At 44.3% G+C, this 72,089-nt stretch overlaps 1 protein-coding gene across 9 annotated transcripts; it reads left to right on the top strand.

Annotated features, from left to right (window-relative positions):
• Positions 1-31,441: 31,441 nt before the first annotated feature.
• On the top strand, positions 31,442-52,195 carry LOC114869276 (uncharacterized). 9 transcript variants are annotated; one of them, XR_008696632.1, is made up of 5 exons: positions 31,573-38,430; positions 38,562-38,657; positions 38,933-47,700; positions 47,786-48,154; positions 48,238-52,195. XR_008696632.1 is itself a non-coding variant. In XM_055514522.1 (3 exons), the coding sequence occupies exon 3, from the start codon at positions 49,184-49,186 to the stop codon at positions 50,687-50,689; it is 1,506 nt and encodes a 501-aa protein (XP_055370497.1). In that variant the 5' UTR covers positions 42,500-47,700; positions 47,786-48,154; positions 48,238-49,183; the 3' UTR covers positions 50,690-52,195. The 9 variants fall into 7 exon arrangements, 2 of the variants coding, with proteins under 2 accessions (XP_055370497.1, XP_055370498.1); XR_008696629.1 differs by adding an exon at positions 31,442-31,531 and having other exon boundaries at positions 32,037-47,700; XR_008696631.1 differs by having other exon boundaries at positions 38,562-47,700.
• The last annotated feature ends 19,894 nt before the right edge of the window (positions 52,196-72,089 follow it).

Raw genomic sequence — 72,089 nt, 5'->3', positions numbered from 1 at the left:
CTCCCTATAAAATCTTTTTAAAAATTCAATCAATCCTACTGATTTCTTTTCAAAAACTTGTGGAGAATAAATAAATAGTCTGGATATAAAAACTACTCATTCTAAATTTACTGTTGAAATTTAGTATTGATTTGAGACATCCTAATAATTTATGCCTTCTGTATATGTTTCTATGTTCATGGCTGTGTCTTCTCTATACTCTGACCTGTCGTCCTCTGCTGTCTCTGTGGTTTAGCTGATTTTGATGAAATCCTTGGGTCTGGATCAAACTGGATCTGGTTCTTCTTGATTAGAACAGTCACATTATGATTCTGACCGCTCTGTCAGCGCTGTTGTCTTCATTCTTTTTCAAGGACCTAACACGGGCTGGTGTTCCATCACCTTCAGTCCTTTGAAGAGTCAGCAGCTGTTCTTCATCTCCCAGTCACCAACACCTTCCCGTCTTCTCTCTTGAGCATTTGTTGCATCTTCTCTTTTGTTCTGATTCTGGTGCCTGTAATCAACAAACACCTACTGGAGGAAAATCCTTTTTTTCCTGGAAGGAGCAGTTAGTGAGAGTCTGTGTCCTGCACAGAGGTCTGAGAGTGTCCTTTCTTCCCCACTGTGGGTCTTCTGCTGCTGTAGAGATTACGTCTTCTTGATGGATCAAAGCTCCTCACACAGAGACAGCAAGGTACAGATCCCTGATTCCTCCCCTACTTGCTAATTTATCCCCATTGTTCACTTTCACAAGACTTTCTTTCTCAAAAAAATTTTAGAGTTTCATATGTTCTTAACTTCCCCTACATTCTTCTTCCTTTTTAACAACTTCCTATTCTCCAGCTTCAACCTTTTGCTAAATGAGTGACACAGACTACATAATAAAATGTTATTTCTTTCTATAGTTTACCTGGTGCCAAAGTTGAACATCCTCGCCCAGTTTTCCATTGTTTGCAGCCTCTTAATCAGAGCCTGTAAGAATTAAATAGTCATTTCTTTGGTTTTGTTCCAAGACTCACTTGGGGAGATGCTTAGACTTTAACTGGATTTTTTTTCAAACACACAAGTCTCCACTCATTCTAATCTTCCCATACCACAGCATGGTTAGACATTAGCATTCACACAATTACCTTATAATGATTCTGTTTCAGCCAGGTTGTTTGTACGACACATTCGTTCAGAGCAACGTACCCTGTGGTGTGTTTCTTTTACTCCAGTGGGACATCCATAGATCTACTATCTCCATAATTCAGTATTTAATTATTAGTTATCTTATATAACAGTTATAATTAATCTATACTTAAAATCCAAATAACAAAAAACAGACAAGCTACATCTGACACAAAGTGACATATAACACACAAGATGAGCTTAAAGTGGTTCACAATCTTGCTTAAATTTTTACTGGTACGGTGGTTGCCCTCATGGCTTCACAAATTCTTTGTAATCCTACCAGTGATCAATCAGTTACCGTTCTGTTTGTTTTTGTTTTTTCTTCACACTGGCGTCTGCTACGCACACAGTTCTTCACAGACTAATGGGCTCTCAGTAACCATCAAGGTATTACAGAATTTAAAACACATCACGTGACTTAACCAATACAAAGCGCTACAACACCCAAAGTCTTACCGTAAACAGAGATGATTCATAACGCTGTACTCAAACTGAATGGAGCGTCCGCTGTCCGCCACCCGGACCCAGCATCAGGCGGGATTCCAGCCCTCCATTTGTTGGAGCGGAATTTTCCCTGAATCTCCTATGAGATTCCCACCGGTGGTTTACCTTCAGTCTGGGCCAGGCGTCGATCAACGGAACGTCCATCCCACTTCTGACACCAAAATGTTGTGGAAATCTTCTTATAAAGAAATCAACCGGAGATCATCAGTGTGATAAACCATCTCAAAGTTTACTCTCATGTCGACATGGAGTGGATCACAATTACATAACATCTAAGACATAAGGCACATCTTACTATGTACAAAGTATCCACTGAAGGACTGAGGACACAAGACCTGTATTTATATCCTGTTACTAACCCCCACACGAGCTATTGACTAGTCTTTGATATACATGAGTGCAGTTAGCCCCCCTTTACTTCCACTAACAATGTTCCCGTGGTCACTACAGTAAAACCCCCACCATTTGATAACCAAATGCTTGATGACCCCCCAGGAACAACCCTCAGCCAGCGGCACAGCATGACAACACAAACTTTCCCACACATACAAGCTATTTGATAATCTCCCTTGATCCTCTGGGATTGCCTGCCTCTGCTCGAAGGGTTTTTTTCCCCTGTGGTGCTGCCCTTGCTTGGGTGACGCGCTGCCTGCCCTAGTGGTCTGACACCCTCTGGTTGTGGGTGTGACAGAAGAGGGTGGTTTTGGCTGCAGTGCTTGTGATGTCCCAGGTAGTCTGGCTTGCCTTTTTTCTTGCTGGGGGGTGGCGGGGGATGGTGGAATGGGTAGGAGGACTTGTCGAGAACCTGGCTGGATCCCGGTGCCCTCCCAACTACATTATTCCACACTTATCCATTTAGGTCTGTGAGGTGCGTCCCACTGGAGGGACTGGGGGGGCTACTTGGAAGTGGTCTCCCCTACTGTTATGGGGGGTCTGTTCTCTGCTCAGGGTGCATGGATCCGCTGCCTGGGTGGTCTCTTCAGTCGATGTGGGGTACAGTCAGGGTTGGGCCCTGCGTTGCTCTTGTGGGATTGGCGGACTGGGGATGGGCACAAACAAAACTTTGCATGTTTCATTATAGTTGCTGATTAAAAGATATACAGCTATACAAACAGTGTTGCCTTGTAGGATGTAACTGATAAGGAGTCGTACAGTTAAAACACAAGAGGAAATCTACATCATAATAAGGGCTTCTGTTTATTATATTCAAATATAAGAGAGACACATGAGAAACCACGATCCCTGTCTTTTTATAACCTTTATTAGTTTTGGTTAGGCAAGATTAAAAGCAGGGGGTCCAGCTTCCTCAGATCAGTCTGGTAAATTCTGACTTTGAATTTAAAATAAAGTAGAACAAGAATACATTTGTTTTGAATGTCCTTTGGTTTTTTATTATTTTAGTGGTAAGGTTTATTCAATTTAATTTAAAATTAGTGCTAAAATTTTGCTTTAACTTATTATATTAAGCAACGGATTTTTGGTTAAATCAGTTAGGTAATTAGTGCACTAAATGTAAAGTTTTAGAGTGGTCTAGCTGATAAATTGATGCTAATAAAAATTTTGAGTTAAATTAACTCATATTAACATTTTGGTGTTTTTTTGGAGGGGGGGAAACATGTCACCCTTATTATACACACTTCATATATCCACACTTAAATTATAGTGACATCTGATTTGACCAATGTAGCAGATTCAAATTAATAATCTAATATTTATATAAAGCACTAATATTCCCCGAAACATGAGCACCAGGTCTTTTTGCTGAACCAAGCATTAATTAATCTAGTAAAACATCAGATATCAATGTAATGAGAATTAAGATTAATAATAATAAGTCTTCCATTGATAAAAATAATGATAAAGTCTTAAATAAGTCCAAATAAGTCTCTAAAGTCATGAATCCTTTCACAGTTCAGTGACCTCTGTCTGAGTCTGAAGAACAATGCACACAAAACCAGATTCCTTTTAACGTTTTATTAATCTAATACTACTGTCATGATCCGGTTCTAGTTCCTCTTTTATTTTGAAAGGACTTAGTTTGTCATCCATGTTGTCATGTTTTGGTTCCAGTTTTCATTTCCTGTTTTATTTTTGTAGTACTCCCGGTTTCTGTTCTCATTGTCAGTTCTAGTCTTACTTCCGGTTTTCATTACACACACCTGTCTTAGTTTAATCATCACTCTTGGGTATTTAACAACCACCAGTTACCACAGCCAGTCACCAGATCGTTGCGTTCAGATACCACTCTGACTGTCTGACCACAATTTTGTCTACTCCCTGTCTGTATGTACCTTTGCAGAGCTCACCTGTGCACCGAATCCTTGCCTGTTTCTGGGCCCGATTATTGCCTGCTCCTGTTGTGCCGTAGACTGTGAGCTTTTCGTGTATGACCTATTTTGCCCTGACTACGTGGAGAATAAAAAACCTGCTTGTTAATTCATCAGTGTGTCTGCACTGTGCATGTGGGTCAGAAATCCGCCGAAGACTGACAACTACAGGGTACGTAAATGAAATAATATGAAAATATTCACATAAACAAAACAAATGAGCAATGAATGAATGTGTGTGTGGTGAAACAATCAACTTTATATGAAACATAAAATTAATGGCATATGAACATATAAGAAAAAAAACGATAACTAATGAATTTATAAAGTTCAATTTTAGCGCTTTGTGAAACACCAGAATTCTCAGAGGACTAGTGTTAGAAAAATATTGCATTTAATCATTGAAACATCCATCCATCCATCCATCCATCCATCCATCCATCCATCCATCCATTTTCCAAGCCGCTTATTTCCATATGCGGGGTCGCGGGGGTGCTGGAGCCTATCCCAGCTGGCTACGGGCGAGAGGCAGGGTTCACCCTGGACGGGTCCCCAGTCCATCGCAGGGGAACACAGAGACATACAACCATTCTCACACACACTCACACCTACGGGCAATGGAGAGAGGCCAATCAACCTAATGCAAATCTTTGGACTGTGGGAGGAAGCCGGAGAACCCGGAGAGAACCCACGCAAACATGGGGAGAACGCGCAAACTGCATTGAAACATATTTTGCAGATTTATTCAAACCCTGTTATCTGTCCTTGTCAAGAACAGGGAGTACCTGCTGTAGCATCTTTGTCCTTGATGCTTGCCCTGTGCAGAGAATATCCCCCTTGAATCCCATGCACCGCCCCAAGGTATATAAGTAAGCTGTACTCTTTTCTTTTTTTGAGTGAGAGAAAGTTGCCTTTGCTGTAAACTGCTCACTCCTGCGCAAGTAAAAATCCTAAAAGGTCTCAACTGTTTGTCTCTCCTTTATTTAAGGTATAACTACACAAGGGGATTCATTTTTTCCTCAACAATTAGAAATGTTTGTCTTGCCTTAGTTTGCAGCTGTAGGCTGCTTTGCAGCCAGATGTTACCAGTTTGGATGAGTGAGAAATGCCGCCTTGGTCCAGGACCCAAGAGTTCTGGGCTAGGGTTGTTCATCATGCTAGCGATGACGGCTCAGGTCAGTGTGGGGTCAGCCGGCAGGCTTTGGTTAAATTGTTAGAGTCACAGGTGTTTCAGTGAGAAACTGAGCAACTAATCGGTTCAAAACAGAAAAAACTTGTTGGAATTAAATTGATCTAATTAAAACCAAAAATAGCGAGTAAAATAGGAACTGTTGATTATAGTTCAGTATTGTTGGAGTTTCTTGGTGACTTCTAAATTGGACAAAATCACTACTTGTTCGTATTTCTAAGTTCAACTTAAGTTAACAAAATTTAAGAATAAAGGAGAATAAAAAAAAGTAATGTGACTTTGGGGCGGAGAATGAGTTCAGCCAGTGATGGGGAGCCTTCTGCCTCTCCAGCTTGCGGTATTAAACTATTTAAATTTGGACTAATTCTGAATTTGAGCCAAATGCCAAATTTAATCAAACTAAAAAGTTCTCAGAAATCGAACGCTAGACCTTCTTGCCAGGAGGTAACAGTGCTACCCACTGTGCCACCTTGACACAGACTGGAGTGCTGCGAGGTAATGATGTCAGGTCCCAATGTACAATGAAAAAAAAACAGCACTCATAAACTATGAGTAAATTTACTTTATGTGTCTTATGTCCAGACGCTGGTGACCTCGTGGGCAAAAGACAGTGACCTTGTATTCTCTGCTTCTGCTTCGGGCAGAGATCTAACTAGTCATTCCTCCAACCCGGGCATCCGAACGAGCTGAGATGTTACTCATCAGTCCCTCAATCCGGGTCACCCTCTGATGCAAATGATTTGAACGAGCTGAGATGCTTCTTGTCAGTCTATATATCCGGGCCAACCTCTGGTGTAATTCTGTCAGCCAAGTAACCATGGCCCCCAGGGGTGTTTGTTACTCCACGGCAGGTGGACAATGAGCCTGCCGCAGATTTTCCAATCTTATCTCCGATAAAGCAGGGCACCACCAAAGCCAATTATGATTAGCTCTGTTATCAAAGTCCAAAATATGAATAGATCCTCCACATCCTCGATGGACAGTGGCTCCAGACACACAGGGCAACAGGTATTCCAAGCGTCTCGCATGTAACCAGAGGCAGGGGTCCCAGAGGGGCAGAGTGGTTTTCCCGGAGATTCTTTTCTTTGTGAGAAAACTTTACCCAATGCGCTAAGTGACCAGTTGATTTGTTTCTTTTTTAAAAAAATAGTTATTCAAGAATAGCAGATCATGGTGCACAGAAGAGACAGGTCAAGGACACTGCAAGCAAAGTAGAGTGGGAGCAGTGAGAAAACACGTCTGCACTCCTCAAGAGGCGGAATTAAACCGATGTTACAAGTTACATGTTATAACGCTGGTTTCATACCAAGGGAAGATGGCAGAGGAGCTTGATCTATAGCAGGTTGGTTCCAAGTGACCTTCTTTATCCTTGAGTGTTGTGTAAGTAAGGCCAAGATTTTCTGGATAATGTATTTTCTGTGAAACACACATGAGGCTTGTACATGTATTTGTCCCCTCAATTTCTTGGTTCACAACTTGTCAAGTTCTACCCCTTTATGTACTTTCAAACCACAAGGTGGCAGAAAAGTGATTGATGATGGAGGTATTGATGTTTAAACCATTTAATAAACCATGTCTTTTTACATATCTTACTGTGTGATATAAAGAGCTTTGTTACCTAAAATACTGTAGCACTATAGTTGCATTTTAAGGAAATTAAATCCATTTTGTTTATGCAATAAGTGACACAGTGTAGTATATAAGACCTATTTTGACAGTTTCTTGGTTGACAGCTACTTTATTAATGACCCAATCTGCCACGTGGAAATGCATTTGGTCACATTTGACATACAGCTCAGATTTTTTCATTTAACTATTTCATAGCACATACAGTCTTTGGGATTTACACAGCAAGGGAAGCCACACAACATCTGAAGCAAACCGAGGGCTCTTGTAAAATTTAACAAACATAAACTATACTACTACTATAATACTTTCTATAAACATGGAAATATCTACAACAACACAAAGACTAATGTGCTGAATTAAAATACATGTGACCTTTGACCTTACTTAAGGCAGTCCAGTGAGCAGGCACTCGATCTGGATTCAAAGCAACTACTTGTTATTTTTGAAATAAAAAGAAACTAGAAAAAAATAGAAAACATTCTGGAAATGGAAAGCAGATGCTGATGTTCAGGGAGCACTTGCTCACACAGCACAGCCAGACTGAAATGTTGTTTAAGCTTGAGGAGGCAGGTTTTAAACGATGAAAGAAAACAGTTCCTGCCTCATGGTGGTAGGAGGTGTCATGTAGTGCCATTTCACAACAAAGTTATCTCAAGGCACTTTACAAGAGGGTTCAGACCTTAAACAACTAAACCCAACAAATCACATACAAAGCGATCTTTTAAATGTAGCCACTGTTGGGGGACCTCATCTGTATAATCTGTTATTAACAGAATTATTATTAGGGTCCCACATGCTCAAACAAAGGAGGTACTGCGGCCTGCATGTAATGTCTTCATCCTGATAGTAGTGAGTGGAAACAAAGAGATTTCAAATCAGGCGCCAGGCTGGGGACCCATACCTGGCTCCCCCGCTGAGACGTCTGAACACCCCGCTGACATCCAACTCCCGCTGACACAAGCGACAAACGGAGGATGAACTTGGACGCCAGCCATCCTGATTGGACCAAACAATAGGACGGGCGTGACCGAAAACATGGTTATAAAAGCTGCCGTGACCAAAGACTCGTCCCTTGTTCTCCGACCCTGGTCTCTTCCCCTTGTCTTCTCGACCTCGAGTCCGCTGCAGACCTTTTCTCTCGCAGTTGCCTCCGTCCACCTGGAGCCTCCACCGCAGCCAGCAGCTGAACCAACGTGGGCATTGTCACAGAGAACAGGCCTGATCGCCCATCTATTTCGAGCCACCCGGCAGGAAACCGCCAGCTTAAATTGTCACGCACTGCCGCCTCAGCTGATCACAACGCAATCACCGCGGTGCACACCTGGACCGGACCGCAACAGCGCACGCACGCACACACGCAACGCCAGATCTTCCCATCAGGATTGAGCAGTAAAGCAGAGGCATTCTTTTAAATCTGAGCAGAGTAGAACTCAGTAATCAGTAATTGTTTTATTGTTATGTTGTCTTCTTTTCCTGTTGCTAAACACGGGATCTGATCACTGTGTATTTCCGCGATCACGTGACTGTAACACTGTTTTAGATCTGCGTGAATCTAAGAGGTGCACATTGAAGTGCTGTAATCTGTGATTTTGCACCCCTTTTATCTCAGGTAACGCGCATACACATACAGTACGTCCAGACGAACACACCATAAGATTAAGTTGTGACTTGCTGAGTTATCCAAGATAGTGTTGACACAGAGTTTATATTAATTGTTTAATAAAGTGTTCCTAATTTAATTGGTCTGTGATTATTTGTATATGGTTCTGTAGCACTGGTAAATTGAGTCAGCTATGGTACAGAGTTCACCCTTCAACTAACTTAAATACAATTGAGACTGTATTGGCTATTCCAAATTAGTTATTGGTCTCTGGAAACAGGGTGGTGCCCCGTAAATTAATTAACTATTAATTCAGTTAATAATTATTAATTAATAATAATTGTAATAATACTATGATAATAATAATACTAATAAGTGTTTCACTTACTAAACTATAGACCTTTGTCATATAGTTATATATATATATTTAAGCTAATAACAAAGATTTGTGAAACTAAATTACAAACATAATAGGTAACTCCACTCAGGAGCTAAAAGTCAAATTATTATAATTTGTGCTCCTCGCATATCCCCAACATAATTGGTGCAAACCTGTGAGGTTAATCTAACTCAGCCCTTTCTGAGACTAGGTGGTGTTGCTAATTCATTTGGCACTACCACAACCCTCACACTGCCCCAACACCACATACAGGTATATTAATCTATTTATAATAGTAGTTTAGTTTAATTTAAATGTAATTATAATTTGAAGGATGACAGATATTGTTAGTTCATATGATAAAGAAAAAAGGTAGAGAATTTGCCAATATTGGAGCAGTATGAAGAGGTCACTGTAAAAAACAGATTTCAATTCAGCACTGAGCCTCATTATTTCATTCTATCTCTTACACACACATCTTCCTGCTGCTGAATCCAAATGAAGAGGAATTGGCTGCACAACAAAGAACCGTCTTATTCCTAGTGATGAGGCCTTGCCAAGCAGGATGCACCTTTTGTACTGAGACCTTTCATGTGTTTCGTGTTGAACATGAAACATGTGTTGAACATGAATGAGCTGCTGCACCTGTGAAGGCAGTAGTAGAAGCAAGCCTCCGTTATGAAGAAGGCATCACCAAGTGCTCAAACTCAGTGTCTGATTTTCACATTCCCATTTTTAGTGGTATAAGAGACAGTAGCATTATTGTCCTAGAGTCAGAAAATCAAAGATGTATAGGCCACAGTATGTAAATTATTAACTTGGATTTATGTACTACCCTTAAACACATTACATTATTGTATATAATAAACTTTATTATATTTTTAGCTCTGCACTGGGAAATGCCATCAATCATTGGATAGAGCTGTAGGCTTGCTCAAGTTGGTAACCTTAGCTGAGGAGATGCAAATTAATTTGTCACCTTTTGCTTACATGATCACAACTGTTGTTCCCTCTCTGGTTCATTTCAACTGAGCAGGCACAAGAACTCTGGTAACCAGCCTGTTAACAAGAACCGTGTCACTGCTACACAACACAGGGAGACATGCTATAGCTTAGTAGAAAGCTTAAGCCCATGGGATTTAGATTCAACTAGCACACAAAGGTTCCCCATAATGTACAGTAAATTCATTTTTTACTCACATCATCTTAGCCCCTCAATCCTTGCCACGTTCCTCCTGGGCAGGTTGTCAGTCCATCACAGAGCTACATACAGACACACGGGGCAGTTTAGATATTTAGACAAGCAGGTAACCTAGTTGGAGGAAAACCCAGGCAAGGAACGTGCATCTTTTTTTTTTTTTTTTTTTTTTTTAATTTGTTCTGTCCAGCAGTTTAGCAAGCCGCATATATTACGCTGAATGCCATATTGTGACAGCTTTGCTTTAACAAGAAGAGTATATATAGAATATATATACAATAACCAGCTGCTGAAACCAAGCAAATCTGTTAAGTAAACAATCGGAGCAAAAAAAAAAAAAGAAGCAGGGATGTACCTTAGGCTAACACATTCATAACTAAACAACTTTTGTACTGTGGTTTACCTTGGAGATTAATACTAATACCAATAATAGTGCTAAGGTATGTGCACATACTCATACAAACATATACATATAATATACATACATACATATGTGCATTATTATACATATCCCATACTACTTAATAAAAGTCATGACATACAACACCACAAATTCCATATTCACACATTATTGATATTGGTAATAAGGTGATATTGGTGATAAGTATCAATAACACTTGAAGTTGGATTTGGAAAGTGTCCCACTACAAGGTTAGTAAGGCTGTAGCTTAATATTATTCCCCCAAAGGGTGAGGCAGACGTTGGTGCATGAACAATGCCACTTGTGGAAGCCAGGGTGATGTGAGGGGCTCAGCCACTACGCCCATCCAGCAAGCAGAGGAAGGAATCCCAGCAGCCAGGGAGCCCACACACTTTCAGTTCCAGGAGGGCAGGTGTTGCGACCCAAGCCGCCCACACAGAGCCCCCCAGGCAGAGCTGCAGCAGCCACAGAGACAGCACCCGAGGCCAGAGTGGGCCATCGGGGGTCAACGCTGTCTGCCCCATGAGAGCCCGGGGCAAACACTCCCCCTGGCGGGAGGGTCGGCCTGAAAGAGTAGAGCCCGAGGACCCACGGTCCGTAGGGAGCCCGCCAGAAGATGCCCCCGCGCCCAGAGTGGGGCCCGCCCCCAGTCCACCACCCCCACACGAGCGGAGCGGGGCCGACCCCATCGGCCCGACCTCATCCCCTGGCGCCACAGCGGCCTGCAGCACAAGGCCAGCAATTGGTGGGGGTCAGCAGAAAAGAGACCACCCAGGCAGACGATCATCGTACCCCGGGCGGAAAACCGGACCCCCCACACTTCAACCGCACCACACGCATACCAACTCACACAAACACAGACGCATACACCCACCCACATGTGCAACACACATCATCACATCAACACACACACACACACACACACACACACACACACACACACACACACACACACACACACACACACACACACACACCATAAACTCTCTCACAACAAACTAGTCAATCATACGTGAACCAATGCACTCTCAGATACATTCTCGCACCCACACCATTCGCTTGATCACATTCGTGGTGAGGGTAGGTCTCCGGCCTGCCGTCCATGTGGCCCCAGGCAGGGACCGCAGCTCCTCCCAAGCCCCGCCCAACCCTCCCAACCCGTAAGAGGCAGAGGTCAGCAGAAAAGGTACCCCAGAACCCTGCAACCCAGCTTGGACGTGAGTGTGTGGAACTAAAGTGCACTGAAGGTGGGTGACACCTCCAGGAGCGCAACCGCTGGCTGACGGTGTGTCCCCCGGACAGTGCCCCCCCTCGCCCTAAATGTCTTTTTGCAGTTAAAACTGGGTGGTGATCTATCCACCAGGGCCAGTGGGCGAGGCCACAACTGGCCTCAGCCCCAGGCCCCAGTGAAGGAGCCCACCCCCGGCCCTAAATGTATGTGTATGTGGCTAAGTATGAGGAACTTTGGGAGATAGCCAATCCTCCGAGGGGTCCAGCAGACAGAGCCATCAATGGGAAGGCTCCGTCTACTGGCCCCCCCGGAAGGAGCCCCCAGATTCCTGGACAAGTGTGTATGGCTAATGCAATTAAAACTGCAGAGCATCCCACTTGGAAGGGACGGAACCACTTCCCAGTAGCCCCGGTCCCTCCATCAGCAGGACGCCCCTTGCAGACCTAAGTGGATGAATGCGGAGAAATGTAGTTGGGAAGCAGAGCACCTGGGTCCGCAGAGCCAGGTTCCCGACTGGCTCTGCTACCCATCCCACCACCCCCCACAACCCCCAGCCAGGAAGGGACAGCGGAGACCCAGGGACCGCAGTACTTCTGCCCAGGCGCCACACGCAGCACAGCCAGAGCCATCCTCACCCTTCTTTCACACTTACCCATTCTCTCGCTCAAGTATGCCCATGCTCGCCCCGTGTAGTGCTACACTCAAACCCACACACATACTCTGCGGTTGTGCATTGAGGGCCAGCCTCCGCCCAGGGCCCAATGAAGGTTGTGACCTGAGTAGTCCGCCAACCCCCCCTGCAACAGGCCCGAGCAGTCACCAGAGGGCGTCAGGCCGCTAGGGCAGGCAGCGCCCCACCCGAGCAGGGGCAGCGCGCCAGGGGAGAGACAACCCTCCGGGCACAGGCAGGCACCCCCAGAGGGAGTCCCCCGGACGCAGGTCACCCAGGTCTCCACTCCCAGGTCTGCCCCCGCATACCGGCAGGGAGGCCCGCCTCCGGCTCCCCGGAGACAGGCACACGCCAACCCTCAAAATGGCCCTACTCCGGCACAGGACCGCCGGTCCCTGCAGCCACCACACCCCCGCAGCAGGGGACCCATGCGGCCAGCCCAGAGTCTACCAACCCATTGTCCTGGTTCCTTAGGCAGGCAGGCATCCCCAACCACCAGTCACCCCACCACCACTGTGCCAGACACGACGCAGTACCCGAGCCCCACGCATCCCAACCTGGAAATGGAATCAATCAGAGTATAGTTTTGGGCATTGATTTGATAAAGCAGACAATGTGTCTAAGGTGGTATAATCTAACAAGCTGTTCATGTACTGAGTAATGCGTAATTTTTTTTTTAGTTTTCCAGTTCATGAGGATGATTTTCTTTGCGACACAGAGGGCAGAAAGAAGTGTGTGTGATGAGTTTGTCTCTAGATCAAGCCCACTTAGATCTCCTAGAAGACAAAGTGCAGGGGCTGCTGGGATTGGACAGCCTAACTGGGTTGACAGGTGTTCACATACTCTTTGCCAAAATTGCTGCACAGGTAAACATGACCAGAATGCATGTAGGAATCTATCTGCTGTGTTATCTCTACAGTGAGGGCAAATATTTGAGTTTGTGAGACCCATTTGGAACATCCTTTGTCCTGTATAGTGAGTTCTATGAAGAATTTTGTATTGTATTAGTTGTAAATTTGTATTTTTTGTCATTCTGAATAAATTAGAACATATATTATTCCAGAACGTGTAATTAGTGGTGATATTGAGATCAGCTTCCCATTTACAGATCGGAAGGCTCACTGTCTGGTCTACATTGCAAATCAAGATATAGATTTTGGATACTGTCCTTTTCCCTGATATATCAATAAATCATAAAGCATGTGGATGGGAGTATTCTTACTTTTTGCATTAAGTATTGACTTTAGTTGTTGGTATTCTAAGAAATTGGCACTAGTGATTTCATAGTGGGACACTAGTTCTTCAAAAGAGATAAACTTGTCTCTTGTAAAAACATGTTTCAGATGTGTTATCCCTTTGGTATGCCAAGTAGGAAAGTGTATTGCCTTTTTGTTTTGTGTGATGTCTGGATTGTTCCAGAGAGGTGTGTTTTGGCAAAGAGTAAGCGAAGACCCATTAATTTTAAGAAAATCCCACCAGGCTTGCAGAGATGCTTTTATGCTAATGTTCTGGTAACAACTATGATGTTTGATTTTGGTGCTGATAAAGGGCAGATCTGCAACTTTAATATTTCCACAAAATGTTTGTTCAATGTCTATCCAGGAGGAGTCTCCTGGATAGACCATTGTGGATTTGTGGACATGGTTCAGTCTATTGGCAAGAAAATAGTGCTGGAAGTTAGGTAGTTCTAGGCCGCCGCAGCATCTGGATTTTTGAAGAGTTTTTAAACTAATTCGTGGTGGCTTGGTTTTCCACAAAAACTGTGAGATGTAGGAGTCTAATGTCTTAAACCACGCCTGGGCTGGCTGAGTTGGAATCATTGAGAGTATGTAATTAATTTTTGGCAGGATCATCATTTTTATGGTGGCAATTCTTCCCATAAGTGAAATGGGTAGAGACTGCCATCTTTTGAGGTTGGCTTCTATTTGTTTTAATAATGGATTGTAGTTTAGATCAATAAGCTCTGATAGCCTAGACGACAATTCAATACCCAAGTATTTAATGTTCCCTGAATGGAGTGTGGTAGAAGAGATGTTAGTCACCTTAAGGTTAAGTGGTAGCACTATAGATTTGGTACAGTTAGAAGAGTACTCTGAAAGTCCTGAGAATTCATCTATGAGGCTGATAGTTGTAGGAAGAGACGTCTGTGGCTCCAGGAGAAACAGTAACACATCGTCAGCATATAAACTTATTTTATGATTTACTGATTTGGTCGATATTCCAGTAATTCCTTCATGCTGTCTTATTGCTGCGGCTAGAGGTTCAATAAATATTGCAAATAGTGATGGGGAAAGTGGGCAGCCCTGTCTTGTCCCTCTATGCAGATTAAACCTTGGTGAGATCTGGTTGTTTGTTCTGACTGCAGCGTTTGCTGAGTTGTATAATATTTGGATCCAATCTATGAATGTTTCCCCAATGCCGAATTTGTGCAGAGTGGCTAAAAGAAACTTCCAGTTTACTCTATCGAAAGCTTTTTCTGCATCTAAGGAGACGATGGCTGACTCTAGTTTATGGATGGTGACATAATCAATTAAATTAATTAGTCTGTTCATATTGTTTGTTCACTGTCTACCTTTAATGAAGCCTGTTTGATCAGAGTGAATTATATATGGAGTGATTTTTTCTAATCTTCTAGCAAGTGCTTTACACACTATTTTTAGATCAACATTTATTAGTGAAATTGGTCTATAACTCGATGGGAGTGTAGGGTCTTTTGCTGGTTTTTGGAGCAGGCTTATGAAGGCAGAATTCATATTTGTGGGTATTGAATGTTGTTGTTTAATTTCAGCTACCATTTATTGGGCATCTCCTGCAGAGCTTCATGTAGTTCTGCCAAAGATAACAATGAGTTTAGAGTTGTGGATTGTTTTTCCTTTAGCTTTGGCAGTTCTAGTTTATTCAGAAACGCCTCTATGGCTGAGGTGGATGGATCTATTTGGGACGTATATAACTCTTGGTAAGTTTTTAAAGGTATCATTTATTTCATGGGGATCACGAGTAATATTGCCTTCCTTATTAGTTATTGAATGGATGATTTGTTTCTCTTTATTATTTTTTAATTGGTTAGCTAGAAATTTACCACATTTGTTAGCATGGTCAAAGTTCTCCCAGCGTAATTGGTCTATCTGAAACTGAGTTTTGCAATCAATTATATTTTTTAATTTCAGCTTTAGATTCTTTAGGTCTTCTAGGATTCTATCATTGGTTGGAGAGGCAGCATATTTAATCTCTAGAGATTTTATTTTTTGCTCTAATTCTAATTCAAGTAACATGTCCTTTTTTTTCTTGTGTGATGAATATGAAATAATTCTACCGCGCATAACTGCCTTCCCAGTCTCCCAAAGAACACAGGGTGACATTTCCGGTGTATCGTTGATTTCTATAAAGGTTTTCCATTCTCTGCTGACATAACTGATAAAGTCTTGATCATTGAGTAATGATGTATTAAACCTCCAAGTCCTGGTTGATGGTGTGGCTGTCTCAATCAATGAAATGGACATTGGTGCACGATCACTGATTGTGATAGAGTGAATATTGGTGTCAGAGACATCTTGTAAGACTGAGTTATTTACTAAAATATAATCTATACGGGAGTGAGAGTGGTGACCTGGCGAGAAAAAGGTATATTCCCTGGATGTAGGATGAAGAGAACGTGCATCTTTGAATCAAACAATTGCACCACTAAGCATAGTATATTACTTAGTGTGTCAAGTTTAATTAAAAAAATCAATCTACAGATATACAGAGGTCACAAACAAACATTTTCTAACAGATTTTTAACATAGACACAACATGGAATGGAGGGAGAGGTCTGAAGAGATGCCAAAACAGGCATTCGGTAATCTAAGATAACCTAGCTAAATTTGCTCTGCTATACGAGCCCTGTTGATGTTTTTTGTGCTTTTACCAACCTGTACCCAACTGTACCAACTCACTCTCTAACAAGGAAGAAACCTCCAGCAGAACCAGGCTGAATGTGAGAAGAACAACTATTGGAGAAAAAGAGACAAGGTTAGTTAAACATGGAACAATGTCTTTTAAGATAAGAAGGAGCTTTATCATTAAGTGCTTTGTAGTTGAGTAGGTGAATTTTAAATTATATCCTACATTTTACAGGCAACCAGTGGAGAGATGCTAATGTTGGAGAAATGTGATCTCTCTTTCTTTTTTTTTTGTTCTGTCCAGCAGTTCAACAAGCAGCAGGTATTAGGCCGAATGCCGTATTGTGATAGACAGCTTTGCCTTTACAAGTATATATGAAATATATATACTCTTCTTGATTAATGGTTTATTTATTGTTTTATTTAGTAAATCCTAAATATGTGTGATGTTGCTCTGTTGGTGGACAGGTTGGTTTTTTGTTTTTTTTCTTTGGGGTGTGTGTGTGTGTGTGTGTGTGAGGAGGGGGGGGGGGGGGTGCAACCAGCTGCTAAAACCAAGCAAATCAGTTAAGCAAACAAATGGTGCAAAATAAATAAGTAGGGATGTACCTTAGGCTGACACATTCATAACTAAACAACTGCTGTACTGTAGTTTACCTTTGAAATTAAAGGAGTCATATCATACTTTTCATTCTAAAAAATATTAGACTTTAATGTCTCAGTAAGGTCTCTGTAAATTTTCATCCCATAAAACCCTTTAGATCGTCCACACTGCCCCTGTCAATGTGTGGTTTTCACTCCCCATCAGCAAACGCTGTGTTTTCTGGGCGTGTCGCAAGCGAAGCTGCTCACCACACCTCTGTGCGGAAGCGCATACCTTTTTTCTTGTTGTTGTTGTTGTTTTTTTTTAAATTGGCTCCATGGATACGAGCCACCGCACGGTTACGATACAATAGGTGGCAGTAGTGCGACATTGAGAACGCAATCCTCCAGAGAAGAAGACGACCCACTACAGGACTGCACAACATTAGCCAGCTGGTTCGTAGCGTAGTAGAACCATACGTCTACGATCCCGAATCTGACCCTGAAGCTGAAGAGGAGGCTGTTGAAGTCGCCACATTTCGGCTGATGCAAGATGTGTCTCATTGGTAATGTCGCATTTACTTCAATTTAATTGATTTATGTAATTTGCAAAGTGACTAGCGGTTGCTAATGCTTATGCTAAATGGCGTGTGCAGCTTCAATATTCACAACACGACTTACCTGGAAAACTCTTGTTAATAGAAAACACTACTTTAGCTTACATTATACAAATAAATAAGTTTGAGAGCATAGCTGAAATAATATAAATACATTTTACATTTACACATTTCACTGTTTTTGTCTTGTGCTGCTGCTCTGACATAATTTTATTTAAAAAATGTGCATTAATATTTAGAGCAATCACTGCATGACCTTCCTGGGAACAAAAAGCATTGGTTCAAATTATATATTGACCTAACGTATTTTTACTGCTTTTAATTATGTTATTTGTTATTCATGATAAATTTGACAGTAATATGTCTCTGTATCTAAAGTTGTTACAGGTATCTAGTCTACAGAGGCTAGTGAGCTGGTGCTGAGGATTCCTGGGGTGAAGAATCTGAGTTGCAATCTCTTCATGCTTCTTCATGCTTGGGTTGTAGATGAAGGCAGTTTCCTGATGGATAAAACACTAAAACACTCATAGTATGATTGATGTAGACCACCTGTAGAATAACTCCTTTACCATTTGAGTAAAAATGTGTTTTTTGTGAATGCAACACTCATTAGGAATTTTTTAATATATATTTTTATTTATATATAATTTATATGCGTTTTATTTATGGCCGCTTCAACTTTATAGCTTACCATATTAGAAAGAGAAAAACATGTAATTTCAATACTATGATTTCCTAAATAAAAGTGTTTTCCCTTCAGAAACAGAGTTCAGTGAAATACATAATAGTTAAAGCCAACTTTATTGTAAACCAAAAAAATACACCACTACTCCAAAGCTAGAATGAACTGTTACCTTCACACTCCAATGTGCAATGTATAGGTTACTGAGTTAATTAGGAAGTCTGGGGGTTTGAGGACGAAGGAGAAGCTTTTGCAGGGCCTTGCAGACTAAATGCATGAAAGTAGGGTAAACAGGGAGATGTGGTGATCCTTGTTCTCATCACTATTTGGAAGACTGAGCGGAAGCAGTCCTCTACCAGATGGAAGCTGTGGCTGTCCTCACCATCACCTCATCAAAACAAAAGGTAGTGCAATCAGAATTGTAGATTAGTAAAATGTTCATTATTATGTAGGTCAAAACCTTCTCTAATGTAAGAACACACAATACCAGACAAAAAATTAAACCAAACAAGAGGACAGGCCTGTCTGTGCTAAAACAACAGATAAACAGTTGTTACAATTCAAATATAAAATCTAAACAGTATATACCAATTGAAATCTTCTATTGCCTATCTTACTGTTGGAACATACAAACGTACATACCTTCACTCCTGAGCTGGGCAGCAGATGTCTGTGTACCAACAGTCTGCAGTGATTTCTCTGTTTGACAGCCTCCTTGCATGTAGGTAACTGGGATTTGCCCCCTACAGTATAGAAAAGACTGTTACATTTACTGTAAATTGTGTTGGTCCTACAAATATAATGGCTATGGTACAAGCTAGAGGTAACTGACCAGATAAGCAGCAGGTATTGTAGAGATGTGACTAATTAGCAACTAAGCTTGAAACACAACACAGTAATCATTCCAACTAATCATGTTAGAATTTGATAGAACAATGGCATAACCCAAAATCACAAGTTTATTTAGGCTGTGACACAGGACGGGGTAATGAACATAACCGCGTCAATCTGCAGGTTCTTTTTGTAGCGATCGACCAGCTGTAGCTCTAAAGTGCAAAGGCCTAAAGATATGCTAACGGCTAACGCAACACAAACAGGAGCGGCAGCACGTCAACAGGACAAAAGCTCGATCCACCGTTTCCTGCCTGTCGCCGATCGAAGGCCCATCGCTATTAGCTGTTCCCCACACAGGTGTGTGGTTGCACCAACTCAGAGTAGCACATTTGAAAGGGACAAAGGCTCAGTTGACTCACTGTAGCCGTTAGCGACGCTAGCGATTAGCTTGTCTCACATGTGGGTTACTGCATTTTAAACAGACCCAACTAACATATTTAGATATCACAAGTATCAAGCACAAACTTACTACAGCGAGCTAGATCCACCGCTTCCTGTCTGTCGCCGCTGGAAGGGCGATAACGATCAGCTGTTTCCCGCAGGTGTATGTGATTACAGAAAAAGGACAGACGCTAGACCCACCGCTCCCTGCCTGTAGCCGCTCGATGCCGTTAGTCATTAGCTTTTCTCCACACAGGTGTGTGGCTGCAGGAGCCCACATGAGCACATTTGAAGGGGACAAAGGCTCGGTCGAATGGCTGTAGCCGTTAGCATAGCTAGCTAGTAACTTGCCCCACACATAGGTTACTACATTTTAAACGGACAAACTAACATTTTAAAACATTATAAATATCAAGCATGTACTTACTTCAGTGAGTGGATGACGGACTTTAGGAATAGGTCCTTTTTTTTCAACAGGAGCCGTGAAACAAATCCAGCATTGTACGCACCCTCGTTTGAAATGCACATACGTATAAATGCTGAGGCAGTGTTTCTGGCACCTGTTAAAAATAAAAGTGACCCACAAATCCTCACTTGTTGATCCCTTGTTAAAGTGAATAGACTTTGGTGTTGGTTAGAACACCCAAGAACCGAACTATTTCTATGGGAGGACTTGAACGCTGCCGTGCTCGTCTGTTCACGGTGAGTGAGAGGGGGGAAATGGCGGAAGTCCAGTTTTGGTTCGGGATCATTGTGGGGGTGGTGGTTCAGGATTTACAGGGAGGACTTCCGACCAAGGTGACGACAACTGGGACCCGGCCTCAGAGTAGGTCGTGGTCTGTTTTCATTGGGTGAGAAAATTTACGTTTTCAAAATGTGAAAAAAGCAGGAAATGCATTTCTACCGTGCTCAGTGTGTGTATATGTGACCCATAGAGTCATAGGAACGCTCCAAAATGTCTAAAAAGTGGATTTTGCATGATATGAGCCCTTTAATATTAATACCAATAATAGTGTTAAGGTATGTGCACACACTCATACAAACATATACATATATCATATACATACACATATGCATTGTTATACACAATCTCATACTACTTAATAATAGCCATGACATACAACATCACAATTTCCAATTATTACACATTATTGATATTGGCAGTGATAAGTATCAGTAATACTTACGGTTAAGTTTAGAAAACCTGACTATGTGCTCAGGTGTTGAGTGTCCCACTACAAGGTTAGTAAAGCTGTAGCTTAACATTGTTCATGCAAAGGGTGAGGCAGACATTGGTGCATGAACAATGCCACTTGTGAAAGCCAGGGTGGTGGGAGGAGCTTGGCCGCTAAAGGTTAGGATTTGTTTCTCTGCTCAGCCAATGAGCAGAGAAACGAATCCTTATTTGCCCCGTAGGGAGCCTGCCAGGAGATATCCCTGCGCCCAGAGCGGGGCCTACCCAATCGGCCCAACCATATCCCCTGGCACCATCTCTGGCCCGCAGCACAAGACCAGAAATTGGTGGGGGCCGACAGCAAAGAGACCACCCAGGAAACTGGACCCCCAACAAACCAAACGCACCACATGCATACGTACTTACACAGACACAGACCCACACATACATCAACACACACTACCACAAACTCTTTCACAAAGAACTAGTCAGTCATATGTAAACCGATGCACTCTCAGATACATTCTCACACCCACACCATTTGCTTAATCTCATTCATGGGGAGGGTAGGTCTCGGGCCTGCCACCCATGTGGCCCCAGGCAGGGACCGCAGCACCTCCCGAGCCCCGCCCAACCACCCCAACCCGGGAGAAGCAGGGGGCATTGGAAAAGGCACCCCAGAACCCTGCAACCCAGCTTGAACGTGAGTGTGTGGAACTAGAGTGCACTGAAAGTGGGGGACACCTCCAGGAGCACGACCCCTGGACAGCCCCCCCCATTGTCTATTGTGCAGTTAAAACTGGGTGGTGAATCTCCACCGGGGCCAGTGGGCAAGGCCACAGCTGGCCTCACCCCCAGGCCCCAGTAAAAGAGCTCACCCCCGGTCCTGAATGTATGTGTATGTCTATGTCCATGTGTACGTGTATGTCCATGTGTATGCTCTGTCCACTGGCCCCGCCGGGGGCAGCCCCCACAGTCCTGGATGAGTGTGTATGACTAATGCAATTAAAACTGCAGAGCAGGTTTTTTTTTGTTTTTTTTTTCTCCAGCGCCGGTCGAGCTGGCTGCTGGTCACAACAGCTCCTGTCCTCTTACTTCTATTTATTACTTTCTTCACTTATTTAAGTTTACCTTTCTAGTGTTTTGTTAGTAGTATTAGTGTACACAACCTGTACACAGCTTTTATATAGTTTTTCTAAGTTTGGCGCAGTACAAACGCTGTTTTAAATGTAGATGTGCTTCGGGGTCAGAGCGCGCATTGTTTACACCGCGGAGCAGCTGATCGCGTGGAGCAGCGCCGTAGTTCTGCCCAGAGACAGACACGAGATCACCGCTGAGCTGCTGGTGAAGTCCCGACGTGGGCGCCGCGCTGGAAAACTACGACGGGAGAAAACGAGACGCTTCAGGCCCGCTGTCCCCTCCGTCATCATGGGGAACGTGAGATCTCTCCCTAACAAGATCGACGAGCTCGCGGCGCTCACACGGTACCAGCCGGAGTACAGAACCAGCAGCGTCCTGCTGTTCACGGAGACATGGCTGACGTCACTCATCCTGGACTCGACTGCCGCACTGGACAATTTTCATATGCTACGTGCGGACAGAATGGAGAACAGCGGTAAGAGGAAGGGAGGGGGTCTGGCTGTGTTTGTGAACATCAGGTGGTGTATGCCACGACATTGCACTGTCAAAATGAAGCTGTGTAACAGAGACATTGAGCTGTTAGCGCTGGGCATGAGGCCATTCTACCTGCCAAGGGAGTTCACACACGTTATAATAATTGCTGTGTACGTCCCACCCTCAGCTTCTGAGACCCTGCTCTCAGTCACCAGCAGGCTGCAAACACAGCACCCACAGGCCCTCTTCCTGATCTCTGGGGACTTTAACCATGCACCTCCCTCAGCTGCTCTGCCTACATACACCCAGTATGTGACCTGCCCCACTATAGACAACAAAACACTAGACTTATTCTACGCCAACACTAAAGAGGCCTACACTGCATCCTCCCTCCCACCGCTGGGCAGAGCTGACCACAACATCCTGCATCTCCTGCCTGTGTATAAACCTGTTGTACACAGGAAGCAAGTGAAGAGGTGGAAGCTGAGAGCGAGGAGGCTCTCAGGGACTGTTTTAACACCACTGTGTGGACGGAGCTCTGCGACCCACATGGGGAGGACATTAACGCAACAACAGACTGTGTAATGGATTACATCAACTTCTGCTGTGAAAACACCGTTCCCTCCAGGCGGGTTCGGTGTTTCACCAACAACAAGCCGTGGGTCACCCCTGATATTAAAGCTCTGCTAAAGGAGAAGAAGAGAGCATTTAAATCAGGGGACAGGGAGGAGCTGAGGAGGGTGTAGAAGGAGCTGAGGAGGAAAATCTGTGAGGGGAAGTCCAGCTACAGGAGGAAGATGGAGGAGCAGCTGCAGCAGAACAATGTCAGTGAGGTGTGGAGGAGCCTGAAAACCATCTCAGGCTTCAAAGCTCCACACCCACAGGCTGAGGGGGACCTGAGCTAGGTCAACGAGCTGAACTCATACTTTAATAGGTTTGACCAAGCACCCACTCACACCTCCCAGTAGCTGCCTCCAAACCTTTTGTTGCCTCATACCACTAGATTACCACCCCCCACAGCCCTTCACACCTTTACACAAAGCCCTCTACTCTCAGCCCTGGCGACTGGTGACTCATTCCAACAACACCCCCCCACTTCACACCACACTGAGACACTCCCTCAACCCCTATCCTTCTCCAGCACTCAGGTTAGAAGTGAACTCAGGAAGATCAAGGCCAGGAAAGCAGCTGGACCAGACGGCATCAGCTCCAGACTCCTGTGCAGGCGAACTGTGTGGAGTTATGGAGCATGTCTTCAACCTGAGCCTCAAGCTGAGGGTGGTACCACAGCTCTGGAAGACCTCCTGCGTGGTACCAGTGCCCAAGACACCGCACGCCAAAGACCCCAGCAGCTTCAGACCAGTGGTTCTGACATCACACCTGATGAAGACACTGGAGAGACTGGTCCTGGGTCACCTCCGCTCTGCGGTGGGAACCTACCTGGACCCGCTGCAGTTCACCTACCGACACGGCATAGGAGTAGACGACGCCGTCATCTTCCTCCTACGTCAAACTCTTTCTCACCTACAGAAGCCCGGCAGCACTGTGAGGATCATGTTCTTTGACTTCTCCAGTGCCTTCAACACCATCCAGCCGGTGCTTCTGAAACACAAACTGGAGGAGGCCAGTGTTGTCCTTCATCTGACGGAGTGGATTATGGACTATCTCTCAAACAGGCCTCAGTTTGTGAGAGCCAGGGACTGTGTGTCTGACACTCTGACCTGCAGTGTGGGGGCCCCACAGGGGACTGTACTGGCCCCCTTCCTCTTCACCCTCTACACATCAGACTTCAGACACAACACGGACAGCTGTGTTCTGCAGAAGTTCTCTGATGACCCTGCGATCGTCGGACTGATTACCAATGATGACGATGCAGAGTACAGAGGACTCACTCAGAACAGGACTGGTGCCAGCGGAACCACCTTCTGATTAATGCAGGGAAAACGAAGGAGATGGTGGTGGATTTCCGCAGACAGCAGCCTGCTGTCATACCACCGATGCACATCCAGGGAACGGACATTGAGAGAGTGGACTCTTACAAGTACCTGGGTGTGCATCTGAACAATAAACTGGACTGGACTCATAACACCGATGCACTGCACAGAAAGGGTCAGAGCAGACTCTCAACTCTCACCCACTGCATCAGTGGTTATATAGCAACCTGCTCTGCACAATATTTGTGTAAATCTGTGAACAATCATGTATATTGTTACCGATACAAATCTTATACCCATTACTGTGCAATAACCCTGCAATGACCTCATACTCACTCTAACTGTACCGTACTGCTCTGTACTGTGCCAACACAAACTGACTATTAAAGGTTTTCTTATTCTTATTATACCACTTAGGAGGGATGGAACCACTTTCCGGTAGCCCCAGTCCCTCCATCAGTAGGACGCCCCTTGCAGACCGGAGTGGATGATTGTGGAGAGACGTAGTTGGAAAGCAAGGCACCAGGGTCCGCAGAGCCAGGTCCCAGACTAGCTTTGCTACCCATCCCACTGCCCCCCCCCAACCCCCATCCAGGATACAGACGAGACCCAGTACTAGACCCCACAGTACTACTGCCCAGGCACCACACGCAGCACAGCCAGAATCATCCTCACCCCTCTGTCACACTTACCCATTCTCTCGCTGAAGTATGCTCATGCTTGACGTGTGTAGTGCTCCACTCAAACCTACACACATACTCTGTGGTTGTGCATTGAGGGCCAGCCTCCGCCCAGGGCCCAATGAAGGTTCTAGCCTGAGTAGTCTGCCAACCCCCCCTGCGACAGGCCCGAGCAGTTACCAGAGGGCGTCGGACCGCTAGGGCAGGCAGCGCCCCACCCGAGCAGGGGAGAGACCCCCCGCCGGGCACAGGCAGGCACCCCCAGAGGGAAAATCCACCAGCCCCGTTGCCCCGGTTCCTTAGGCAGGCAGGCACTCCAAACCACCAGGCACCCCCACCACCGCACCAGGCATGGCGCAGCACCCGAGCGCCACGCATCTATACCTGGAAATGGAATCAATCTGAGTATAGTTTTGGTTATTGATTTGAACAAGTAGACAATATGTCTAAGGTGGTGTAATCTAACAAGTTGTTCAAGTACTGAGTAATGCTTAACAATAGCACACATGGATTTTTCTGGTTACCACATGTACAACTAGCCGTGGTCGAAAGACCCCGTTTGCTCTGGCTAACATCCGAAATCTGTGAACAGCTGCTTTTGTTACACAAATAGGGCCATCACTGGCTCACCACAGGGGGGGAGGAAGGCACGCTGAACCTGTGCCTCACTATGTCATCTTATGGAGAGATACACACATGCGTTGTCTTTTATACAACAGATTTTTCTGCATAAAAACACTACCCAAAAAACATTTTACATATATTCAAAGAATAAAATGGGTGTGGCAGTTTCTTCAGGTTTTTCTTGATTTTTTGAAAAAATCTAATAAAACACTTTCAGATCCCTCTATCTCTCACTGACTGCATGCTCTTACTTGTGAGTTTTGGTTTTACTTTAAAAATTACAGCGTTACTGAGAAATACAACTGAAATACAATAAAACTAATTTTATTGTTATTTTTTCAGTAGCTTATATTATATTATGACCACTAGCACGCACAAAGTTCTTCATTACATAAAGTTAGAACTCAAAGTTTTTTTACTACATAAAGTCAGAACTAAAGTTCTTTTACTACATAAACTTAGAACTCAAAGTTCTTCATTATATAAAGTCAGAACCCAAGGTTTTTTACTACATAAAGTAAGAACTCAAAGTTGTTTTACTACATAAAGTCAGAACCTAAAGTTTTTTACTACATAAAGTCAAAATTCCAAGTTTTTTACTACATAAAGTCAGAACTCAAAGGTGCCCTGTTTCAGAGGAAAGCAGAATCTGTGGGGCTAGGCGCAGCCAGCCAGGGAGGGGTGCAGTTACATACACGACAAAGAGTTGTGTCACTTAAGCTGTAAGAATCTGGCCACACAGTGGATTTTGTGGGATTTTACATTCTGCTATGACCAGTAGCACACACAAAGTTTATTACACATAAAGTCAGAACTCAAAGTTGCCCTGTTTTGGAGGGAAGCAGCATCTGTGGGGCTGGGCGCATTTCCATACAGGACAAAGAGTTGTGTCCCTCAAGCTGTCAAGATCTTGCCACACACTGGATTTTGTGGGTTTTACATTCTGTTATGACCAGTAGAACTCACAAAGTTCTTAGACACATATTGTAAGAACTCAAAGGTGCGCTGCTTTGAGGGGAAGCGGTATCTGTTGGGTTGGGCGTGGCCAGCCGGGGAGGAGCGTGCCCAGGCCCACATAATGTGTTATGAACGGTAGAACATAGATTGTTTTTTAGACATAAAGTCTCTCCATGGTGGCTTGGTGGCTCGCTTGTTACACTTGCAGACCATAGTACCTGCATGAGCATAGAACCTGGGTGAGTGATGGCTCTGTTTACATGAGAAAAGCAGTCGCTCACAGAATGTCGACTAGAGCGAGGGGTTTTTTGCCCACTGGCCAAGGTGTTTAAGGTAGAAATGGGTCAAATGACACCTTTTCGTGCTAGTGTTAATTTCTTTTAGTTTTCCAGTTCATGAGGATGATTTTCTTTGCAACACAGAGGGCAGAAAGAAGTGTGTGTGAATGGTTTGTCTCTAGGTCAAGCCCACTTGGATCTCCTAGAAGACAAAGTGCAGGGGCTGCTGGGATTGGACAGTTTAACCAGGTTGACAGGTGTTCACATACTCTTTGCCAAAATGGCTGCACGGGTGAACATGACCAGAATGCATGTAGGAATCTATCTGCTGTGTTATCTGTACAGTACAATGAAGGCCAATGTTTAAATTTGTGGGACCCATTTGGAACATTCTTTGTCCTGTATAATGTCTTCTATAAAGAATTTTATATTATATTAGTTGTAAATTTGTATTTTTGTCATCCTGAGTAAATTAAGACATATATTATTCCAGAATGTGTTATTAGTGATGATGTCCAGATCAGCTTCCTATTTAGACATTGGAAGGCTCACTCTGATTAACATTGGAAATTAAAATATAGATTTTAGATACTGTCCTTTTCCCTGATATATCACTAAATCGTTCTATTGCTGCTGGTGGTTGCACCTGGATAGGAGTATTCTTAGTTTTTGCATTAAGTATTGACTTTAATTGTTGATATTCTAAGAAATTGGCACTAGTGATTTCATAGTGTGCAGTGGGTAGTACTGTCGTCAAACAGCTGTGTGGAGTTTGAGGTTGGCTTCTATTTGTTTTAATAATGTGTTGTAGTTTAGATCAATAAGCTCTGATAGCCTAGACGACAATTCAATGCCCAAGTATTTAATGTTCCCTGAATTGTGTGTGGTACAGGAGATGTTAGTCACCTTAAGGTTAAGGGGTAGCACTAGAGATTTTGTCCAGTTATTAGAGTATTCTGAAAGTCCTGAGAATTCATCTATGAGGCTGATAGTTGTAGGAAGAGACGTCTGTGGCTCCAGGAGAAACAGTAACACATCGTGAGCATATAAACTTATTTTATGATTTACTGATTTAGTCAATATTCCAGCAATTCCTTCATGCTGTCTTATTGCTGCAGCTAGAGCTTCAATAAATATTGCAAATAGTGATGGGGAAAGTGGGCAGCCCTGTCTTGTCCCTCTATGCAGATTAAACCTTGGTGAGATCTGGTTGTTTGTTCTGACTGTGGCGTTTGCTGAGCTGTATAATATTTGGATCCAGTCTATAAATGATTTCCCAAATGCTGAATTTATGCAGAGTGGCTAAGAGAAACTTCCAGTTTACTCTATCGAAAGCCTTTTCTGCATCTAAGGAGACAATGGCTGACTCTAGTTTATGGGTGGTGACATAATTAAGTTGATTAATCTGTTCGTTGTTTCTGCCAAAGACAACGATAAGTCTAGAGTGTTGGTTTGTTCTTCATTTAACTTTGGCTCTCTCTTGGTAAAAGTTTTTAAAGGTATCATTTATTTCATGGGGATCATGAGTAATGTTCCCTTTCTTATTAGTCATTGAATAGATGATTTGTTTTTCTTTATTTTTTAATTGGTTGGCTAAAAATTTACCACATTTGTTAGCATGGTCAAAGTTCTCCCAGCGTAACTGATCTATCTGAAACTAAGTTTTGCGATCAATTGTATTACTTAATTTCCGCCTTAGATTTCTTAGGTCTTCTAGGGCATCATTGGTTGGAGAGGCAGAATATTTAGTATCTAGAGATTTTTTTGCTCCAATTCTAATTCAAGTAGCATGTCCTTTTTTGTGTAATGAATATGAAATTATTCTACCACGCATAACTGCCTTCCCAATCTCCCAAAGAACACAAGGTGAGGTTCCTGGTGTATCGTTGATTTCTATAAAGCTTGCCCATTCTCTTCTCACATAAAGGATGAAGTCTTAATTGTTAAGTAATGATGTATTAAACTTAAAATTCCTGGTTGATGGTCTAACTGTCTTAATCAAAGAATTGGACATTGGTGCATGATCACTGATTGTGATAGAGTGAATATTGGTGTCAGAGACATCTTATAAGACTGAGTTATTTACTAAAATATAATCTATACGGGAGTGAGAGTGGTGAACTGGTGAGAAAAAGGTATATTCCCTGGATGTAGGATGAAGAGAACGCCATGTGTCACAGAGGCCAAAGTCATCCATGTACTGTTTTAAGGTCTGTACTGATTGCCAGTTCCTGTTGCTCACAGCTTTGCTTAGCCTGTCCAACTCTGGGTTAAATACTAAATTAAAGTCCCCTCCTACTATAAGTTTGGAACCAGAGTGAGCAGACAGTGATGTGAAGAAGCTGTGAAAGAAAGAGGGGTCATCAACATTAGAACCATACACATTAGCTATGCAATATTTAACGTTTGCTATCAGGATATCAATGATTATTTATCTTCCTTCTGGATCTACAATAGTATCATTATGAATAAAGTAAATTTTTTTATTTATCCGGATGGCGACCCCTCTTTGTTTGGAATTGTAACCAGTATGTAGGAACACATGCACAATCTGTTGATGCCAGAGTGTAATCTATAGTTTTGGTAATATGAGTTTGTTTTAGTAAAGCAATGTCTGCTTTTAGGGTTTTCAAATGGGTAAATATTTTAAATAAATTCTCCTTCTTATTGATTCCACCAACATTCCAAGTGACAATCTTCAGTGGTGTCATAACTTACCTGACTGCTGTGGATCACTAGTCTTGTGTGTATGTAGTGTAAGAGACTTTAGTTGTGCGACTGAGCTTGAGAACCTGTGTATTCTGATTTGTGTTGTCTATGTATGTGCACATGTTTTGCCTGTGCTGTAGATGTTTGTGTGTGGCTGCTGGACGGCGAATCTCTCAAAGAGAAGGATTTACACAGTGTGGAGTAAAAGTAGGTTGTGGAAAAAAAGGAAAGGAAAGGAAAATTAAAGTGGAAGGAAAGTGATGAGCACTGTACAAACTGTGAAGTGAGAGACGTTAAAATGACGATAAACATTTAACTGAAACATTTGCGAGAGAACGAGTTTGAATACTGGATGTAAAGTTATAACACTTAGTTGCATTGCATCTATTATTGTTTAACAAACCTTTTATATTAAACCATTTTTCTTACATACCACCTGCTAGTACAGCCACGTAGTTGCTTCTCGGTCCCGGTAGAGCTCTCCGTTGACGTACAGTTTGTCGACCCTGATGACAGCCCTGCAGCCTTCTTCCATGAACCCTTTTACGGGTGGGGAACAGTCGGCGGCGGAATCCCTGAGAACATCAGGTTGTCCCTCATGCTGCGGGCCTGCAGATCAAGGATGCCTTCTTTTATTTTTTTATTTTCGGCCGCTAGCTGAGCCACATCCTCCATCAGGGATTGCATGGTTTCCTTCAGGGCCTCATTCTCGGTGGCGAGTGAAACCACCTGCTGCTGGCTGAATTCCACAAAATTATCTAGTTTTTTTTCTATGGATTCCAGGATGTCCGTGATGTTTTTATCAGCCGAGCCAGCTCCAGGTAACTCAGGTAAGTCATATGGACGGGATCTTTTGTTTGGAGCTGTGTCTTTTTTACCCATTACCAGACGCTTGAAGCACTCGTCAATGTACTCCAAACTTTCTTCCATGTTATCCAGAATGGTAAGATGGTTGATTGTTGTCCATAGGATGAAGTAGCTATTTATATATATTTATTGGCGGATAGTTTTTTGAGCTGTTGTTTACTGCTGGTGTCGCGCCGCCTTGTTAAATTTCTCACGCTGTTCTCGCAGAGTGTCTCGTTTCTCACAGCATCGCATTCTCCCTATCTCTCTTTCTAAGTCCCGTCATAACTCTGGCTGCAGCATTTTGATTTAGCTGTAGGCTTTTAAAAGAACTGTTGGAACATCCTATGAGTAAGGAGTTTTAAGTAAGGAGGACATTTAAAACAGTACTATATTGCATTTGGATGGGACCGTTACTTGCAGCACTGCCGGCAGTGCCCACAACAGTGCGGTAACCTCGCCATGTGACGCCACCGCTTTTTAACTACAGTTGAGAGGACAAGGAACACGTCGGAGCTTGGCTAGAAAAGAAAGCAATAATTTTTTGCGTTCTATTTTTATCTGAAAAAGTATTGAAAAGTATCGAAATAACACTACTTCAACATAAATTCACTGATAGTTTTGTTAAGGCATAAAACATTTTATGTTTATTCTGTCATTCTATTTAAAAAAACACATTTTTTTGTACTTATTCTAATAAACTTGGTTTATTATATAATAGTATTTACCAATCCTTTATTAGGTGAAGTGTTCTTGTTAAGCAGCTCACAGAAAAAAAAAAACAATGAAGGTAGTTTAGGAAGAAGCCTCAAAGGGAGTAAGCAGTATTAACGCCTGTGTGATACACAAATTAATGTTAAAGCGTTTGACAAGACTCAAACTCAAATCTAGGTTTGAGTCTTGTCTTTGGTACCTAATTTTACAGCAAATTCTGACCCTAATATTTAACACTATGCATATGTTTGATGAATGATAAATACTTTTTCTCAAGAGATTAACAACTTCCTATTTGACTTTACAATAGGTTTGTCATGGCACAGAATAATGCTCGTCTGGAATATATAAAGCATGTAATATTACTCGAATGATGATTCTAAATGATTCTAAATTGTTGTTTTGGTTAAATATTATATACAAATTTGTTCATTAATGAGTTGTCATTTTATTTGTGTCACAGTTTGAGCAATTTCCTGTTTTATTTTGAAGGACTTCTTGTTTTGCTTATGTAACAGCTGTTTCCTGTGTAAATGACCACAAAGGTAGTGTCAGTTACTCGTTGTGGGCGTGGCTCAATTGAAGCAGACTCACCCCAGACCATGTGTGCCGAGCACGGAGATTTACGGCAGACTCACTGCCTTCAGGTTTCTTCAAGTTGAATGTAAGTTTGTATGTTACTGTAACGTTTATTATTATGATGTTGTTTTATTTAACGCTATTTGGTAATATGTAAACACTTTACAAATCATAGTTGAGTTTTTTCTTACCTCGCTTGCATGCATGTGCTATTTTTAGCTCAGATGCCGTGTGTGTGTCAGTCAAGCTAGCGATGCTAAGATCGAAAACTTCAACACGTTTTCTAATTATTGCACCCTTGGTAAGCGGAGCGAGGTATGTCATTTTGACTCATCGTATCAGTAAACAAAAGTTTAGAGAACCCTAAATGTTGACATTGGTTGTAATATTTGTTCTTTGGGAAACTAAATATTTTCACGTGCTTATGCAGCGGTGCACATTAGTCATCTTTTGTGTGTATTACCATGCTTTATTCAGAGCTTACATTCTGTATTTATGTGTAGACATGTGTGTTACGGTGATATATGTGAGTTTATTTGCACTTTGTTAAATGTGAGTGACCATTAAGCAGCAACTTTGTTCATTTTTAGTTTTCACGGTGCTTGAAGGATGCTCAAGTGTTGCTGGACAAACTTCTGTGGATGACACCACCGTTTGAGACTCTCCTGTGAATTTTTTACCAAGGGCAGCTACAGTGAAAACTCGACGCTACATCTGAGCTATCCACCTGTCTTCTACGAGCAGCTTCATGTGCCACGGAAGCAAGATTCTGCAACATGCTGCGTGGATGCTACAGCTGCAGTGAGAAACTTTGGCACACTTGTGTATAAAGCAACGCAGAAAAACACAAGATAATAACATTTACACCTGCTCATCTAATTCAGTAAGGCAATCCAAAGTAAGTTATAGGAGTAATGAGTATCAGGATTAAAGCCTAAATAATTTCAGTCTTGCAAAGTAATAGTGTATCTTAGATCAGCAACATCCTATTAGATCCAAAGGTCTAAGGCCCAAACGTCTGTTATCTTTATTTGTGAGCTTACACTGTGTGTGATTGCTAATCTTGGGTGTCCATTAAGTGTAAATGTCTGATGTGAGTGATGTGACATAGTGTTAACAATAAGTTAAAACCATCTCACAACTCCTTTTAGTCCAGACATAAAACACTCAAGTTTTATAATTAACCTCGCAGTGCAGACGTACAAACAAAATGTTAACGTCTGTGGAAACAGACAAACTCCTGGAAGCGCAACAGGTCAGGTGCAGCTCTCGTGAGCGACGCTTAACAGAGAAGGGTCAGGAGATGCATGAACAGGAAGCAAGGAAAACTGAAAAGGCATTCAATAAGGCATATGACTCTTGGAAGCAAAAGAGATTAGAGTCAGACTGAAGAGTTATTGCTCACTAGAAGACCTTGATAAAAGCCAAAGAGACATTAAGGCTGGACATGCCATTGTACAGAAGCATTATGAGACAATTCTACGTAACCACACCTCTGCTCCAGACATTGTCAAGAGAATGGATGCATGTGTCACTCTGACAGCTGAGACTTGTAAACTTGTCAGTAAGCGACTAGAGAGTATAGATGAAGCCTTCAATGATCAACTCGAAAAGGAAAGAGTCAGGATGGTTTTAAATAAAGAAGAGTATGGATCTGTTTTTGGCAACACAAATACAGAAACAGTAATTTCAGAGTCACCACGAGGCTCAGACAGTGACTCAAACATCACCTCCAGGTCCTCCACCAAACGTGCAGACGCAGAAGCAGACCTTGCAGCCAAATTAGAACAGGCAAAGGCTGTGTAACAAATACAAGCATAACAAGCCAAGTTAAATAAAATGGAAAGTGAATGGAAACTTAAAGAATCACAAATGCTATCTGAAATTAGGCAAAGGGAGGCAGAAATGAAATCAAAACTTGAAGATGAGCAACTAAGGTTACGACAAATGCAAGCAGAAAATGAGGTTAAGGTAGCAGCAGCGAGAGTAAGAGTATACAACATTTTTGATGGTGTTGAGAATAACGAAGAGGAATCTGACTACAAAATACTACCTAGTTGCCAAAATGTTAAAATAGAGACCCCACTAAACCCACAAGCTGCAGAATTTCAGCGTCATAATGCAACATTGGAAGCCCAATCAACTCAGGATGCAGTCAGCTTGGCCCAGGCAATTGCAAGCTCACTCACCTTAAACCGTCTGCCTGTTCCAGAACCCACAGTCTTCACTGGGGACTCTTTAAAGTTTTTAGATTGGAAGTTATCCTTCACGACTCTCATTGACCAGAAGCCTTTGCCAGTTAGTGAAAAAATGCTTTACTTAAAAAGTTATCTTGCAGGTGAAGCACAAAAGGCTGTGAAGGGATTTTTCTACCAAAACACAGAAGATGCATATAATGGTGCCTGGACAGTCCTGCAAGACAGGTATGGAAGTCCATTCATTATCCAAAGGGCATTTAGAGACAAGCTCACAAAGTGGCCCAAAATAGCGGCAAATGACCCCCTTGCACTCAGGGATTTTGCAGACTTCCTCCAAGGCTGTGCTGAGGCTATACCCCATGTTAAGGGTCTGGCCATCCTAAATGATTGTGAGGAAAATCACAAACTCCTCAGAAAACTGCCAGAGTGGTTGGTCTACAGATGGAGCCGAATCATTGTGGAGGAATTAGACAAACAGGGAGATTATCCAAGCTTTGCACGGTTTACAGAGTTCATGCAGAGAGAAGCACGGATAGCTTGTAACCCTATTGCTTCCCCATTCTTGATGAACACTAGAACTACAGATGAGAGAGTTCCAAAGAGAGCCAAAGCACTCAGAACAAGTGTTCAACTGGGAAATTCCACCTCTAAGTTACCAGGACCCTCAAACTCGAGGTCAAAACCACCCTGCTTAGTCTGCAAGGATGAAACACGTGGTGTTGCTAAGTGCCCTACATTTGCAGCAAGGACTACGGATGAAAAGAGAATTTTCATTCACGAAAATCACCTTTGCTTTGGGTGTTTAAGGAAGGGACACAACACCAAGGACTGTAAAAGGCGACACACCTGCAACACGTGCGGTCGACGTCACCCGACATGCTTGCACAGAGAAAACAATGGGTCTGTGGAACTAATAAGTAGCAGTTCTGTTGTTGCAAGAGATAATTCAAGCAAAGAGATTCACAAGGTTATGGCCCATGCAATCACACAGCACAGTTCTGCCACCTCAAGTATTGTCCCTGTCTTTGTGTCATCAGCAGCAGAACCTCAGAGAGAAATTCTAACTTACGCCCTGCTCGACACACAGAGTGATTCAACTTTCATCTTAGAGGATCTAGTGGATGAACTGAATGTAGACACTCAAGCAGTGCAGTTAAGACTTAGCACAATGACAGCTGCCGACACAGTCATCACAAGTAAAATTGCTTGCGGTCTGCAAATTCGGGGATTCAACACAGGAACGTCCATCCAACTACAGCAAGCCTACACGTGAGACTTCATTCCTGTTGATAAGTCTCACATTCCTACAACAAAGACAGCTCTGCAGTGGCCTTACCTCGAACACTTAGCAAATCAGCTGCCCCCACTTCAAGACTGTGAGGTAGGGTTGCTTATTGGTTATAACTGCCCATCAGCTCTGGCGCCTTTAGAGGTCATTACAGGTAATGAAAATGAACCTTTAGCACAAAGAACTGTACTAGGCTGGAGCATTATAGGTTTAACCAATCCCCACTTAGACAGGCAAGGGCACCAGAGCCTAGTGCACAGAATTTCAGTGAAGGAAGTTCCACTGCCATCTGCAACTGATGTTTTAAAGGTCTTGGAATCTGACTTTAGTGAAAGGAGTTATGAGGACAAATACGTGTCGCAAGATGATGTTCGCTTTGTACAACTCCTCAGCAACAGCATCCTACAAAGAGAAGATGGACACTATGAGATGCCCCTCCCTTTCAAGGGTAGTAGTCCACCTTCGCTACCAAATAACAAAAGGCTAGCGTTGGTTCGGTTGCAACACCTGAAGAAGAAGTTACAAGCAAACAAGCAGTATTATGATCATTACACGTCATTCATGGAGGAAACGATAAGCAAAGGTGATGCAGAGCTGGCCCCTTCAATATCAGAGGGAGAGACTCTGTGGTACATTCCCCACCATGGAGTGTACCACCCCAGGAAGCCAGACAAAGTAAGAGTTGTTTTTGGCTGCTCAGCAAAGTTCCGTGGTATCTCCCTAAATGACTCACTGCTCACAGGCCCAGATCTGATCAACTCCTTAGTAGGAGTTCTTTGTCGCTTTAGGAAAGAAACAGTTGCTGTAGTATGCGACATTGAAAGGATGTTTCACCAATTCTACGTGGCGCCTGAACATCGAACAACTACTTGAGACTCCTGTGGTGGGAAGATGGACAGCTGCAATCAGAGCCAAAAGAGTACAGAATGGCAGTCCACCTCTTCGGCGCGGCCTCCTCCCCTGGATGTGCCAACTTTGGCCTTAAGTACCTGGCACGACAACACAAGGATAACTTTCCTTCAGCCTCAGCCTTTATTGAGAAGAACTTCTATGTAGACGATGGTCTGGTGAGCGTGCAATCAATTGAAGAAGCCAAGAATCTAATCATTGAAGCACAGAAGTTATGCAAAGGTGCAGGTCTGCGTTTGCACAAGTTCAACTCAAACCAGAGGGATGTTCTGTCCTGTGTATTCCCTTCAGAAAGGGCCACAACTACGGAACCTCTCAGCATTAACCCAGATATGACACAGAATGAACGTGTACTTGGCATACAGTGGTCTATAGAAGATGACACATTTGGCTTCAATATTGATGTGAAGCATTATCCACCAACTCGGCGTACTATCCTGTCAGTCGTGGCCTCTCTTTTTGACCCACTTGGGTTTTTGGCCCCCTTCATATTGGGTGGAAAGTGAATCCTGCAGGAGCTATGTCGCAGAGGCAACGGATGGGATGACCTACTTCCTCAGAACTTGCTGCCACGGTGGGAGGAGTGGAAATATGGTCTTCAGAGGTTAAAGGAAGTCACCATACCCAGATGTTATCATCCTCAAGACTTTGATAACATTTTTAGAGTGGAATTGCATCACTTCTCAGATGCCAGCACTGTGGGATATGGTGCATGCTCCTACCTCAGATATAAAACTAACAACAACTAAGTCCATTGTAACCTTGTGATGGCTAAAGCAAGAGTTGCACCTACCAAGGTCCACAGTATCCCAAGGCTGGAGCTCTCTGCTGCAGTCACTTCAGCAAAACTAAGTACTGTGCTTAAGACTGAACTTGAAATGAAAATTGACAGAGAATTTTTCTGGACTGACTCCCAAGTAGTGTTGGCATACATCAACAATGAAGCACGAAGATTTCATGTGTTCGTAGCCAACCGTGTTCAAGTGATAAGAGCCAACACAGACCCAAGTCAGTGGCATTATGTCGACACTACACAAAACCCAGCTGATCACACCTCTAGAGGTCTTCATGCAAAGGACATCTCTTCAACTAACTGGCCTTTAGGGCCTAGGGTTTTGTGGGAAGAGGAGGTTCTCCCAGCGCCTAATCCACCAACTGAGTTGCTTGTTGGCGATCCAGAAGTTAAATCAGTCCAAGCCTTTGCAACACAGGTGAGCGAGCAAAGAGATGTTTTGAGTCGGTTTTCCACTTGGACAAGGCTCATTAAGGTGGTTGCCAGAATCAAGAGACTAGGGTGCAAGCTGGAACACCAAAGCGAACTTGTGACTGTTGAAGAACGTAAGGAGGCTGCCAAGGTGGTGATTAAGCTTGTTCAGCTGGACACTTTCTCCCAAGAGCTAAGGCTACTGCGTAAGGGAAATAGTCTTCCGAGATCAAGTCCTCTTTTTCTCCTTGACCCTATTCTAGATGATGGACTTATTCGTGTTGGAGGCAGACTGAAAGTATCATCCCTTGATCTAGAGCTTAAACACCCTGTCGTTCTCCCAAAAGACAGCCATGTCACAAGGCTGATCCTATCTCATTACCACAACCAGATTTGTCACCAGGGCCGTAATCAAACCTTGATGGAAATCAGAGCAAATGGATTTTGGGTCATTGGTGGGAGCAAATCAATTGCCAAATACATACACAAATGTGTACAGTGCCGAAAGCTTCGACATTCAACCGAGGAGCAACGTATGTCAGAACTTCCCAAAGAACGTGTAGAAGTCTTAGCACCCTTCACATACTGTGGTATGGATTGCTTTGACCCATTTATCATCAAGCAGGGCCGTAAAGAGTGCAAGAGGTATGGTCTCATCCTCACTTGCTTGTCTTCCCGAGCAGTCCATATAGAAATGCTTGAAGACATGACCACAGATGCTCTCATTAACGCTTCATCAGTCTCAGAGGAGCGGTTTCTCAATTACACTGTGACCAGGGCACAAACTTTGTGGGAGCCAAAAACGAGTTCAAAGAAGCACTCAAACAATGTGACTTCAAGACCCTAGAGGCATTCCTAGCAGATAAGCAGTGGGAGTTTGTATTTAATGCACCTTCAGCTAGCCATGCAGGTGGAATCTGGGAACGACAAATTCGAACCAGACGCAGTGTGTTAAACCTCACAGCTGCTCAATGTTCAGGCAGACTGGATGACGCTTCCTTCAGAACGCTGTTCTATGAGGCTATGGCCATTGTTAATAGTCACCCACTGGTTGTTAATGGAATCGATGACCCCAGCTCTCCAGAGCCGCTGACGCCAAACCACCTCATTTTGATGAAATCCAAGGTTGCTTTACCACCTCCTGGAAAATTTGTAAAAGAGGATATGTATGCTGCAAAGAGATGGCGCAGAGTACAATATTTGACTGAACAGTTCTGGAGTAGGTGGAAGAAAGAATATCTTCTGAATGTGTCCACAAGGCAAAAATGGCATGTAACCTAAAGTTGTGGGCGTGGCTCAATTGAAGCAGACTCACCCCAGACCATGTGTGCCGAGCACGGAGATTTACGGCAGACTCACTGCCTTCAGGTTTCTTCAAGTTGAATGTAAGTTTGTATGTTACTGCAACGTTTATTATGATGTTGTTTTATTTAACGCTATTTGGTAATATGTAAACACTTTACAAATCATAGTTGAGTTTTTTCTTACCTCGCTTGCATGCATGTGCTATTTTTAGCTCAGATGCCGTGTGTGTGTCAGTCAAGCTAGCGATGCTAAGATCGAAGACTTCAACACGTTTTCTAATTATTGCACCCTTGGTAAGCGGAGCGAGGTATGTCATTTTGACTCATCGTATCAGTAAACAAAAGTTTAGAGAACCCTAAATGTTGACATTGGTTGTAATATTTGTTCTTTGGGAAACTAAATATTTTCACGTGCTTATGCAGCGGTGCACATTAGTCATCTTTTGTGTGTATTACCATGCTTTATTCAGAGCTTACATTCTGTATTTATGTGTAGACATGTGTGTTACGGTGATATATGTGAGTTTATTTGCACTTTGTTAAATGTGAGTGACCATTAAGCAGCAACTTTGTTCATTTTTAGTTTTCACGGTGCTTGAAGGATGCTCAAGTGTTGCTGGACAAACTTCTGTGGATGACACCAGCAAATAAACTCACCGCACCCGTTTGAGACTCTCCTGTGAATTTTTTACCAAGGGCAGCTACACTGTCACTCCCGGCCTCTCATTACGCACACCTGCCTGTCATTAGTAATCAGTCACCAGCATAGAAGCTCCAGTTCTCACCCAAGCCTGTCACCAGATTGTTATGCGTGTACTCACCACTTTCCAGCATTACGCTCTGCCGTGACTAGCTGGTGACAATCTTGCTTGTTTTTGGACCTGAGCCTGCCTGCCTTATCTATACTGTTGCTGAGCCTCCCCGTGTTTGACCCTGCTGAATTGACCATGCCTGAGTAAGAATAAAACCTGTTTTATTCTACCTGAATCCTGTCTGGAGCTGTGCATGTGGGTCCGCCACCTTGAACGCCGCTGATAATTTGACTGATGTATCGCAACTGTATCCTTTAAATTGAAATCAAATCAGGACACAGTAACACTGCAGAAGTCTTCTCTTGGGCAGGTGCCGCTGGAAATACATTCTGACTAGGTTTGTATATTGGCCATTCTGGCTTCTAATATTATGCTTTTCTAAGTTTGCTTAGAATGCAAGAAAGCATGCAGGCTGACAAACACTACATTATATGTACTGTACATTCTAAATACAAAAATATATAGAATGAGAATGTGAACTTCATTGGGTACGTTTGTGAAGTCCAATTCAACCCAGTATACCCAATGACTGATAAACCTCCAGAAGGTAGTTTGGCAGCTGTGGCAGCATGAACTGCTGGTCTTATGCTTGTCTATGATAAATAAAGAAAGTACAATATTCAACTTTGACATGAATTCAAATTTTACCATGTTGCAATTTCTCAACTTTTCAGTTGAGGTTATAAGGGCCTGTTGTCTGTCTGCCAAACAGTGTGTGATATGACACAATTAGTTCAGAACTGTTCCTATACTTAGTACTTGACCCTGATTATACAGGTCGGACAATACGTTTTTTAATAAAGCTCCACCTTTTGGTTTTACCCTGGAATTGCATCATTTGTGCTAAAAATGGGGGTGGCCACATTAGCATGTTTAACACCTACTGCAGACAGCACAAGAGGGGGAGCTGCTGATAGCCGGCTGGAAAGGCACTGATATGAGGAGGGTCAGCGCCTGTAAGTCGACTGGAAGTGGTGCACTAGATGTAGCAAGAATTTGTTTTGACTGTGGATGTTATTGTAAGTGAATGAGTGGCTGAGATGACTTATTCAGCCCGTTTACGTTTCAAAACTTTGATTTCCGATCCATCCACCTTCACCGGCTTTCTTGTTTCTCTTGCTATGGGCGGTAAACAGATTTCAATGAAAGCACCGCGTTATAAACCAATAAACCAAGCAAAAATATTTTTTAACAAAAACACACTGAATTGGATTTAAAACAGTTTTTTTAACGAAAAACAAAAAAGTCGTTCTCGCGTTACCTCTGCTTTAAATTTTTAATCGAAGCTCATGGGGCACGAGGCAGCAGTCTTAGCAGAGAGCTCCAGACTGTCGCTCGAATGAAACACAAGATTGAATGATATGTGATGTGTTTCGTTCTCTTGACGATGACTTGGATCTGAGTCCGACCAAGCTTTTGTTTGTCTCATATTTGCTCACAGTCACAAAGGCAAACTTCACATCCCTCCCCTCCCCCGTAGAGGCGCATAGACATGCTAATGTGTTGCTACTACTCGATCAGCGGGTGAGAAATACTTCAGCTCCGGGACAAAGCTTCATGTGAGACTGGGCAGAATTGGACGGCATGATCAGCTGCAGGTCTAAGACTCATTAATGCAGCAAGTAGTTTGTTCTACATACGTTTACTCTGCAAGAATAAAGGTATGTATTTATCGTAGATTTCTGGTCTAAGTTATTTGTAGCACTTTGACATTTGTTTAAAATATGCAGTGCATTTTAAATTGAAATTACTATTATTATTATTTGTTACCTTTATTGAAAACACAGTATTAATTGCACAATTTGGACTGGCGAAGATTTGCGCTTCTTTCATAATAATCATGGATAATCAAGGAATAAACTGCAGTTTATAGATGTTATTCACGGACGGTTTGATAAAGATTCAGTGTGGGAAAACATCAACTCTATTCAGTCGCTCTTCAGGCATCGACAAGCCTGGACAATGTTTTATTGCCTGTAAACGATCTGAACAGTTTTTATGGTTTTACAAGGCGTAATATGACACTTACGTTTGATCGTTGCTAGTATTCCATAAAAAAAAGAGCGAGGACTGAATAGGTATGCTTTCAATTGCTACGATCTAATGTCAATAAAATATAAAATGTTAAACCTCTGAGCCCTGACTTTTATGTCTTCTTTGTTCTCAAATAATATAATATTGCTGCCCTCCGCGGCTCCCAGTGTTTTTTTATTTCATTGAAAACGTGGATGTTACGGGTGGACCCCTGGTCTAAATGATCCTCAATTTTTTAAATTGTAGTAGTGTAAGCTTAGTTAGTATTGCTTTTTGTTTTTTTGTTTTTATTTAATGTTTGTGAAACGTGGCATTTAAGCTACTGTGATTTTACTTATAATTAACATTAGTTCCCACCTGCCCTTGTTGCCCACGAAGAACCCCGCGCCTCTCTTTGAATGACAACTGGAACAGTCGCCCCTTCGGTGGGGAGGCGCTCGTTGTAGGTTGATGGCACAATCATGGGTTCGTTGCGGGGGCAGCTGTGTGGCTTTCTTTTTGCTAAAAACCTCCCTCAGGTCCAGGTAGCAATCAAGCACCCCAGCCACATTCACCGAATTCTCCCCGCTCTGTCCAGCAGAGGCCGCCAAATCCGCGGCTGCGGTCCTGTCAAGACAGTCAGCCTCACACTCCTTTCCCCAACGCTCAATCTCTCAATCTCCCCGCTTCTCCAGTTCTTCACGGATGGTGACAGTCATGCGCTATCGGGAACGTGATATCTTCTGTGTGCATGTCGAGAAACCTCATCCTTACCGGTTCCGTGGGATGAGTAATTCTCCACAGCGGCCGCCCATCAAGTGCTGCAGTCTCCCGTGGTTCTGCCAACGTCAGCTTTCAACTGACAGGCTAGCGTCTGCCTCAGTCGATCAGCACCGCCTGCTGAATGGACCGGTCTCCGTGCTGGAGCGTCACCGTCGGCAGCGAACAGGCGCAGTCATTACACACACACACACACACACACTTAGCTCACCATTAGCCTCTGGTCTAACGGTGAGCCTGGCCTTTAGCGAACATTTGGAAGTGAAATGATCTGAGTGACCGCAATAGAGGCACAGCCCGAGGCTGCGACGTCGGTGTTTCTCGGCCGAGGTGAGGTGCGTGCGTCCCAGCTGCATCGGCTCTTAGTCTGACAGGTGTGCTCCAGGCCACGTGGCGACGATCACAGCAACCTCTGGTCTCCGCGCAGCTCGCTCCTACCGGCTGAACTCACCCTGACCGCCTGTCCGAGTTCGGAGCTCCTCTGTCTCCGCGCGCTGTTCCTGCTCACAACCAGCGGTCGATCCGGATGGCCAATTCAATCAGCGCATCCAGTTCTCGTGTCAGGCCCGAGCCACCGAACAGTCCATCACCCGGCAAAGCCACGGATAAACACGTCCCCTAACGCGGTGGCGTCCCAGCCCATTTCAGGCAAAACCTGACTAGAACAACAAAATTCAGAAGAAGCAACTTTTCTTTGGAGATCTGATCAGCTATACATTCAACTCATCAGGTAGTTTTAGTAATGTTTCAACTGCTTCAGCTTTTTCTTCATACACCCCTCACATCCTGTGGCTCAATGGTATAAGTCCTTGACTCGGGAGTAGGAGATCTAGTTTTGATTCCCATTGGAGGCATGTTTATGCATTCAATTCTTAATATAATTACTTTAATTTCTGTCAGATGAATTGGGTTATATTTAATATATGAGCAACTATCAGCTGTATTGTAAAAGGGTCATCTGTGACTAGTCAGTCACACTGTTTTACATTTCAGCAATTAACCACACACTTTTCAAAATAAAAGCACCAATACAAATATTTTCACTAAATAGCACATTTTCTGCTTTTGACTGGTTAATTATTATTAGTTAATGAGACTATATTACTGTTTAGCAATTACCTGCACGTGCGTGCTTCCTCCAATGCTCCAAATTTTCCAAATTTAAAGCTGCAGCTGTACAAGCTGCAAGGTTTATACAATACAAGGGTTATAGAGCAGTCAAATTGTTAACATGACCAGAACAAATTGTTGATTCAGTAGACACAGCATACTACTACTACTAATAATATATGATATGGTACGTAAATATACTGGAGACTTTCCCTCCTCATGGACATTTTAATGTCCATTAACCTTGAAAGCGAGAGGCCAAGAAAGCTCCTCTTTAACTCATCATACTGCATTATATGAACATTAAAATGACAAGTTAAAGATTCTAAGAAATAGAACACTTAAGCTCTTCTTTTAGCTCCAAAAGATGATCCTCACACGCTGCCTGTAAACAAGTAGATTCAGTAACAAACCTCACAGTTTTCATTCCACATAAGTGTCCATCAGTCAGTCATGTCACTGTCATGAGCTCAGGGTTTTTATTGTGCACTTGAGCTAAGAGAGAAACCTCTTGCTCTATGAGAACTATAATTTAGAACGGCTAGCCTGTGACCTTGTTCTGCTTAATGAGTTAGCAGTGTCACTCAGGGCCCATCAGTGATCCGGAGTTTGATCTTCTTTGTCCTCTTCTTTCCTGCAATGGAACAACACAGCACTCCTGCGTATATTAATCATCTGTTTCACATAGAAACTTGGTTAATGCATTAACCACTATTCTGTCAAGCAAAACTTCATGCAATGTTAGTTTATGCGTTCTGCATATATTTTACAAGCATAAGCTACACACTGAAATGCAAGGTTCACAGTATTTTTTCATCCCTCTATTGTCAACATTTAGGTAAAGAAAGCAAAGCTAAAGATTAAGACTAAAAACCTGAAGAGTTTCTGGGACATTAGGAACCAAACAGCTCCTTGCAATGTGTTGTTCCTTGAATTCACGTCATGGTTACGGCCAATAATGTGTACGGCCAATAATATAATATGTATAATTTATCAATGTGATATGTTTATTATTTTATGTTAATGTTTTTTGTTATAAAACAATAGTAAAAAAACAAAACAAATGGGCCTGTTTTAATCAGCTCTCTCCTTATGTCCAAATAAGGCGTGAAGTCTACATGTTTACTCAAGAGAAACCAGTCTACGTGGCTAGAATTGGCAATGGACCGTGTTATCCAAGTGTTCCCAGAACACTCTAGAACTCCACCTAACTTCTTTGGCCATCACCAGGGTCGGCTTGACACTAGCTGCAGATGATCTTCCAAGAACCTTTAAAAAACCTCAAAAACAAACTCTTTAACCCCAGTTACTAAGGACACACATGAACCCATCCACCCTCTGCATTTCCCCCATAAGCAATGATCAAATTTACCACAAACTTTCCCCCTGAAGTTGAAGACAATTAAGATGGCTAACAGCTAAAATAACACTAGACTAGATATAAACCCCATTTATATCTATGCCTGATCCTTGTACTGCTGGTGCAGCAAGAGTACATCATCTTGGGACACACTAGAGACTATATCACCAAACCCTAAATAAAATGACGAGTGAAATTAAGGACGATGTCAGTTAAAAGCTGAACAAGAAGGATTAGAGTTCAGTAACTACTACGACAATAACTAACTCAATTACAAACACAGAATCACTGTGATGTAGAAAACGTATTTAATTCAGGAAGTGCTGTAGATGCATAAATTAAGTAACCCATGACGAAATTAACGTAAAGACTAAATAGGCTGCATCCTCACAAACTATCAGAAATCACATTTTTTAAAGCCTGCAGACTGAAAGCATCTATGTTAACCATTTAGCAGAAGGATGGAAAGAAAAAATACACTAGGACCTGGTTTATACATTTGATAAATGTCTCTTTAAGGCTCTGTTGGAATAGCCAGAGGCCTTTGCCTTTTTGGCTTTTGATAGCGTCCATCGACATAGTTCATGTCTGACAGCAGAGATTATATACCCCACTTTCGATCAACTCTGTTTTTGACAGCTCTAGGTCAAAAGTCACTTGATCTTTTCACCGTTGAACTTGCCATTTTAGAGTGCACTTGATCTTTAACCCCGAATGTTAAAGTGCACTTGAACTTTAATACCGAAAGTCAAAGTGTACCTGTTCTTTGACCCCGAGAGTCATAGGTCCGCTGAACTTTAATCCACCGTGTTAAAGGGCGATGTGATCATCGGAACACCGTTATGTATGCAGATATATTATATATATGAGCCACCGGTGCTTTCTGTGTATCCTTCTGTAGGCTGTGCTCTCTGTATCACTGGGGTGTCACATTCCTCTGCGTGTGTATCTGAGTTCACAGGCCTGCGGTGGCCTGGTATCCTTCTACAGTCCTCCTTCCCCCGTCTGGATTTATGCGTCAAGTCGGCCCTGCGTTGTTTTAGAAAGAACAGGTTTTGAAACAAATGCATATGCAGTATTAGAGTGCGCTGCTGGTGTACAACAGCAACATCCGCCACATGTATGCAATGAAGCACACACACACACACACACACACACACACACACACACACACACACACACACACACACACACGCTGTAATAGGGGGAAAAAAATCATTCTCATTCAACTCAACTCCACTCAACAAACAAACTCTCACCCCTTTAAGGTTCGGTCGCGCATTAAGCGCCGACATTTAATGTTGTGTTTGACCGACCAATTGTTTATGGTCTGCGTCTGCCTTTTACCCCCGGTCTCTGGCTATTTCCTATATGATCCCTCAACAGACTCAAAGTCATAAACCTGATTAGGCCTCAAGTGGGCCTGTGTTGTTTTAGAAAGAACAGATTTTGAAACAAATGCATATGCAGTATTAGAGTGCACTGCTGGTGTACAACAACAACATCTGCAACTTGCAAAGCATATACCTTTACATCGATGATAGTCCTCTGTGCTGTTGGTCAGAGGAGTCCTCTCGGTCTGCAGTCATACGGCATTTTCGGCACGCACGCACGCACGCACGCACGCACGCACGCACACACACACACACACACACACACACACACACGCGCGCACTGTAATAGAGGGGAAGAGATCATTCAACTCAACTCAACAAACAACCTCTCACCCCCTTAAGGTTCTGTCGCACATTAAGCGCCTGCATTTAATGTTGTGTTTGACTGACCAATTGTTTATGGTCCGTGTCTGCCTTTCACCCCCAGTCTCTGGCTCTTTCCTATATGATCCCTCAACCCCTAAAGTCATAAACTAATGCATCACGTCTTTGAAACTCGGTGTCCCATCCCTTCTGATAGCATGGCACCCTCGCATGTAGGAGTGAGAATGTAAACATCTTCACCCCCGATGCAATAAGGCGATTCCATCAGGCGCCAGGAGAACGGTTAAAAAACACAGCGTTATAATACCGATCGAAACATGATTATACAAAAATACCGCTTTAACCCGTTACACCGCTGGAGTGTTCGGGGGGAGCCCTCTTTGGAAATATTCCCCTTAAGATTCTGTCGCCCATTAGGCGCCGACATTTAATGTTGTATTTGATCGTCCGATTATTTATGGTCCGCGTCTGCTTTTTACCCTATCTGATCCCACAACCCCTAAAGTCATAAAGCTAATGCATCACGTCTTTGAAACTCGGTGCCCCATCCCTTCTGACAGCATGGCACCCCCGCATGCAGGAGTGAGAATGTAAACATCTTCACCCCCGGTGCAACAAGGCAATTCCACCAGGCGCCGGGAGAACGGTTAAAAAACACAGCGTTATAATACCGATCGAAACATGATTATACAAAAATACCGCTTTAACCCGTTACACCGCAGGAGTGTTCGGGGGGAGCCCTCCTTTGAAATATTATGTTGTAACACTATGTTGATTTGTTATGCGAAACAAGAGGTGTGAGGGTGTCCCCAGGGGTCATTCAAGAGTCACACATTAGGCAGTACAATAGGCTAATCTATAACATAATATGATGACGATGATACGAATTACCGTTTTAACATCGCAGGATTATCCTGAGGAATCCTCAGTATAAAAAGTGGAGAGGTGTTAAGGAGGGATAGGGCCTTAGCAGGAGGGGGGTCGGGTGTTGTAAAACCATTTGATCAGTTTCTGGGTGACTTTTATGGAGAAACCTGGTATAAATATAGGCGGAGTTGAAGCGTCAGAATCAACCCGAACCCAGGCCTTCACGCTAGATCTTCGTCGGACGTTGAAGCAGCGGTATGATTCGAGGTAAAGCTCAGGCGACTCTCATTTCTTTGATTCTCCTGAAAATATGCGCTAACAAATTTCGTCCGCGTCAGCTCCTGCATCTCACGGCGCCCGCGGGGCTCGTCTGCCAGAGAGCGCCAGACTCCGTAAGTATGACCTCTTTTTGCAAAATCAACCATTATTAGACTGTAGAATGCTTTGAAACAGTTTTCTTTTTACGGCAGATCGCCTTGCGCTACAACGTCGTCAGAGCCAACAATTCCAACTGCAGTATAGGCACCAGGCGGCTCAACAAGCATTCAACGCCTTCCCAGCCGGAGAGGCCCTTAGATTCGTCGATCAGTTATTACATATTATAAGCCGATTGACATTTGAACGTGCTGACCATAACGGCTGTTTTATTTTTTCTGAAAAAAGCCGCCACGGACCGATCACAGTCTCGACGGTGAGTACGGACATTGTGAAGCATGATTATATCGTTTTTATTCCGCCGGTTCTGTTGAAATAAACTCTCCTTTTTATTCACGCAGTATCAGACGACGCACTTCTGGAGGTGTCACCGGACCCCGGAGAGATATTTACTGCCAGCGAGTGTGTCGTCAATGCGCCGCCACCCACCCCGGAGCCGCCGCAGCAGCCGCAAGAGCAACAGCAACAACAACAACAACAAGAACCGCGGAGCCCCGAAGAGGAGTGTCTAATCGGCGAGCTGGAGCACGTGCTGTCCAGACAGCCGAGCGTGGAGCCTTCAACTTCCGAGAGCGGGGCCCCTGTGCTTCTAGCGGAGCAGAACGTCCCGGAACAGGGGAGGCGAACCCCCGTGCGTCGTCCGGGGACTCCTCTTCCTAGGGATCGCTCCAGTCGGCCATCCTTGCCATCATCCTCCTCTCAATCCTCCGGTAAGTTTCTTTTTTTAAAAAAAAAAAAAAAAAAGAGGGTTGTTTCTATGGCCTGTGACTAACTCGAGACCGTTTTTAATCAGATTCGGGTCGTCCGAGACGGCGAGAGAGAAGGCTGGGCCTGGGACGAGAAGGCGTCCGCATCTTCATCGAGGCGGAGCTGCATGGGTCCGAACATTTCCAGCGGATCTCCCAGTGTTTATATCCGCGGGATCGCTACAATGAATGATTTGCTCCGCACGCTGATGTGAAAACTGTGCTGGAATGTCACTTTGATCGGTTGGATGAATTGGTCAATGATTTGGTGGGTCGGAACTGTGTCTCCGGTCTACTCCCCGAATCGCGACTATGACTTTCCTAGCGGGGGTGATGAGTATGTTTCTGATTTTGATCGATTTTGATCGATTAGAACAGTCTGTAAACCTCTTCATTGAAAGACTGCAAAATCCATGCCAGAGAAATAATGAACTCCCGTCAGAGGAGGGCGCACCCGAGTGCGGAGACAATGACGATGCTATGGAAGGAGCTCCCCCGAGCAGAGACGGAAACCCGGAAGCATCCCCCGACGGACCCCCGACGCACGACGTGGCGCAGAGGAGAAGCGGGGCCTCCGATGAAACCAGGATTGTAACCAGAAACAGTTTCAATAACTTTGAAATAAGACGACTGCTTAATATCGGGCAGACGGACGAGGTTGATTACGGACACTTTTACGGGACTGTTATGGGGAATGTTGCCAAGATGGTGCAGCAGGCTTTAAATCAGACTCAGCAAGGCGACGTTATCCAGCTCGAGCTCAGGGGGGACATGCTGCGATCACAAGCGGTCGCTGTTGTGTCAGTCGCGGACGGCGTGGATTTTTCCCAATTTCAGGACCTGCTGGACGGCGCTGTTCAGTCCAATATGGAAGTGTTGATGGACGGCAGCTTGGAGCTGGTGATTCAGGTGGTGCGCAACCCCCGAGGGGGTGGTAAAAGGCTGTTGGCAAAGACCCTAGACTGCGAAATTGTTTAAAAGAAGCAGAGGTTCATGTACATTGTCAACAATCGGCATATTGAGCTCTGTTTTGCCATCAACCTGGCGCATCTGCTCTATCCAGGAATCACAGACGCCGAGGCTGAAAGGAGGGGGAGCGAACTTCAGCAAAGGGCCGGTTTAATCGCGCAGACGCCAGTGTGTTTCACGGACGTGGAGAAGTTTGAAGAGCTTGTTCAGTGTCGGATTGTAATCTTTTACAGAACAGATTTGAAGCGCCTCAACACGTTTCACACTGCAAAGCAGCGGCCTGGTAAACCTTTATACATGTTTCTTTTCGAGAATCATTATTACGGTCTAAAGAACGCCTGCGCTTTCATAGGAACGAAATATTTGTGCAGTCATTGCTACACCGGTTATGATGGGTTGCTGAATCATAAATGCGAGGGGCGTTGTAACGTGTGTCTTGATGCTGCGTGCACGGCCACGCGTCCCGCAGCCGGTGGGGGCGTAGTGTGTGAATACTGCAACCGCTGGTGTGCCTCGGCCTTTTGTCTCGCAAAACACAGGGAGAAGGTGTGGCGCCCCGTGGCTCAGAAGCACGCTAGCATTTGTGACATGCACAAGAAATGTCACCGCTGCGGCCTCTTGTATTACGTCTCACTGATTAAAATACCAAAGCCGCACGAATGTCCGGACGTTAAATGCTGCATCTGTGGCGGGGTCAAATATGCAGGGACGACCGAGCCTCACCGGTGCTACATACAAAGTCTACCGACTCCTGAAACCACCACAGACGTTATTCCAAATAAGAAGTTGTTGTTCTATGACTTTGAGACGTATCCTGATGAGAATGGCACGCATGTGCCCTTTTACGTCTGCGTCATGAGGGGCAATAATAGCAGCCCGTGGGGTTGTTACGGGCCCGACTGCGCCGTAAAGCTTCTCAGGCGCTACAGGGCTAAAAAGTACAAAGATTCCGTGTGTTTGGCTCACAATTCGAAAGGTTTTGACGGGCATATTCTTTTGAGCGCCATGGTGTCGCTGGGGATTAGCCCTCACGTTGTAATGCAGGGGTCTAAACTGGTATTGTTCACAGAGCCTCATTATAATCTCAAATTTATAGATTCCATGAGCTTTCTATCTTTCCTTTGGGCCTCCCTGCCAAAAGCTCTGGGCTTTGAGGATGCTGAAAAGGGTCACTTCCCTCACAAGTTCAGCTCTAAGGAGAATCTGAATTATGTTGGCCCATACCCAGCTCCTGAATATTACGGTTGTCAGCAAATGACTCCAAAGAAACGCGAGGATTTCATGGCGTGGTACACCCTAGTCTCCGGCGGAACGTTTAATTTTAAAGCAGAGGCAAAGCGCTACTGCCAAAATGACAGAGAGATTCTCATGAAAGCGTGCTTTGCATTTAGAGAGTGTTTTGTGAACGAGACGGCTCTAGACCCCTTCAAGCGAGCAACCATCGCCTCCGCGTGTATGTTTGTTTTCAGAACATGTTTCCTTAAAGAAACAGCTGCAAGCGCTTCTCAAACGCCTGTGTGCAGTGGTTAGAATGGGTGATGTTCAGAGACGGAGTGTTTATCCAGCACAGTCTAAACGGAGGTGAACGGAGCTTTGGACGCTTGTGGGTGGACGGCTATTGTGAGTCAGGCGGGGTGAAGGTCGCGTATGAATTTCTGGGCTGCTTCTACCACGGCTGCTTGGAGTGTTTCACAGGCAGCCGCGTTCACGCCTTAACAGGGAAAACTTTTGAAAGAATGCACGTTGAGACGCAGGAGAGATTGACAGAGCTGAGGTCAGAGTACGGGCTCCGTGTGATCACCATGAAGGAGCACAACTGGGATCTGCTGAAAAAGTCGCACCAGGGTGTGAAAGCATTCCTAAAAGCATACAAGGCCCCTGAGCCTCTAGCCCCACGCGATGCTCTGTATGCGGGGCGCACATGCCCCGTAACGCTGAGATACTCTGCGGGAGAAGATGAGGTTGTGAGATACGTTGATTTTACATCCCTGTATCCTTACGTCAACTACACGTGTCCTTATTCTCTGGGACACCCGGAGATCATATTCAGAGATTTCCAGCCCCTGGAATCTTATTTCGGGCTCATTAAGGCGACCTTGTATCCTCCCCGCGGCCTGTTTTTCCCTGTGCTTCCTTACAGATCCGGCAAAGGGCGCCTAGTGTTTACTCTATGCAGAAGTTGTGGTGAGCTGAACCGTCAGGACGGCCCCTGTGACCACAGCGACGCGGAGCGCGCTCTGACAGGAGTCTGGCCTTCCCCCGAGATTCTGAAGGCTCTGGAGAAGGGTTACAGAGTAGCGGAGGTCATAGAAGTGTGGCATTTAAAAGAGCAGAGTACCTCTCTCTTTAAAGAATACATCTCAACCTTTCTCAAGGGGAAGCAGGAAGCCAGCGGCTATCCCGCGGATGCTACGGATGTGGAGAAAAAATACAAAATACGTCGATGACTATGCCAAAAATCAGGGGATCGTCCTGGATCGGGTAAATATTGTGTTAAACCCGGCTAAAAGACAAGTAGCAAAATTATGCCTAAACAGTTTCTGGGGGAAGCTGAGTCAGAGGTGTAATTTGGTTCAGACGGAGATAGTGGAAAGGGCCGAATATTTTTTCAGGCTGCTGTTTTCAGGAGACAGGGAGGTAAAGTATTTCACTTTTCTAAACGACAAGGTGGCGTTGATTCAACATTGCAGCAGCGAGCGGGTCGTAGCTCATCCCAATCGGTCAGACAACGTATTTGTCGCCGCTTTGACCACCTGTTAAGCCCGGCTGAAATTGTACAGCTGCCTGAAGCAGCTTGAGAGACGCATTCTGTATTATGACACAGATAGCGTAATCTACTGCTCAAAACCCGGCAAAGCTGAGCTCCCGCTGGGTAATTACCTGGGCGATTTGACGGATGAGCTAAAGTCTGACTCTATTAAAGAATTTGTCTCTGCAGGACCTAAAAGCGGGTATCAGACGCGAGGAGGCAGAGTGACGGTTAAAGTCAAGGGCATCACACAGACGACAGAGTGTTGTAAGAGCATCAATTTTGACTCTGTTAAAAACCTGGTGGAGAACTATATTGAAACGGGCGAGAGCGGGATCCTGACGGCTCCTCAATACAACATTGCCCGCGACAAAAAGACCTTTGATTTAAAAAACGTCTCGGTCGACAAGAAATTCAGAGTGGTGTTTGACAAGCGCCGACTGCTTCCCGGAGGGTCCAGCGTCCCTTTTGGTTATTAGGGCCATGCAGGAGGTGGGGGAGGGATTTGTCCCGGGCCTGAAAGCCCCGTTCTCCTGCCTTATAGCGGGCCCTAGTGGTGCTGGTAAAATGTTTTTTGTGAAAAGTTTTTTCATGTTTTTAACTCAAAATGTTTTTCAAAAGGGTAAACACGGGCGAACGCTGAGTCTAAACAGCACGCACATTATTTTATTTAAAAATTCCCGCGATAAACTGCAAACGGCGACGCTGGCTCAGCAGATATTTCCGGGGCAGAAGGCGTATTTTATGGAAAGTTTTAAAGACGCCACCAGGCAGCCGCACGGGTATTTACTGGTTGACCTGACGGCCGGCTGCCCAGATGAGTTCAGGCTGAGGACGGGTGTGCTGCCCCACGAGCGCGCCTGCGTCTATCTACCCTCAAGAAAACGTCATGTCTGAACGCATCAGGCGAAATTTACCGCTCCTGAAAGTACTGGTTTCCAGCCCCCCGAGGCAGCGCCGCGCGCTATTGGCCACCTGCTCGCCCGATCTGGTTAAAACCATCTGCGAGCTAGCGTTTAACCTCCTCAAAGGCAACATTGCGCTGTCCAGCAATCAGTACAACAAGCTGAAGCGACAGCGATGCAGCCTCCAAATCCTGGCCGATAAACGCACCGCTTTAGCAAAAAAGAGAGCGCTTATTCAAAAAAGTGGGTTTCTGTTTCCGCTGCTCACGGCCGCGCTACCGATCCTGGGTCAGCTGGTGAGCGGCCTGATACCGACCCCTTGCTAAGCGGTTTCACGCGCCGCCGCTAGATGGCCTCCAGAAAAATGTATCTGGTCTCCCAGCAACAGCTGAACCGGCTTCACGACGCCGGAGGGGGCGGCGGTGACATCAGAGACAGGGCAGAGGGCGACTTGGACGAGCAAATGAGAGTCGTTTTAGAGCAGGAAAATTTAGCCCCCGACGAAAAGATTAAAAAATACACTCTCCTGTTACATCGCTACCTTAATTTGGAAAAGCAAAAGAGGGCCGCCTCTTGCGAGATTGTGCTGTCTCTGCCAAAGGAGGCGGAGCCGGCTGACGTTGACGCGGGATCCTCTCGTGAGAAATCCCCTGATAAAATTGTGCGGGATGTTGTGACGGGCGTTAACCCTCGTTTTCAAAAGAAGGCGGGTTACATTTTGGAAAAGATGGCGGCTTCCGGGGGTCCGGGGAGCTGGAACGACTCGGAGTTTGTCTTCAACGACAAGCCCGTGAAGGGTTCGCACATTATGGATCTGATTAGACATTTAAGCTCCACGCACAAAGGTTCTGACAGGGGTGCAAACTCTGTCCAGAATAAACATACTGGAAACTCTGCAAACTCTGTCCAGAATAAACATATCGCTATCCAGCGTTCCTAACAAACACGCCAGGGAGCTCCTGCACGAGTATAAGTGCGGGGGCGTCCCGCCCTCTAGCGTAAAGAGCGGCTCACCGCCCGACATTCCACTGGGGGGGCCGACAGAAGAAAAAGAAGACGAAGACGACCCTGTCCCCTTATCGCCTAAATGGCTTAATTTGTCGTAATAAAAAAAGAAGCAACGCTGTTTAAGTTTAAATAAAGGATTTTTATTGAACCACATTTTTTCATCTCATTTTATTATATGAAAAAAGAAAAAACACATGGCAAGAGAAAAACAACTATAGACTAAGGTTTTAACATTTCGAAAACATTTTTAAAGAGCAGGCCCGCAGGATTTTACACACTTTTGATAAGCTTTCACAAAATCAGCGACCATAGAGTCATTCTCGGACGCGTTATCCCCGTACAAACTCAATACATTTTGATAGGATAAGCCTCTGGCCCTGTGGAACAGAAAGTACGCACAGTGCTCCCCGCAGATGATGGATAACGGGTGCTGCAGCTGTCAATTGTGATAATAAACGGCTTTAGAGTCCTTCTCCAGAAATTGTAAAATAGTTTGAGGGTAGTAGGGGCAGTCCGGCGCTAGCCCGTAGCTGTCAAAGAACGCGGCATCTCCGCTCTCTTCAAGAATCAGCGCGAGCCAGTGCTCTCCGGGCAGGTGCCGCGGGTGGGTGTTCACTATAATATAGGAGGGTCTCGTAAACACCTGCAGCGACAGCTCGTCAGGGGCCCACACTCCTTGGAACGCGTCGCCCAGTAGGGGCCGCATAATGTTTTCCAGTTGAACGCTGTTCATCCCCTCTAATAATAATCGACTAAAATGTTCCTTTTTGAATCAATCTCGAGAATGGAATCGTAGCAGGCGTAGACCACTAGCGTAGTCGTCTGCGCTAGAGCCGTTCTAAAGCGCATCTCCAGGCGCAAGGTGCCTGCCTTGACCGGAGGCAGAGCTCCGCCCTCCTCCTCCGGGGCCACGTTGAACGCGTAAAGCGTATAACCTTGCTCATAATCTCTTCTATTAAAACACAGAGGTTGGTCTTTCAGGTGCCGCCCGGTAGCGGTGATTAAGCTAAGTAATACTCTCTAATAGAGGAGCCGTGCTCAAAATCAGGCTGCAGCGCTTTTCCCGGAATCTGTCTGCTGTCTCTGCATAAGTCTAAAAACTCCAGGTTGGCGTGAATAAACCTGAAGGGGTTCATAGTACTCGGTCCCGTAAAAGCCTCGTGGTTAACCAGCCCTATAACCACATATTTCGGTAGAGTGCCCAGAAAAAGATTTTCCTGCGTGCATATTCTGGAATTGACCGGGATGGAGAATGTTTTAACATTCGGGGGACACTGTCACTTTCTTTACAAAAAGAGAGGCGCCCAGCACATGCAGCTTAAAATCGGCGTTTGCAGCGTGCATCAGGCAAAAGGCGTTGCTGGCTCTTGTGAGTTTAACTCTTAAATCGACAGAATTTAAGAGCAGCCTCTCGCAGAAAAAGATATCCGCGTGTAGCGGGCCCAGGAGATGGAATTCGCGCGACTTAGCGCTGAACCTGTTCCTCGCAACAAAGCCGCTGTTTGGCCCGTTATTCACCACGTGAGAGTCCATGGCACCTGCCGTGTCCTGATAAAACAGGCCGGCGCTGAACTGACTTTTCAGAGATTCTGGAGAGTAATTCAGCAAAGCCTCAATCAGGGATCTGTACGCGTGAGTGGCGCTTAACTGGGAGATCAGCCGATCCCCCAGAGTCACGTCGCATTGGCTAAATATTGTATTCAGAGGGTAGTTGATGATGCCTACATCAGCGCCCGCCGCTAAATCGGTTCCGTCCGCGTTTGTAATTTTCAGCCTTAAAAACAGCAGCGTGTCGTTCAGATCCAGGTAACGCTCCCCCTCCGCCGCTATATAAAATTCAATAGGACCGCCGTCGGTGATGGAGGAGATTGGAGAAATCTCCACATATTGTTTGTCCTCTATGCTCAGTTGTGAAAACGGACAAGAAAACAAATCCAGCTCTGACATGACGCATTCCGACGACTTCTCGTGTAACAGAGCCATGCTGATTAGAAAATATCCCCGCTCTTTACAGCAGACCTCCGCTTTTTACGACCGCCCGGGATGACTGAATTTTTATTATGAGCGGGTCTTCTTTTGGAGACTCCCGGTAGACGCTGCCCCGGGGGGCGTTTCCTGGCTCTACGGGCTAAAACCATAATACCGGAGCCCTCCTGCGGCTCTTCAGACCGGCCGCCGGTGAACCTCCTTACAGCCTTCCGCACGACGTCGGAGGCTATGTTTTTAGCGGCCGTTGCTAGATGGGGCTTGGCCACTCTAAATCCACTTTTTACCAGAGGCATTACAAAACGAAACAGTTTGGAAAACATTGAGCCTAGACCTCTACCGTACTGCGGGGGGGCTCCGGCAAAGCCTGAAAGGCCGGACCCCACCTGATCGTCATAATAGCTGACAAATCTATACGGGTCCGCGTTATAACTCCGGCGCATTATGTTTTTACAGGCCTAAAGTGCAGCGTGAGTATCGTCTTGCCGTACGCAAATTTGACGGGGTTGTTTTGATCGTTTTTAATTTCCACGTAGACGTTCTCTATATGATGCTTGGACAGCGGCAGGTAGTGCGGAGGGTTGAACGTCTTTGTGATGACGTCTCCGTATTGACCCTCGACCGTCACGCAGCGCAGGAGAGGAGCGAACGAGTCACCAACCACCTGGTGCCTCACTATATCCGAATAACAGTATAAATGGTAAAATCCACACTTTAATCTTTACTTTAAAATCACTTTAAATCAGCGGGATGCGGCGACAGCTGGACTCCAGGCCCCGTAGAAATCCACGCGTCCTTCTCCACACCCAGCGCGTAGCACACAGGCTCAGGAAACTGGAGTTTATAGCGCCCACTGCCGTTCCATGCAAAGTAATGCGTGTGTGTTTCATACCCTAGATCGACGTCCATTTTAAGCCTTTTAAACCTGTTGTTTAGCTTCCTCATAAGACTCTCTCTAACGTAGGACCTGTATCCAAAAAACTCTCGATTCACCTTGTGGTCTGCCTCGGCATCGGTGGCGGGCTGCTCCGGGTTCAAGCGGGGCCGTATCCATCCAGTTAAAATAGGCGCGGCCATGAGGTATTGTCCCCCATGTATGCATGTATGACAGGTCTGTCAGAGCAACTTCCCAAGCTCCTTTTAAATCTATATGCTGCGCCAGATCAGCGCGAAATACAGAGGGCGTGTTGTCCGGGAACAGCTCAACACCTGCGTTGGACGGCAGGGTGATGTAAAAATCATCCTCGTCCATATTTTATACGTTTACAATCTCCGACGCCTTTATGTAACTGTTAAACTTTTCGGGCCAGTTCAACCATTTAACCAGAACGTGCTCCACCCCTCCAATTTTGCGTTTGCCCAGAATTTTCTCCACCTTGAACGCCTTGTCGCCGGACACGTCACTTTTTGCAACTCTGCCTCGTAAAAGGATCCTTCGACGGGCTCGCCATCGTAATCGCATAGTTTGTAGACCGGCGGTATCCTAGGAACGCATTCTGCTATCTTAAAAAGCTCGTCGGTGAACCCCTGGGTATATTTCTTGTCAAAAACGCCTCTCAGCTTCGATATGCGCACAATATCACCGACTTTAAAATTCATCTTTAAGGCCTTCTCGTGTCTCAAAGGAAAGGAGCCGTACAGATTCTGAAGTACCTCTAAAGCATTTTCAGACGTCACCTGAACAGGCTTCATTTTAATACTCGAGTGATACGCGTTATTGTAGCTTTTGACAATCTGCTGCAAAACCTCCACATATCTCAGGGTGTTTTTACCCGTAAAATAGCGGTACAGTTTATATTTTAAGGTTTTATTGTAGCGCTCCACGACCGACGCTTTGACCTCGCCGGATGTGCTGAAATGCGTGATTTCATGTTTTTTCATCAGAGCCTTAAATAGCTTGTTGTAAAACTCTTTTCCCTGATCCGTCTGAACACGTTAAGGGATTCCACTCTCGGCGAGAACGGACTCAAAAGCGGTCGCCACCTCTTTTGCACCCTTATTCTTAACAGGCCTAACGTACGCTTTTTTAGAAAATACGTCAATAACGGTCAGCAGAAATTTATAACCGTTGTTGTGCGACGCTAGGGCCTGCATGTCGCAGAGATCGGCTTGAAATTGGTTCAGAGGTCTGGACACAAACACCCTTGTAAGGATCCATTTCTAGGGAAATGGATCCTTACAAGCTTATGCAGCGTGTACGCGTCTTGTTTGGCTAAAAACTCTTTGATGCGATCCATAGTAATTTTCTTGCCAGAATCCCGTTCTACGGCTCTGTGTAAAGGAGCCACACGCCATAACTGCCCGGATGAGAAGGGTTGTAATAAATTTTCATCATCAGGTTTTCAAGTTTAGGAGGCATCTTCTCTCCTCGCCAAAAACCTCTGCTCTGAAAAGCCAGCACGCTTTTTACGTTGTTATAAGGTTATTCGGTCGCTTCAGTAATGAGTAGTCTTTTTTACAAATTCACAAGCTTTTATTTTTTAAAAAAAGAATAAATGTTACTTATACAAAAATGGATAAACGCATACAATGTGATTACAATAAATGTGACTACGCAAAATGATACGGGACAAAAAGTAGATGCAGTATGAATAAGTGAAATTAGAATGAGTACACACACACGATGAATAAATGACACTAGAATGAATTACAGGCTATCATCACAAATGCACCCCTCCCAGAGATCCACCGCCTCCTGCAGGTCATGTCGCTCATGTTTTGACATAGCCCGCTCCGTCAGTTCATCTTGTATATCACCCAGAACCTCCACGACATTCTCTGTATCTTTCAGGCCGTGCAGAACGGCTTCCCCGGCCTGTAGCACTCTCTCCGCCGACACACGGATGTTGTATTTCTCAAGCAGTCTACTCGCCGCCGCGACGAAGCTGCTGGTCAGAACCCTCCTCTTTAGAGCTTCATAATATCTTCTCAGAAAGTACGGGGGTACTCCAAACAGGCAAGTGTGCTGCAGCTGGCTGGGATGCGAGGTCTGGCAGCTGTTGCAGATGAACTCGTTGTAGTCGTGAACTGCGATGTACAGAACCCGCGTCGCAAAGGCCTTTACAGTGTCCAGAAAGAGCCTCAGCAGAGGCCCGTCCAGCTCATCCCCGCTCTCCTCCTCCGGGGCGGGATGGAGGACCTCGCACCGCACCGACGTGATCGATCCAGGGGACGCCGCTCCCGCGTCCATCTCCTCCTCCTCGCTGTCATGAACGCTGCACCCGTCTGAGCCCAGTTCCATTGAGGGCCGGTCGCTGATCCGCGTTGATGTGGAAGCGGTGTCACCGTCGTTATCCCCGTCGTAGCAGGCGCTATCCATCGACTGGGTCGGAGAAGGTGAAGGCGTGAGTTGCAGAGAAGCTATGCTTGCCGGGTTGCTTGCTTGGTTGATTGCTTGCTGAGGACTGGAGCAGAGGGTCTCTATTTATCCCCAGAGATGAGAGGGGGAGGGGTGGGTGTGTCTAGGGGAAGAGGGCTTTTCTAACTACAATCAACTCCTTATAATCCTGGCTCATCCGAAACAACTGCGCAATCGAGGTCCCCCATTCATCAAATATTTTCAGCCACTCTCTGCAGGATACATTCATAATTTGCTGGAAAACACCACACTCGGTGCTAAAGTGGGCTACGAGCAGCCGACAGTGGGGGCCTCCGGGCGCGTGTATGCTCACTCTGTAGTACCAACGGTCGCTGACGGAGCCGCTGGTTTCCCAGACAAACTTTACTATTTTCGGGTCGGGGTCCTCCATGTCGAACACTCCCATAGCGTCGCTCAAACTCTCCCCCTCGGTGTCCGGCACCGCTCGCATCCTCTTTTCAACGGGCTCATCTTCCTCGTCAGATTCATCCTCGTCCATTCTTTCAAAAAGCTCACTCAGATACCCCGCTACTATGCCGCGCAAAACACTCCAGTCATTTGCAGTGACGGGCATCGTTACAGTGTCGGGGGAGAAAACATCTCCGACTTTGAGCTGGTAAAGACGCAACTCCCCCGTGGGGTAGCAAAACACATAGCCGATAGAGCCCGATAGCTTAAGCTCGCCCTTGAGAGACGCGGGAAGCGCTCTCTGCACTCTGCACAACCGCAAGTTTGTTTTCTTAGGAGCTCCGCGCTGAAACGATTCTCCACCGCAACCCCAACGTTCACGCTGCTGATGATGTTGTCGGAATCCTCTGCTGCCGGAGAATCGGACATTTTTCTGTTTTTCTTCCACACACGACAGTCTCTGATCACTACAAAAACCCCCATTGCAACGTCTTTATAAAGCCGCACACTCGAGGAGGCGGCTGATAGAGGACGTGCCACACAACAGCTGCGTTCTGATGATCACAACGCCCCTTTAACACGGTGGATTAAAGTTCGGCGGACTCTCGGGGTCAAAGATCAAGCGCACTCTGACACTCTGGGGTTGAAGATCAAGTGCACTCTGACACTCGGGGTTAAAGATCAACGGTGAAAAGATCAAGTGACCTTTGACACTCGGGGTTAAAGATCAACGGTGAAAAGATCAAGTGACCTTTGACCTAGAGCTGTCAAAAACCATCAACTTTTCAATTCACTAAACTGGTTGCACTGAGGCCGCACAGTAATCTGACGCTGTTCCTAATCCTCACCTAAATTTAAGAACCACTTTAAGAAATATTTTTCAGTCCTGAACCATAAAAAAGGTAAATAGAGAGTGTCCATACCTACAAAAAGGTTTAGTCTATGTTAATTTAGGTTCTTTTTCTTAGGCCTACTCTTCCAACGTTAGTTACCGTACTTACACAGCCTTAAATTTATTATACATTTATTATTATTATTATTATTATTATTATTATTATTATTATTATTATTATTATTATTATTATTATTATTATTATTATCTATATACAGACTTTAAGACCATCTTTTAGAATCTCCGGTCGGCGTCTGTCTCAGAGTTAATATTTAAGTTAACTTTTGGAGGTCAATGTCAGGCCATGTCATGTTTTATTTTCCCAAAATAAAAGCACAGCACACAAATAAAGCAGTTAGTTATATACAGCATTACACAGGTGACCTCTCCACACCGCCCCTCTCTCCTAACATTCGAAATCTCCCACACAGATACTTTCTAGAAACAGTCAAATCAGAATTTAATGATTAGAATTTCCTAATCTTACCAACGTTTGCCCACGCTGCCCCGAACACAGAGAGTCATCATAAAGCTTAAGCGCTCTTACCTGCAGTGATGACCGTCGTGTATCCAGAAGGTCAGCCTGGACAACTGTCGGCTTCAGACTTGGCTCGTCTTTGCCATGAGTGACGCCACTTCTGTAGTAAATTTACAGCTGCCAGATTGAAATGGACACACTCAAACCACCACTACATTAACTTTTAAACAGATACATCTCAAATTTATTACAAGTGGTGACATAATATTATCAGCAAGGAAGAATGTTGTGAGTCTCCTCCCAACCTCAGAGGGCGGCACTGAAAAGCTGTTTCCTTCCGGGAACATCATTAACTGGGGGACTATTTAAGTGAAGGATGAAGACTCCTCCAGTTGTCAGTGTGTCATGATGGACCCTCTTCTTGCATCTGTCTGGCCCCGGTCTCCGACTTCATGTATGACGGTTGGTTTTGTTTGATTTGGATTGTGGACAGCCCTGCTACTTCTAATTTGGCTACGTTTGTAGAAAGGTGTGAAGCCTGACTCTGTAGTGTAGACTCTGTTTAACCCCGCCACATCGCAGAGTGGCGGCAGCCAAACTGTTCCACCTGTTTCAAGGACGTTCCTCATTAATGGATTATGTGGTACAGTTCCGCACGCTGGCGGGCGGGTTGGATTGGAGACAAGAGACCTTGTGTGATCGTTCTTATGACAGTCTCGCGGAGGAGATCAAAAATGAGCTGGCGGGGCGCGTACTTCCGGATAGACTAAGAGATCTTGTGGTGCTGGCGGTGAACATCGGCCAGCGTTTCGCGCAACGCGAGGCTGAGCGGGGCGCGCTGCGTCACAATATCAGCCGACCTCCATCGGCAACAGGGATTTCACACCACAGCGGACCCAGGCAGCTTCAGCCATTTGCCACGGGGATTCCGGGACGACGAGCGGCGAGTGCAGGAGCCCAATTTTCAGCCGACGCGAGGGAATTCCCTACGTCACGTCCAAGTCATCCGTCTCCTCTCACCCGCCAGGTGCCAGGGGTTTTCCCCCAAGGCGTTCTCATGACAGAAAGGGAAGAGCCGATGGAGATCGGAGGAGGTCACCTATCGATAGAGGAGAGACAGCATCGTTTCAACTCCGAACTTTGTTTGTACTATGGGGGTCCGGGTCAACGTGCTAACCAGTGCCCGTTAAACGGCAACGCGCGTCAGCCGGTGGAGAGGCGCTGACGAGATTCACCGGACTTACGTAATCTTGTCCGCATAAGGGAGGGAGATGAGTGGAAGACTGCATTCAATACCCCCACGAGGCATTACGAGTATTTGGTCATGCCTTTTGGCTTGACAAACGCACCTGCGGTGTTCCAAGCACTAGTAAATGATGTCCTGCGGGACATGGTCAACAGGTTTGTCTTAGTCTATTTAGATGACATTCTCATTTTTTCTAAAGACCCCCGACAACATGAGGTGCACGTGAGGGCAGTTCTGATGAGGCTCTTGGAGAATCAACTATTCGTTAAGGCTGAGAAATGTGAATTTCACATGGCTAAGACTTCGTTCTTAGGCTTTTGTTTGAAACCAGGAAAGCTGGCGATGGATCCGGGCAAAGTGGCGGCTGTGACAGATTGGCCGGATTGGCTTTTGGCCGAAAGCAGGGGGAGCCTGATTTTCCCACCTTTTGTCTCCATGGCGACGGCACAGCTGCAGATTTGACTGACAGCTATATATGAATGCTTCTTCTTCCTTTTCGCTTAGCCCTGTTTAAACAACTCCCAGTTCTTTTCAAATACATTCATCTATACTTTATCTGCTTAAGCTACTATCAGATATGTTTTAAATGTTTCAGATATTATCAGTAATTCTTCAGCAGTACATTCAGCATGGAAGCATTCATTACATCTACACTTTCCATTCCTGATCAGAACAGGTGTACACATTCAGCTTTTTTAAACTACCTGACCTTTTGGCACCCTAACTGGTGTGAGAAGAACTGACCATTGCAATGACTGATGCATGGTTCTACATTAAAATATTCACATTTGTCTTAGGTGTACACCTTTGAGAATGTTGCAACATTCAAGTCTTCATTTAATAAAATGAATATCTTAAACTTCTGAAGTATTAGGGTGCATTGGGTGGTTTTTGACGAATTCTCAGCTTTTCTATTAGTGTGTATTGCGTGAGCTAGAGTGTGTGATGTTACAGTTAGAGTGTGAGAGCATGTTTTTTTTTAGACAGAATTGTCAGAATTGTAACTCGCCACTACAGCCACAGTTTTCACTTTCTGAACATTCACCTATTCATAGTCATACTTCTCTTCTTTCTAATGATGTGTCTGGCTATACCTTCAGACCTATACATTAGTCGCTATCGACCTCAAAGTGCAGAGAGATCCTGAATTTCTCCCATAGACTCTAATGATACTTTTCGGCAGACATCTGGAGGAGACATATTTTGAAATCGTCAGTGTGACAGCAATCTTGAGTGCTCAAACATAAAATTAACTCCAGTTGTTCAGGGAAGCCACCCCCCACCGACACACACACACTTATTATGGTGCTTTGATTCTGAAAGCGCTTAATCTAAATCTTTTGTTTTATTAAGGGTATTTTTGCTTTTGAATAAGTTATGACTATTTAACGACTATTTTATAGTTTAGTAATCACACACACACCACCTATAAATCCTTTCAAAATAAAAGCACAATGTAATTTATTACCTTAAATGGTAAGATTTTTGCTTCTGACTGGTTAATTATGACTAGTTATTAAACTATTACACAGTTAAGAAATTAACTAAAAATACTTCCTCAAATCCTTTCAAATTAAAAAAGCTAGTCAGCTTTTTCATGATTGTCATCAATTCACCTTGTTCAACTTTTGGATCATTGTTCTCTTTTTAATCTTGTCATCATTTCACCTTGGTCATCTTTTTAATCGCCATCTTTTTAATTGCTGTCATAGTTTTAATCTTTGTCATCGTTTTGTCGTAGTCAACTTGTGACGTCAGCAGCTTACAGTAATCAGCGCTTGGCATCATGTGAGATTACTTTTTCTAGTTACAAATACTTTCTTCAAATGAAAAAGCTAGTCATCTTATTCATGATTGTCAACAGTCTACCTTGGTTAACTTTTTAATCTTTGACATATTTTTACCTTGGTCAACTTTTGAATCGTCGTTATAGTGTAATAAATAGTGTAACCCAGCACTTGGGTCAAAATAACCCAACGTGTGTTTTGTCCAATACTGACCCAGCAGCTGGGTTATGGTTGGGTTATTTCTTAACCCGGCATTTTTTAGGGTGTAAGTGTAGCATATGCCTACACAGCAGATGCCACGTGATGTGCAAGCACAGATCTAAATGGGCCAGTTCAAAAGATCTACAGGTTTAGCTCTGGGAGGATTTAGATCGTAATTTGAAACCCACACGGACACAGAAGAAGCGTGCATATAGGTGAATGTATTGATATTTACAATATTTACAAAAGCAATCAATGCCAATAAGATAATCAGTCCATAAGCCCACCCAGGCAGGAGTCCATAGCACAGAGACTGGATAAGCCTCAGGAGAAAATAATACACAATTGGGAGAGCAGGCAACAGCGCCTCCTACCGCACTGGCAGACGTATGGCTGTCAGCTCTCCTGGGCTGGTTCTCTAGGCCCAAGGCCTAGTGGTAGCTCGCCATCTTATAATATGAAAGGATAAGTGTGGTTTATTAAATATCAGCTATCAAATCCTTGTTTATAAATGACTTGATAAGTGACCATCACATAGATCTGTTCTGTCTCACTGAAACCAGGCTGCAGCAGGATGAATATGTTACTTTAAATGAGCCGGTACTTCTTGGAACATGATAGTTCCAATGATAGTACCGGTAGAGGTGGAGGAGTAGCAGCACTTTATAACTCAGATTTATTAATTACTCCTAAAACTCATTTGAGAGCCTCACTCTGAGCCTTTCTCACCCAGACTCTAAAACTCAGAAGCCAGTTGTGTTTTGCATTGTTTACCGTCCTCCTGCTCCATATTCGGAGTTCTTAACTGAATTCTCTGAATTCTTATCTGACTTAGTTCTTAGCACAGATAAAGTCATTGTAGTGGGAGACTTTAACATTCATGTAGATGTTGACAGTACGTGTCTCAGCACTGCTTTTAACTCCTTAATAGACACTATTGGTTTTACACAGCATGTAAATGAACCCACTTATCGTTTTAACCATACCCTTGATCTTGTCCTGACATATGGGGTTGAAATTGATAATTTAAAAGTTCTTCCCCAAAACCCTCAGTTATCTGACCATTTCTTATTAACTTTTGAATTTGGCATAATTGACCTTACAATAGCTGGAAAGAAATAGTATACCAATGTTACTATAGCAGTTGCTTATCTGACAACGCTGTTACCAGATTCAAGCAGATGATTCCATCATCTTTTGCCTCAATGTCTTGTAGATACACAGAGAACAGTCACCTTAATCCTTATGAACAGGTTGACTGTCTTGTAGATGATGCTGCAGCCTCTCTAAGTACAATGTTAGACGCAGTGGCTCCTCTGAAGAAGAAGGCAGTGAATCAGAGGAGGTTAGCTCCGTGGTATAACTCAGAGATCCGCAGACTAAAGCACAGGACCAGACAACTAGAAAGCCAGTGGCGTTCCAACAAAATAAATGTAGACTGCATTGCATGAATGGATAGTCTAATAAAATATAAAAAAGCACTCTGTGCTGCTAGAAAAACATATTATTCCTCCCTACTTAAGGAAAACAAAAACAACCCCAGGTTTCTTTTCAGCACTGTAGCCAGGCTGACTAAGAGTCATAGCTGTGTTGAGTCTACTATCCCCTTAAATCTCAGCAGCAATGACTTTATGAACTACTTTACTAATAAAATTATCGGCGTGAGAATAAACATTTAGCAGCGACTTTTTCCAAATGACAGAAAGCACTCTCTAGATCCACTTTAAATTTACCAATTTCTCTGTCTTACCTAGACAGCTTCTTCCCCATAACTCATATGGAGTTAACCTCAATAATCAACTCTTCCAAGTCATCCACTTGTCTTTTAGATCCAATCCCAACCAGATTACTCAAAGAAGTTCTACCTTTAATCAGCTCGTCCATATTAAATCAAATCAACCAATCTTTGGTGTCATTGAAAAGGAAACTTCTTCTAGTTTTCAAAGAAAGAAACATAATGTGTTACAGTTATATAGGAGGAAAAACAAGAAAACCCACAAACCTGAAATAATTTTTTGATTAGCCCTCGCCTAGATTTTTCCCTTATAGATATAAGCAAATATCTCCCTGGTGAATGGTCTCATGACAAAAAACCAAAAAGGGATCTAAAAGAATGAAGCCTTGTGCATTTATATATCCATCCATCCATCCATTTTCTTAACCGCTTACTCCCTAGTGCGGGGTCACGGGGGTGCTGGAGCCTATCCCAGCTGGCTACGGGCGAGAGGCAGGGTACACCCTGGACAGGTCGCCAGTCCATCGCAGGGCAACACATAGACAGACAACCATTCACTCACACACTCACACCTACGGGCAATGGAGAGAAGCCAATCAACCTAATGCACATTTTTGGACTGTGGGAGGAAGCCGGAGAACCCGGAGAGAACCCACGCAAACACGGGGAGAACGTGCAAACTCCACACAGAAAGGCACGAGGTCCGCCTCCGGGAATCGAACCCAGAGCCTGCTTGCTGTGAGGCGACAGTGCTACCCACCGCACCACCGTGCCGCCCGCATTTATATATGAAGAAATAAATTAAATAGTGTTAAAAACCAGTATATGAGACATTTTTTAATTACTTTTATGAAAAATTAATTATTCCCCCCTCCCCCAAAATTGGCCTGGCCCAGGTACCCCTAATAGGTCACATCTCTGGCCTGGATCAACCTACAGACACCAGGGAGGGCTCAAATGAAAGCTTACAGTTACAGTTACAGTTATAGTTAAAGTTATACAGGAGAAAAACAAAAGAAACACAAAACTGAAATAATTTTTTAATAATTTTTTGGTAACCCCTCGCCTGGATTTTTCCCTTTATAGATATAAGCAAATATCTCCCTGGTGACTTGTCTCAGGACAAAAAAACAAAAGGGATCTAAAAGAATAAAGCGTTTTGCATTTATATATGAAGAAATAAATCAAATAGTGTTAAAAACCAGTAAATGGGAAATTTTTTAATTACTTTTATGATTAATTAATTATCCCCCCCCCCCACACCAAATTCCGCCTGGCCCAGGTAACCCTAATAGGTCACATCTCTGGCCTGGATCAACCCAGAGACACCAGGAAGGGCTCAAATGAAAGCTTACAGGCTGTAAAAATACCCCGGCTGCAGTGTCCGTTTTGTTCCAGCATTTACAAGGTTAACTCTAGAGGCCTGTGAGTGGAGGGAGGGTGGGGTTGGCCCACATGTGCTAAGGGTTGCTATGGTGGGGCCAATGAACGGAGGTTTACGGCTTAGCTGGTCTCATTCGAAGCCGAAGCCCGGGAGCCTTCATCTTGAAAAGTTCCCCTTACTTTCGCTTTTGAATTTAGCGAGAGAAATTACGATAAGGTTCCGGCCGGAACACATAAAAATCTAAGGCAAGAAACCGCCGGGACTCTGAAAGATGGGTTCGGGGCGATCTAAGTCTCCACCACCAGACTGCAGCTTTACAAAAATAAAAAGTAAATATGGTTATTAGTGTGTTTCATGTTTCCATAAGTGGGAAACTGGTAATGGGTTCAAAAGGAGAGTCGCTTAGTGTAAAAGACATATGCACCTTAAAAGAAAAAAATCAGATACAAAAGATGAGATTTGAAAAAGCAAAACTATCAAAACTAAACCCCTAAAAGAAACAAAAGAGAGATGAAAGTAACGGAAAGAAAAGAGATAACAACTCTGGGGAAGAATTGTATGCACTCTGCCACACACCACACACACGTATCATGTCAAGAGCAAATGCTCCCATTGTTTTTGCTCTCTGTCCTAATTCTTTAAAATGTATTGCGCAATTAAAATATACCACTCGAGGTAAGTTAAGTAATATAAACACCAAAAGTAACACAAACCAAAATCACCAACCAAAATAAACAAAATAACAAAAACAACAAAATAGAAACCAAAAAAAAGCCAACCAACCTAAATGAACAACAATAGAGATGAATCAACAGTTATAATGCACACACACACACACACACGCACGCCAACAGTGGTTTCCGCCTCTTAGGTCCTGGACGATCTGAGGGACCGAACCTTTGCGAAACCGAGACACAATAAAAGAAGAAGCAGAAGAAGCCAGAAACAGCAGCGCAAGGGCACAAACCCGTGGGTCACTCGCATCCAGACCCAAAGCGGTAATCTGGACTGTAGCGCAGCTGTGCTTCCCGGTCGCTGCCCCCGCAGTCGTCGCCTACCTCCGCTCTCCCCAGCTGCTGGTGCGCTAAATTAAAAACACGGTAAACTACCAGGCAGGGAGAAACTAAAGGGATTTAAAGGCAAGATCAGTCTGTTACCTGAACACTACCCGCCGCGACTCAAGCTAATGCCAGCCCGGATAGCTGTTATTATGATGCCGGCTCTGTGAAGGGGTCCGGCTCTGGAAAAAAAGAGTTGCTCATAAGCGCTGCACCTGAGGGGGGGACTCAAAACCCTGCATCACCACACAGACAGCAGCTCCCCTTACCTGTAGCGATCGTACACAGGCGCACCACTGCAGCCACGGATAAACCACAACGATCTTATTCGGGTGCTCACCTGTGCTCATGGGCACCAGCCACAAGCCAACAAAGAGCTCTAATTAGGTGTTCACCTGTACTTAAAGGCACCAGCCTGGCCCGCCTCCCAGGGAGCCAATTATTTCCCATCTTGGCTGGAAGGTGGGCGGGGCAAACCTCCACACCACCACACACGCAAGCAATGAAGAAACACGCTTACAGCTGATACACGCTCAAATTCATGTTCATGCTCATCTGCTTGCAATGAAGAATCGCTTTTTGCTCAAAACATCCCACAGAGTGATTTTAAAATGATGACAAAGAGCTAAATGACAATTGCCGCATGACTTTACAGTCTGATGGGTTATAACAATTTTAACTTGCAACAAATTCAGTAATAAAATCCTCCATGTTTCTGAAAAGATTTGTGTACACTAGGTTTGGCCAAGTAGTCCTATAGTTCCTATAGTCTGGCCAGACTATAGGAAAACAAAACCAGACTATGGAAAAAATAACATACTATAGGAAGACTAAAAACAGACTATTAATTACCATTAAAGGGAAGACGACTATTAGAGATAATAGTAATAATAATTACTGTACGTACCAGACTATTAAAGAAAAAACTTACTGTTTCACTGTCTTGTGCAACATCTGACAGCAAGACACCTTGATATTTTGCTTTCAAACTTAGCTAAGCTAGCTAGCTTCAGCTAAGCTGTACTCTTATCATTGGCTGCTGAGGGGGGGCTGTAACTGAGGCCCTCACACAGGCTGCATCACAGCTTGTTTCCAATGTGATACGACCTCCAGAGACGCATCTGATCTGTCCTGTACAGCACATGTGTCTTCTGGTCCTGATGATAAGTGTGAAGAGTTATGAATTTACACACACTGACAAACTGACCTCAACTTCCCTCTTTTGTGATGAACACAGGTCTGCGATTTCTCTCACTAACGAACAAGAGAGATTTGTTGATGCTTATTCTACAGATCCACATGTCCTTCTGTCAAAACATGACGGAGACAGATGGCAGGGCTTGGGTCCTTTTGTGGACAGATGTCAAGGGGGTGGAGACTGGTGACGACTTCCGACCCCATGTGACGTATTCACCTACTTTGCATACTTTTTGAAAACTTTTTTTTGTTCTGTCCGTCATGCGGAACAAACTGTGAACTTGGTACCTCAGCATTCTAATGACACACATTACATGCTTTTGTTTTTATTTTTATTTTTCAGAGGACGCTCTGACCCAACACTCAGCCTTACAGGAAGCCCCTGCTTCGCTGTGACTCACACACAGATATTATGTAGGTTTGATCAGAGGCTGTGAACCAGTGGTCATCACACCTAAATCTGACCACAGACTATGTGAACAACAACACCCTCTTAAAGGAAGCCATAGATGGCGTTACTGCAGACACCACTAAGCTACTGAAACATTGGATGCTACAGGCCACAAAGAGAGCCTGTCTAAATTACAGTTTGTTCAGACTAAGGTTATTTTTCTGGGTCATTGTAATTACAGCTGATGGCAAATCCATCTCACCCAACAGAGTTAAAGCAATTTGAAACCTGCCTAAACCGTGCACGTATAAACAGCTTATGTCTTCTCTAGGTCTTTGTTCTTATTGTAGGAACTTCATTCTTAACTTTACTGTCTTTGAGGCCCCACTCAGGGTTCTGATGCAGATGTCTTCATCGTCCACTTCTTGTCTCACGTGGACGTCTGAGGCTGAACAACGTTCACCGACCTAATGCTTGCCCTTCAGTCGGCTCCTACTTTGGGTCTCCCTGATCTGACCCTACGCAACCTTTCACTCAAACAGTGGATGAGAAATCAGGTTGTACAACTTCTGTTCTGTTGGTTCCTCATACTGTGTCATTCTTTTGGAGTAGAAAACATCACATCTTTCTACAGCCCGATGGCTTAGATACAACACCACCTTGCTCAACATGCTGAACATTACTATCAAGATGTTATCTTGAAGTCTGGCTCTTTGCTAAGACACTACTCTGCTCAGGTTCCAGAGTTGATCGCGTAGACTGAAGCTAGTAGACTAGCAGAAGGAGAGTCTGTTACCATCTACACAGACTCAACAGATGCTTGTCACACTTTGGTGCTCTGTGGAAGCATAGGAAGCTTTTGAAGTTCGATGGCAAACCTATCTTACATCATGATAAGTTTACTGCTTTGTTGGACGCTGTTCTGCTGCCTACAACTAATGCTGTTTGTAAATGTCAGACTCACACCATCAGTGAAAACTTTGTTTCTGCCGACATGCAGCTGCAGACGCTGCTGCGAAGGTCGCTGCCGACAACCATTTCCTCTCCTCATTCTCGTTTCCACTCCTCATCCTCATTTCCTCTCTCCAACTCTCTCTACCTTCTCCTTCCACATCTATCGTGCTTTAAACATTTTCTACCTCACAGAAACGCAGACTCTGGCAAACGAATGGTTCCACCTGTAGCCATAGAGTCTGGTTTGGACCTGATGGCAAACCGTGCCACCCAAACCCTTTTTCCCCACAATTCAGATTTCCCAACAGGTGAAAACAGGCGACAGGACCACTACACCATCCAACCAGGGGACTGGGCGATCGTTAAGGAGTTCAGGAAGTAGCACTGAGACTCCAAACAGTGGTGAGGCCCCTTCTGGGTCCCTCTGATGACCCATACGGCTGTGAAGGTCACAGAGAGAGCGACTTGGATCCACTCCATCCGGGAAGGTTCTGGAGCCAACAGACGATCCTCCATCTACATCCCACGGAGAAAACCACCACTAACGAAAAGAACTGGGAAGGACGACCCTCACTGTGCTCACACACGCACTGAGGTGAGGCTGCGTTGACCGTTCAGCTAAAGGTGTGAGCCAAGCGCCGCCTGAAGCTGCGCCGGTGAATCACACTATCAGACCATACATCTACACACACGCTCCTGAGAAAACACACACACGAGCAGCCTTGAGTTGCTGACGCTGGACAACGTGTAGACTCTTCACATCACGGGAGTGACAGTGACTCAGACGACATTGGAAGGGAAACCTGGCGGTGATAACGAATCCCAAGTGTCTCTGTGATCAGCTGATCACAACCTGAAGAACTCCAACGAACAATCAATACATAAACACACAGGTTGGAAACAATCTAACACTACCGTTCAACAGGAAGAAGCAGATTCTTACGAGACATCAATTGTAACCTTGTTGTGTTAGACTTCATTTTGTGTTACTTTGATTATTGCCTTTATCATATGATGTTTCCATGTAACTTTACACACTATTTTTGAATGAGAAAATTTCAAAACAACAAATAATTAAATATCCTGAAGTTGATTTGGTGTTTAATTTGCTCACAATCACTTTAGTCACTGCTACAATTAGTTTTTATCCTTCATCTACAGATGATAGACAACACAAGCAACAATGTGCATCA

This window comes from Betta splendens, chromosome 14 (genome assembly GCF_900634795.4).
Source record: "Betta splendens chromosome 14, fBetSpl5.4, whole genome shotgun sequence".
Taxonomy (NCBI): domain Eukaryota; kingdom Metazoa; phylum Chordata; class Actinopteri; order Anabantiformes; family Osphronemidae; genus Betta; species Betta splendens.
The sequence above is the reverse complement of the archived record's forward strand: the minus strand, read 5'-3'. Positions and strand labels throughout refer to the sequence as shown.

Excerpts from the sequence above, each read along its gene's own strand:
- LOC114869276 (XM_055514522.1), top strand. The coding sequence starts at position 49,184 with ATGTACATTGTCAACAATCGGCATATTGAGCTCTGTTTTGCCATCAAC.